Source organism: Staurois parvus, unplaced genomic scaffold, assembly GCF_062004578.1.
Source record: "Staurois parvus isolate SC_StPar_1 unplaced genomic scaffold, SC_StPar_1.0 ptg000361l, whole genome shotgun sequence".
Taxonomy (NCBI): Eukaryota; Metazoa; Chordata; class Amphibia; order Anura; family Ranidae; genus Staurois; species Staurois parvus.
The window spans coordinates 927,140-987,572 of record NW_028318157.1 but is presented as its reverse complement, the minus strand read 5'-3'; the positions used below and the strand labels follow the sequence as shown (position 1 = coordinate 987,572).

The 60,433-nt window shown below is 41.8% G+C and overlaps 1 protein-coding gene across 1 annotated transcript; it reads left to right on the top strand.

Moving 5' to 3' along the window:
- Positions 1-11,109: 11,109 nt before the first annotated feature.
- SLC25A43 (solute carrier family 25 member 43) lies at positions 11,110-59,725 on the top strand. Its single transcript, XM_089684912.1, has 6 exons — positions 11,110-11,315; positions 12,227-12,519; positions 20,873-21,114; positions 24,213-24,385; positions 49,664-49,798; positions 55,198-59,725. Exons 2-6 carry the CDS (start codon positions 12,248-12,250, stop codon positions 55,402-55,404), a joined length of 1,029 nt encoding a protein of 342 aa, XP_089541038.1. The 5' UTR covers positions 11,110-11,315; positions 12,227-12,247; the 3' UTR covers positions 55,405-59,725.
- Positions 59,726-60,433: the final 708 nt, after the last annotated feature.

The window sequence follows — 60,433 nt, the reverse complement described above, 5'->3', positions numbered from 1 at the left end:
GCATTGCCTGTCAGTAGCCTCTGGACTGCACTCTGGAAGTGGATTGGGCCTAAACAGCAAGGGAGATTTAGACGCATGAGGGGGCACTCTAATACAGGAGGTGTGTTACTGGCCAGATCACCAGGTGAAAACAGAGGGGGAAAAAAGCCTAAAATTAGAAAACTAATGCAGCCACCATATCGAATGACTGGTACGCTGCAATATATTACATTTTGGTTTGGGGTTTAATACTGACTTTATCTGACACCTCCAGACATAACTAGCTTTTAACCCTTGTAGAATGGGGGGGCCTCAATAAGGATATATTTTTAAAATAAGATAGCAATAAAAGTGAGCGCTCTTGTGGGTAAGCAGCAGGACACTCAAGGAAACCAAATAAAGCCTTGTGGAAAACGCATAGGAATATGTGCAGCGCTAATCACTAAATTAAGGTGCAGAAATGTTCCAAAAATAGACAAACAGCAGTCACTAAATAAATATACATAGAATGATTCTAGGATAATGTAATCAAACGTCCCGTAATATAACCAAACTTATTGGCAGTCTATATATAGTGTTCCCTTTTAAATCCGCAGTGGTGTTCCAAGCAGTATAGAGAGATTGTGCACTCACCAGATGCACAATGTAAATGTGCATTAAGTAAAATCCACAGAAGCCTCCTTTAAGGGTCTGGTCTGGGATAGGGGAAGATGTCCTCCCTCTAGGTCAGTGTTTCTCAACTCCAGTCCTCATGGACCCCCAACAGGTCATGTTTTCAGGATTTCCATTATTTTGCACAGGTGATTTGATCAGTTTCACTGCCTTAGTAATTACCACAGCTGTTTCATCTGAGGGAAATCCTGAAAACATGACCTGTTGGGGGTCCATGAGGACTGGAGTTGAGAAACACTGCTCTAGGTGGTTGGTCTGGTCAGGAACACATGGAGATAATCCTCCCTCTGAGTGGGTGGTAGTAACAGGAACACACAGGGTAATATGAAGATCCAGCTGGCCAGAGGTCCCTTTAAGGGATGGGTGGGTTCCGGTGCCTGGTTACAGGATCTCCCTTCTCTGGAATCTTTTAAGTTGCTGGATCAGGCAGGTGCTGGTCTGATGGAGCGTTCCTCTCTGCAGACTACAATGGGATGCCGGGCTTGGGATGGGCGCTCGGTGCTCTGGATAGCGGCAGATTGAAGGCAACTCAGCTCTGGCTGCACCTTAATTTATTGATTACTGCTACACGTATTTCTATAAGGATATATTTTTGTTCCAGCCCGAAGTTCAGCTTTGAAGCTGAAGTTTCTCCAACAACCCTTTCACTGCGTGGGCAATTTTTGCATTTTTTGCATGTTTAATAAATCAATTTAGGCCTGAAGATTGCATAAAATGCCCAAAACATAATATATTTTCTGAAAGCAGACACCTCAGAGAGTAAAACAGTGACAGTTCCAATTCTTTATGTCACACAATATTAGTTCAAACACACACCAAAGTCAATTTTAGGGCACACAAATGCAATAAAATTACCCACTTTTTGTTACAATATGAAAGATGAGTTTAAACACAGTAAATAGATGCCCAACATGTCAAACCTTAAATTTTTGTGTGCCCGTGAAATGGCGACAAACTTAAGTACCCTCTAATTTCCATAGTCAATGCTTTAAAAGCCCCTTATAGGTAATCAGTTTAGCATTATGGTGATAGAAATATTGCTCTCACTCCGACATGCACGAAAAATGGGTGTGGTTTAAACTGTGCTAAATATTGGGTGTGGTTTCAAGAGGGTGTGGTTAGAGTCTGAGTCAGACTTATGCAGGCCATAGATGGGGAGAAAACCGGCCGATTTGTCTTTAAAAAAAAAAAAAAAAAAAATCGGTCGTTCAATCGGCCGATGTTACCAGGAACGGTAAAAAAAAAAAAAAAAAAAAAAAAAAAAAAAAAAAATCGGCCGATTTTTCATCCCGTCTACAGCTGGCAAAAAGTGTCTCTGCAGAGAGCTCCGCTATTTCTTAGACAGTTCCTTGACATTTATAGCGGCTGCAACATTGTATCTATTTGTATCCATTTCGGATACAGATGTTTTTATTTGGAAACAGATACAATGTTGCAGCCACTATAAATGTCAAAGAACTGTCAAAGAAATAGCAGAGCTCTCTGCAGAGACACTTTTTGCAGGACTGGAATTCTTCTTCTTCCTCTTCTTCATCCTCTTCTTCTTCATCCTCTTCTTCTTCTTTTTCATCCTCTTCTTCTTTTTCTACTTCTTCATCCTCTTCTTCTTCTTCATCCTCTTCCTCTTCTTCTTCTTCCTCCTTCTTCTTCCTCCTCCTCCTCCTCTTCCTCCTCCTCCTCCTCTTCTTCTTCCTCCTCCTCTTCTTCTTCCTCCTCCTCCTCTTCCTCTTCTTCTTCCTTCTTTTTGTCTTCCTCTTGCAGGTCACTGCTCATGCGCAATTTGCCCATAATTGCCGCGAAAATCGGCCGATCGGCAAAATCGGCCGATCTTTTTCCAACTTTACCGATAAAAAAAATCTGTCAAAATACCAAAAAACGGCCGACCTATTAACCCACTAACGATCTGAAAATTGGCCGATTTTATTTTCGGCCGAAAAATTGGCCGATTTTCTACCCATCTATGGCCTGTATTGGGCTGGCAATACACTAAACAACCATATAATATGAGATCAAACCTAAACAACACTTTCAATTGTATCCAATTAAGCAGGCCCTTGCACTACATAGTTGAAGGTAAATCTAAAGGAAATTGTGCAGAAATTGAACAGAAAATTGTATAGTGTAGGGCCAGCCTTACATGCAGAATGTTGTAATGTTAACTAATAGAGAATGTACAGTTTGGAGTGTATGCTTGGGTGTACTGTATATGAATGTCGTCCTGCACTCCACAGAGTAACTAAACAAGGCCAGCTGCTATCATCTATACCCTATACCTCGGGATGAAAAATATCTAATAGTGGATGAAGCGCTCAGCCATGAGGGTAATAAGCTAATTAAACTAAATATAAACAAATAAATACATGAAAAAAGATAAAGTGACTATTGCTCCAAATAAATGTGCAAACAAAGCAAAACAATACAAAATAAATATAAATACAAAAATCTCCAATACATAAATATTTATAAAGTGAAGGTGACTGGTGCTTCAAATCAATCAATATGTGCAAACAAAGCAAACGACCAGTCTGCCACCCAGTGGCTAAAAACTGATACCAGATATGCACACTAAATGTATAAAAAGTGACAAGTGCTCAAAAACTAAATATATATATATATATACAAACACACACATAATCACGTATATTAAATATGTATAAAAACTGTGAATTGATGCAAAGTGAACAATCACTACCTAAAGTGACAGGGGTAAAATAAAACAATAAACAAGTCCAAATTAAAGTGCAACAATCGTGCTATCACTCTTTTGATGTGAAATAAATAAATATATGCTTTTCCACTTCAAAGTTTTGTGCTCAGAAAAAAAAAGGAGTGACACTCTAGTGCATATATCCTCCAGTAGCTAGGATCCTGAAGAAGCCACGTGTTCGGGGCGTAACGCGTAGAGCGCAGTAACGTCATTTCCGGGTGGAGCTTGATGACATAGCTCCGGTGACGGACTTCCATTTTTTCGCCATCTTGAGTCCCTTAGTACACCCATAACATATAGGAAACCGTGAGTTGTATACTTGGACCATGTGAGTGATTCATCTAGCATCTTCTGATTAAATATATTGACGTACTACACTATGGAAGTATTTCTCTTTGTTTACCCTTCCATGGCCCTGATACTATATTGCTGAGTCTCTCTATGCCCAATACATGTGGAGTGGGTATCGGAAGTTATTCGGGGTGGAATATCTGATTACATGATTTGTGACCCTTAGTGGTCGAATAAAGGAGGTGAGGAGGCACTCTAGCCACTGGAGGATATATGCACTAGAGTCACTCCTTTTTTTTTTCTGAGCACAAAACTTTGAAGTGGAAAAGCATATATTTATTTATTTCACATCAAAAGAGTGATAGCACGATTGTTGCACTTTAATTTGGACTTGTTTATTGTTTTATTTTACACCTGTCACTTTAGGTAGTGATTGTTCACTTTGGATCAATTCACAGTTTTTATACATATTTAATATACGTGATTATGTGTGTATTTGTATATATATATATATATATTTAGTTTTTGAGCACTTGTCACTTTTTATACACTTAGTGTGCATATCTGGTACCAGTTTTTAGCCACTGGGTGGCAGACTGGTCGTTTGCTTTGTTTGCACATATTGATTGATTTGAAGCACCAGTCACCTTCAGTTTATAAATATTTATGTATTGGAGATTTTTGTATTTATATTTATTTTGTATTGTTTTGCTTTGTTTGCACATTTATTTGGAGCAATAGTCACTTTATCTTTTTTCATGTATTTATTTGTTTATATTTAGTTTAATTAGCTTATTACCCTCATGGCTGAGCGCTTCATCCACTATTAGATATGCTTGGGTGTAGTATGTGCAGGAGAGGGGTGTGCAGTGTATGGCGGTGGGCAGTATGTGCAGGGACAGGAGTGTGGATGGCAGTGGGTAGTATGGGCAGGAGGGAAGTGCAGTGTATAGCAGTGGGTTGTATGTGCAGGAGAGGAGTGCAGAGTGTATTGGTGGTGGGTAGTATGTGCAGGAGAGGAGTGCGGAGTGTATGGTGGTGGGTTGTATGTGCAGGAGAGGAGTGCGGAGTGTATGGTGGTGAGTAGTATGTGCAGGAGAGGAGTGCATAGTGTATAGCGGTGGGTAGTATGTGCAGGAGAAGAGTGCAGTGTGTATGGTGCTGGGTAGTATGTGCAGGACAGGAGTGTGCAGTGTAGTGCGGTGAGTAGTATGTGCAGGAGAAGAATGCAGCGTGTATGGCGGTGAGTAGTATGTGCAGGAGAGGAGTGCGGAGTGTATGGCGCTGGGTAGTATGTGTAGGAAAGAAGTGCTGCTTTGTGTGGTGGTTATTTTTTTTTGAGTTTTTTAATATTTATTACAACTATTTTTTTTTTTTTCTATCAGTCCTGTTCAGGGACTTTGGTGAAATATCAGGGGTCTAAACAGAACCCTGACATCTCCCCTTTGAGACAGAGAAAGGGACTGAGTACAGATTCCCCAGTCCCTTACTCTGCAGCCTCAGCAGCATTGAAGATGAATGAAAAGGAGCCAAAGCATAGTAAACACAGTTCAGTACCAATCACTGCTTATTCAAAAAAAGGAAGGGTCTGGTAAATGACACATTTACCGGCCCCTTCCTCCGCTCTCCATCCTGACAGACAGTGGTGAAGCTAGACATTCTTTTCACTCAGGGCAAAAACTAGGGGAGCCAACCCCCCACCTCCGCTCTCCATGGGGACCTTTGTATGGGACAAGGTCATTCAGTGCACAAATGCCACCAACACAACCATGGGAAAGGGTGGGTGAGAGAGTAAGGTGTGGGATACTGTGAAACCGCAATGAAACATGTAGCATCCTATCCAGCACTAAAATATGGGGTCACAGTGACATTGAAAGTAATGGGGCCTGTGTGCAGGATCATGAGTTGGGCCCTCCTGAGCAAGAAAAAGAAAGTGGTGTGTGCAGTGTCCTGTGGTAAGAATTGGGGGTGGTTTTTATTGTGCTGCAGTAAATATTGGCCATGGTTAAAATAGAATCAATACAGGGGATCAGTAGTAATGGATGCAGAGTTCACAGGTTAGTAGTGAAGCAGAGTTCACAGGTTAGTAGTAGGTGAGGTAGGAGGTCCTGGTAAAAACTAATATGTAACCCAAGTTCCAACTACAAAAAGACGCCCAACATTCTATTCATAATACATGGAATCTAAAAAATGATGCTGCTGTGTACATTGAAATATAGCAAATATACTTTAGAAATAAAGTGTATATTCTATATTTCAATGTTCACAGCAGCCTCGTTCTTCAGATTCCATGTAATATGAATAGCATGTTGGGGGGTTTGTGGAGCTCTAATCAGATTTTTTTGTAGCTGGGTTACATCACAGTTAACCCCACGCCTGCTGGAAGTGTAGCCCAGTGACAGCCGAACCCCACAGCAGCAGAATGCATTCTATGTAATCAGAAGGTGCTACTGAAGCATCTGCTGGTTACTTGACAGCTGTCATCTGGAGAGGAATGGATGTCTCATCTGATCTTCTCCCCTTGCTGCTCCCTTGGTGCCCGATCTCCTTCACATCACAAATGCTACTGCTACATGGAATTTTGCTGCAGTTCTAGCACTTGTGATGCGGAGAAGATCGAACGGCAGGGGGAGAAGATTGGATGGGACTGGCAGCGCCCATCGCAATCCTGAAATAATGGATCCTGCAGAGGATATCTGCAGAGGACAATCAGGTGTTCGGGCCCACGCAATGTACCCAATCAATCTCCAGAGCTGAGGATGATGGTTTATCCAGGTAGCCAATAAAAAAGAGCTATAGGCAATTGTTTTTTTCATTTTGGATAAAGGAGGTTTAGAACCTCTGTCATCTGTGTCCCATTTCAGAGATTTCCCTTCAATTCCTGTCCAATAGCCAAACAGGAACTGAGAGGAAATCCATGCAAATTAAGGGGACTCCTCAAAGGTCCCCCAGGTCACCAGAACCATTGCCCCCATTGAAAGATTTCCCTTCTATTACTTTTCTGGGGACAATCTAAAATTTGTGATTTTCTTTACTTTCGCTTTTGATAACAGTAAACAGGACAAATAAAGGAGGATGAATCTCCCCAAGGCCACTTTCACATAGGGTGGGCCCATCAGCAGATCCACATGCTCAGCGGGGGATCTGTCTGCTGATCTCTGCTGAGCAAGCGGATGACAGGTCCGTGCCCACTCCGCTTATGCAGAATGGACACAGCCTGCTGTCCACTATGGGCGGTTGGGTGGAAACGGACTGCCTGTTCATTTCCACCTGACTACCATCTGATCCAATGGACAATTCAGATAGGATTAGATGTTGATGGGTGTAAATGGACACATGTCCGTTTACACCTACCACTCCATACAGAATAGGTTGTTCCAATCAGGTAAAATGGGCAGGTGGACCTGACTAGAACGTCTGCATTAAAAGGTGCCTAACAGGCACACAGACAAGGAATAAACACTGACAGGGGGTCTAATACCTCTTCACTCCATCCAAAACTTAAAGTTTAAGGATGGTAGTTATAGCGGGGAGTTAATCGGTGCCTGCTGGAGCCTCTGGGATCACTCATAGTTTGATGTTGTTCCGCCTAGTACACCTACTGCAACTCTCTATCAAGATGCAGCTGCAGTTGTACTCTTTGTTTATGGAAATGGGTTTGCTTCTGTTCAAGGGAGATCAGTACCCCTCGAATAGCAACAGGGAATCCTGAGTGGAGACCCTAGAGCAGAGGACCCAAACTAGTGCCTGCGGGCCAGATGTGGCCCTTTGCTTGCTTTTATCTGGCCCATGGGTCTCTTTTCCTTCCACTGAAACATAAAGCACTGACACCAGTGATGGGGCGCTGTTCCTCCCACTGACGCAAGCAACAGGGCGCAGTTCCTCCCACTGACGCCAGCGACGGGGGGCGCTGTTTCTCCTACTGACACCAGCAACGGGTTGCTGTTTCTCCCACTGACGCCAGCGACAAGCTGCTGTTCCTCCCACTGATGTCAGCAACAGGCCGCTGTTCCTCCCTCTGACGCCAGGGCATTTTCTTCTACCACTGGTCACAATCTGGCCCCCCTAAAGTCTGAAGTGCAGTAAATTGGCCCGTTGTTTCAAACGTTTGGAGACCCCTGCCCTAGAGGAACGGGTTAACAGCTCCGGTCTGATTTCAGCAAAATCTACTTTCAGGCTCCTTGCAAACTAGCATTTTTTTTAAGCTCCTAGAAGCTATTATCAGCATATTTTATTTCTGCTCCTAGAAGCTAAATAGTGATATCCTATGTGTCCATGCACACTACTTTAGGCTATTAGCATTTTTTGAGCTTCAGCGCCTAGGAGCAAAAAAAAATGTTTTTTTTTGGATTTTTTTGAGTGTTTTTCCAGAAGAAAAACAGCTAAACAATGCTAAATGCTACTTAAATGCTCCTAACAGCTGTTTTTCTACTTTCCTTTACATTATTAAAATAAAACAAAAACAAACGCTAACGCTCCTACTAGCGTTTTATGAGATTAAAAGAAACGCTATTGTACATGGAGCCTTAGAGTGGATGATGTTTGGACTACAATTGAGACTAGTTCTTCCCTGGTGGATAGGTAGTGCAGAATGTGGGGCTAGCTGGTTTGGTGGTGGTGTGCAGGGAGAAGAAGAGATCCAGCACTGTTCCCCGGGTGCCCCATCCACCTACACAGACAGTTTCCTGTATTTGGCCATGAAATCTGATCCGCTCTAATCCGGGTACAGTGTGGGTCAGCACACAGTGCCCCCCCCCCCTCCTCCTTGGGGCCACTGTGCAGTGAACACCTTGCACCCGTGGATGATACACCTCTGGTCCTATGCGTGTTTGGTGGTGCATTTTTGAGCCGCATAGACTTGAATGGAAACAGCAGTGAAAACTCATAAAATGCAATGTGATTTCAGCACGAGGTACACCTATTTCTAATATTACAAAATTAGCCAAAACAGAAATCGCATATGTAAAATTGCATCAAATCGCAACGCAACTGCTCCTAAAATCGCACTTTAAACACATAGAAATCACACCGCATAAGTGTGAGCATGGGCTGAAAGTAAAAGAAAATCCCCAAATTTTGGGTTGTCCCCAAAAGAGTAATAAAGGGGAAATCTTCCAATGAAGATATTAGTTCTGGTGACCTGGGAGGGCCCAAAGGATTCCATTAATTTTCAGGCCTTTTCCCTCACTTCCTGTTTTGCTATCGAACAGGAAGTAAAGGGAAATCTCCCCAGGTAAATGGCAAAAAAATCCCCTGACAACAGGTATAATCATTCTTTATCCAAAATGAAAGAAAAAAGTTTTGCCCTTAGTTTCGCTTTAAAGTGGTTGTAAACCTCAGACATGAAATATGAACAAAGCATATCCCTCTATAGTGTGTACTTGTCTCAATCTGGACCACTGAGTATCATTTCTGTCAGCTGCCTCATTCCTCTACTATCAGCATGAGTCACTTCTGACACGTTTTCCTGACACCAAGAGAATTATGGTGACAGGTGAGGCAGCTCCAGCAGATTGACAGCCTCAGCTCTGTTCCTGTTTTCAGAGGGCATGTCTCTTCCCTCCAATTAGCTCTCAGAGCTCCTGTTACTATAACTTCAACTGTCCACCCCCTTTTTTCTGACAGCTCAGACAAGCTTCAAAAATGTTGAACTTTGAAGGGATGTAGAGAAGAGAGGAATGCAAATAAATAGGTACAACTTATGGAGGATTTGTTTCATCTCCGTGTATCGCCTGAGGCCAGTCACATCACTGTGTATATATTAGGCTCAGTTCACATCAGGGAGAAATTCTGCCCGCGATCCCAAAACGCTGTGCAAAAATGACAAATTACGACGCGTGTGGTCAGGTGCCATTCATTTTCAATTACACCTAAATCTTTGTGATTCCTTTAGTTGTTCTCTTTTTTCTTTAGGCAAGTTATCTGATTCCTTCCTAAATGGTTGCTAGTCTGTAAGTACATGAGTATAAAGGGGATAGGGAGACTGGATTGCAATTTCTCCTGGGGCAGGGAGCAGTGTCAGTGGATTCATTCTATAGGCTCATGCACTTGGGCACCAAGGGCCATACACCAACAGAACTGAGCCCGGGTTCACACTGATGCGGTGCAGAATTTGCAGCGTTTTCTGTGCGAATTCTGCACCGCAACAGAATCGCAACCCATTCATGCGAACCGCTGCCAGTGTGTATGTTAAGTTAAAAGCACCCCAAAAGCGGTCCGCAAAACACGGTGCGATGTGGGGAATCGATCGCATAGGTGTGAATACCCATGCTATCCAATTCTAGTGCGGGCCAAAAAAGGGTCCTGCACTTTTTTGGTGTGGTGTGATTAGAGCCATATATAATGTATGGCTCCAATCGCACCGCATACAAATCGCATGTGATTTACGCAGGAATGTGGTGCAGTTCCTATGCGAATCACATGCGATATACTGCAGCGCATATATGTGAACCCAGGCTCAGAGTATTTTTGGATCCAGCAGTCAAGAGATGCATACAGCAGTCTGTACAAATCAATGCCAGGCTGACGGTAGCTGCAGCTGTATGCATATCCACGGTTTTATATGGGATGAATGATGATGATGATGAGTGGTCCTGGACTCAAACTGCCTCCATTCACAGATGACCAGCAAAAATCAGGCTGACAAACATTGTGGCTATGCATACAACCACGCTGTACACAAATACTGTACCTGTGACTCCCGAGAGCAGAAATATGCTGAATTTTGTCAGTGTACAGCCCTAGAAAGCAAAAAATATGGAACCATAGAATGAAAGTGTTGTAAAACCGAACAATGATTGTCTCCTATGTGCTCTCTTTCTTTCGAAGTTTTAAATATGTCATAAAAAGAAAATTATTATATCTGTTGTCCTTTCCAGAAATTCAGTTCTTTCCTTGGACTACTAACCCTCCATATTGTGTAGTTGATTACCTGTGCTAGGGTCCCATCATGGATAATAAAGCCATAACCTCCAAGGAGCAGGGCCCTCCTATCCCTCTTGTATTGAACTGTATTGTCTCCTGTTATATTGTACAGCGCTGAGCAAACTGTTGGCGCTATATAAATCCTGTATAATAATAATAATAATAATAAAGCCCAATGTACCTGACCCCTATGTCCCTATGGTGAAGTCTGCAAGGGGGTCTGACTGCAGACTGGAGCTCCACTTTCAACATGAAACATGTGACCTCCACTCCCCCTTTTTTTTTAAAAAAATTAACTTTAATGCAAAAACTAACCAATGGCTACAGACTGGAGCTCCACATGACAGGAAACACTTCAACTTTAATAAAACAACCAATAAACACAACTCAAGGAAGTGGAGGTCACGTGTTTCCTGCCGAGTGGAGCTCCAGTCTGTAGCTATTGGTTGTTTGTTACATAAGAGTTTATTAGAAAAAAAAGTGGACTGGAGGTCACATGTTTCCTGTCAAAAGTGGAGCTCCAGTCTACAGGCAGATCCCTCTCGTATTGACGCCCATACAGAATGGATCCTATTCCGCTGCCTTGTATCTGTTGTTATACAACGTGGTGGGCGGGACCTGTCAGTGTACTGTCCAATGATGAGGAAGGAAACTCTGAGTTGCCAGACACCAATCAGAATGTCTCAGTGGCCTGAGAGCTAATAGACGAGGAGTGTGTGCAGTGGGGTGACTTCCTGTACCGGTGAGTGTCTGGGTCCCACGTGCAGGGGGGTGGCTGCCACCTCATCCCTTTATAACCGAACACACATTAATGACACAGGTTCTTGGCTGATTTAATGCCAATAAAGAACTAAGTGGGTTTAATGACCATCTTAATCAGCCACAGAACCTGGGTAATTAATATGTGTTTGGGTTTAAAGGGATGAAGTGACAACCCTATGCGCATGGGTCCTGCTGCAGGGGGGGGGTGTCAGCGCTTGGGTCCCGCTGGAGGAGTGGCTGCTTGTGGGTCCCGCGTGCAGGGGTGGTGTCAGCGCGTGGGTCCCGCGTGCAGGGGGAGTGTCAGCGTGTGGGTCCCACGTGCAGGGGATGTGTGTCTCTCTGCCCGTGGCTCCTGCATGCGAGGGGTGTCCCCCCGCGTTCAGGGGGGTGTATGTGTCTCCCGCGTAGAGGGGATGTGTATTTCCACGCGTGTGACTCCCGCGTGCGGGGGATGTGTGTGTCTGTCTGCGCGTGGCTTCCTGCGTGTGGGAGAGAGGGGTGTCTCCGCGGGGGGGGGGGGGGGGATTAGAGGTGGTGTGTGTCACCGCGCGTGGATCCTGCGTGCGGTGGGGTGTGTGGCTCCCATGTGCGGGGAGGTGTCCCCCCGCACGTGACTCCCACGGGGGGGTGTCCGTGTGTGGCAGGTAGTGGTGGTGTGTGTCCCCGTGTGCAGGGGGGATGTGTCCAAGCGGTGCTCCCACGTGCAGAGGGAGGGTGTCCGCGCGTGGCTCGTGCGGGGGGGTGTTTGGGGGAAAGCTGTCCGCGCGTGGCTCCCGCCTGCGGGGGGGGGGGTAGCTGTCCGCGCGTGGGTCCCACGTGGCAGGTGGGTGGTGGCTGCACCTGTCTCCAGAAAAGAGTGTCTGTTGTGCTGAAATGTCTTTCTATACATAGGACGCAGTGTATGCACAGTTCATGGCCAGTCTAAAGAGGGATTCGAGGCTGACCTCCTGGCAGAGCACACTGTGCGGAGGGGTAGCTGGAATACTAAGCCGCACTGCCACTGCCCCCCTGGATGTGGTGAAGATTCTCACACAAGTAGGCACTTTCCACTCCAAGCAAGGCTTTCTCAATACCTTCCATCTGTTATACAAGGCAGAGGGACTCCGAGCGTTCTGGAAGGGTAACCTGACTGCATGTGTGCGCCTGTTCCCATACAGTGCAGTGCAACTGTCAGCCTATCACAAGTAAGTGTAGCATGATGAGCTCCATGTGGGTGGGTTTCCCTGTAGGCATGCCTGCCAGCCTCCATGCAAGAATGGTGTACCTCATCTAGCCAACACTACTTCGATAATACCAACCTTTTTAGCATTACTTGTAGCAATTTTTTTATCATTTGGGAATTTCCTTTGTTTTCCTGATGCATGTTGACATTAACAGTGCTGAGATTTTTGTTTACCAAGCATACATCTAATAGTGGAATTACATGCTTCAATAAATGATTGATTTTCCCGACAGGAATAAATTATCAATATACCACACACAAGTGGGTTTTACCAACAATTGGAAGATCTGATCGTAAGCTGTTGATCACATCTTTGTTTTTGCCACTCAATTTTGTAGTCTTCTTGATCACAATCAAATTCATGAACTACACATCTCAGTGATGCCAATCAGTGCAAAACCATCCAGGAATGTCCGCTCTAGCCAATTAGCTCAGCTTGATTAGGTCCAATATAAACTGAGTCTAAACCAGAAGATATGTCTTTTCGATTGCTTGTTGATTTGATCGCTTTGGTTGAATCAAACGTTTATTGGATAATAAAATCAAAGTTTGTATAGTCACCGTTAGAATCTGGCTGTATGATCTCCTTTAGGTCTACAGACCACCATGTAGTGTAAGGCCTTGCGTAATAGGATATCATTTGATATGGATTGTTGTTACATAATTCTATGAGATTGTAGAATCAGATTGTAAGGTGTATGGTCAGATTTGGAGTATTTTTACTTCTCATTCTGTAGTATTATTTTAAAGTGGTTCTGCAGCAGTATAGGCCTGAATGACCCCGCTAAGGAAATTGTTATGCTGCCAGATCCATGTGTCCCTCTTTTTTCGTTTGATGTGTAGCCGTCTATAAATACATGAGAATGGTTATAGAGTATTGGACATTCCATAAAACTCGTATTGTATTTGTTATTTGTAAATAGCAAGGAAAAGTAATAATCAACACAGGATCAGTGGGTTGAGTTGATCATTTTCTTCTTCTTCATAGTGTACTTGGGGCTCAGTCCTTTGCCTTCATTTTTAAGGCCTCATGCACACAGGGCATTAAAAAACTCTCCTAGAAGCCTTCCTCCTAGCAGCAGTGATTTTCCACAAAACGTCTGGCGCTTGTAAACGTATATAACGCTTTTACAGGCATTTAGGCGTATTTACAAGTGTCAAGCTCTTGGGGCGTTAATTCATTTCCTTGGCCAGAATAATAACTTTTTCTAGACATTGAAATGAATTAACGCTCAACATGCCTAATGTTAACACGTGTTTAGCCGCGTCAATTGTTTTTTCTGCCAAAACGCTGCTGCTCCTGGATGCACCGGCCCTGGGGTTTTTTGCTGCTGGTAAACGCTACTGCTACTAAAAGCTAGTGGGGTGCACGCTATAAGGAAATCAGGCGAACAATCATAAGATTTTCTGTGAAGTTGCGTTTCATGATGTAACCGACAATGGTATTAAAGCAGAGTTCCAGTCAGTTTTGTGTTTATTAAAAGTCAGTTTTGTGTTTATTAAAAGTCAACAGCTACAAAACCTGTAGTGCTTACTTTTACTAAATGCACACTTACCTGTCCCAGGGTCCAGCGATGTGCTCACCCGCATCGTCCCTCCTCTACCTCTTCTCTCCCAGGTGCTGGCATCACAACTGTGGGCACCAAGCTGTGACAGCTTGCAGCTTCACAGCCAGGAGCCCACTGCGCATGCGCGAGTCGCACTGCACATTCTCATTGGTCCGGCAGTCTTCTAGGACCTGTGAAGGTTCCCAGGAGACTGCAGGAGGAAAGATTGGGCCAAACTTGCAGCTCACTTTGCCGTGGCGAACTGAGCTGGAAGTGGGAGCGGGTACCTGTCAAAAACAGGTATCCACTCCCCCTCAAAAGGTGCCAAATATGGCAGTGGAGGGAAGGAGGAGGCAAATAAGTGGAGCTTCCACTTTTGAGTAGAACTCCACTTTAACTTGAATAAAAATCCTCAAACAACAAAGACAAATGTTCTTTCCTATAGAAAGATAAAAGACAAGCAAGCGCTGCAGAGTGAAAAAGCAGCTGAAACACCAAGGTCACCAAATAAACCTCTAAATAAATGATGATATAAAAATGGGTGCAGCACTAAAAAATCAATATGCAAAATTCTGAATATAGATAACTAATATACATAAAGTGCTGATCATAATCAATAAAGTGACATGTATTATGACATCTGTAAACACAGTAATAAAGTGCACCAAATGAAAACCACAGGCGGTGGTTAAAGTGATAAGTGAATGTCCAAAATTATTGAACGTGAGGATCATAGGATCTCCAAGAAGTGGTCAAACAATATCCGGAGTGGTAGATGGGGTGACCGGTATGAAGTAAATTGCGCACTTACCAGAAGCATGGCTCATAAGCTCTACAGCTCCCATGTGAATGAGGCCTTATAAGATTTAACAATGTACTCATGGACCACACCTGTTATTCAGGTGGTTCCCTTTAGTATGTGAGCTCTCACAAACAGAGATCCTCCTAACTCTTGTCTTGAATTTAATCTGTACTGACTCCTTTATACTGCAAACACAGCACAGACCACTGGTGCTAAATTAATTCTGCATAATAATAATATGGTTAGATGTTCATACTTAGGCCTTGTTAACATAGGCAGTGACATGCATTCAATTCTTTGCATATATATTGTATGTCTTTCTAGTACATTTTGTAAATGCATATAATGATTTTAAATGGTATAATGCATACTGTGAGGTCTATTTATACAAATGAGCGGACAAATGTCACAGATGTCTGCAGGCTGGATTCATTTCCCAATGTTTTGTGTGATAGATTTCTGTGATAGTCAGCTCCATCTAGTGGCCAAAATGCAGTATGTCAGAAAACTATACTACACCTTGGCCACTAGATGTTGCTGACAATCATGGGAAGTAACCTATTACAGAAAATATGGGGAAAGTATGTGAGTGACATTTGTCCAATGATTGTTTTATAAATAGACCCCTAAATGTTTATTTGCATTCAAGTCAATTCAATTTTGTATGTAAAAAACAAACCAAATAAACAAAAACAAATAGAAACCTGTGCCTCCAGGGGTAGAATAAACATTCTGAATGAGTGTAAACATATAATGAATATACACTTTGCTTCTCAGGTCGATTTCTCCTACAATTGGAAAAAAAACAAACATGGGACGTCTGCGTGAATGAGGCTTGAGGGCACCAGTTGGGAAAGGCATGGGAGGCTTGAGCAGTTTAAAACCATTGTCCCTATACATCCTTGAGTTGCAGTGGTTACACCAGGGCCATGGCTGTAGCTGCAGCCATGACCCTGGTGTGTGTGTATATGTGTGTGTATATATATATATATATATATATATATATATATATATATACACATACATACATACATACACACTGTGCACGTTATAGTGAGAGCCATGATTTTAGTACCGGACCTCATGTATAACTCTAAGCTGGTAACCTGGAAAGGCTTTGAAATCATCACCTATGGAGATTTTTGAGTAACATAGTTTGTGGTCATTCCACGAGCTTGGTGAAATATAAAAGATGATGTTATGCCATGTAAATAGATGCCTGACATGTGATGCTTTTAAAATTGCTCAAACCATTGGGTATTATTGTTTTTTTGGTGTGTTTTTGCATTAAAATTCATTAAAGTTGAATTTGAAAAACCACTGTGCAAATACCATGTGACATAAAAAATTGTAACACCAACCATTTTATTCTCCACTTAGAAAAATATATTGTTTGGGTGTTCTAAGTAATTTTCTAGCAAATAAAGCTGATATTTACAATTATGTTTATTACATTTGTGTCAGAATAGGCTGGGGAACAAGTGGTTTTTTTTTTTAACTAGTTCCCGCCAAACCTGTAGACAGCCAGGTGGGAGCTCTCTCGTTCTGCGTGGATGTCATATGATGTCCTCCCCAGAACGTGCCTTACACGGGCCCCATGGACTGTGCTACGGCATGATCTGTCATCTGCTGTTTCAACTGGACAGAACTGATGATAGATCACTGTACCTGTCTTCTGCTGGTAGCCTGTGATCTCTGTGACCAATCACAGCAGATCACATGACAGTTGCACGCAGTGGATGGCTTTCCTTCATGCCATCCATTGTATACTATTGTGTTGCTAGCTGTGATTGGTCACAGTGACCACATGGTACAGACAGAGCCAATCACAGCCCACCTGTACCATATGATTAGCTGTGGCCAATCGCAGCTAATTACAACAAAACACACTAAATGAATTGATTTAATTCAGTAGAAATGTTTGGTTATAACAATGTGTGAAATTCACTGTTTTAAGCAATCATATAAAAAAAAAATTAAAAATCCTGATCACCTCCCCAGAGTACTACAATGTTACTATGCTACCTCTGTATTGCTCTGGTCACAGTATGTAAAAAAAAAAATGTATTAAAAGAAAAAAAAAAAATTTCAAAAACTGGAAACATTTTTTTTTTTTTACATACTGTCACCAGTCAGTGTCCCTGAGCACCACCACACCAGTTATATGATGAAGCTGTATTACACTGGTGACAGTGTGTAAAAAGAAAACAAAATGTGAAAAACATTTTTTTTTTTTTTTAATTTCTCATTTACCAAAAAATTGTGACAAAATACTACAACTTCAACAAACTCGCCATGCCTCTTACTAAATACCTTGGACTGCCTACTTTACAAAAAGGAGTAATTTGGGTGGTAGCTGTACTGTGCTGGTGATTTTGAGCCCCAAGAAATGAGATCGATCAGCAGGATTTATCGTTTTTTTTTGTTTTTTGTTTTTTTAAGTCAGATATACTCTATATCCTGTAGTTCATGGACTCTATAACTTTCTTACAGATCAATAATTATACATTTATTTATTTTTTTAACCAAAGAAATGTAGCAGAATGCATTTTGGCCTAAATTTTACGAAGAAAGATTACTTATTTGCACAATTTTATAATAGAAACGAAGAAATTTTTTTTTTAAATTTCTGGTCTTTTTTCATCTATTTAGCAAAAAATAAATACCACAAAAAGAAAGCTTTATTTGTGTGAATAAAATGATAAAAATTTAATTTGGGTACAGTGTTGCATGACCGCTCATTCAAAGTGTGGAGACGATGAAAGCTGAAAATCGGCTTGGGCAGGAAGGGGGTGTTAGTGTCCGGTATTGAACTGGTTAAAGGAGATGTAAACCATATGAATAAAGCTGAGCTCATGCTTTTTCCACAGCAGTGCATTGCATTAATTGATGTTTTTTGTGCATTAAATTGCATTGCAGCAAGGCAGTCCATTCAAATAATGGGCTGGCAATGTACCAAATTGTCAAAGATAATGGATATGAATCATTTTTGCCTTCACAACGCCCCACTGCACCCAGTACTGTGTAAAAGAGAACTTCTGTAGCCATCCCTAGCAATGTTGTCTCAACCCCTGTCACTGTCAGTTTTGCTGGACAGCCTGATCTACATATGGAGAAAAATATACTGTAAATAAAGCGCTCATTAGACTGAATACTTCCATACAGGCCACAGAATGAGGATGAATCATGTGCCTGGGACTAGTTAGGTTTATTGAAGCAACTGCCCAATGATATCAATGAAGATGGACCCTGGTGCAGAACCTAGGCTTTTTATATTAGCTAAAATGATGTGTGAGGATTCATAGTTACATAGTTAGTCTGGCTGAAAAAAGACAAATGTCCATCCAGTTCAACCATAAAAAAAAAAAAGTTATAATCCTATACCCATAGTTGATCCAGAGGAAGGCAAAAAAAAAAACCCAGCAAAGCTTGATCCAGTTTGCCAGTTCATCCATGCCTTTGCCATACAGTTTACAGTTTGCTTGTATCCATGTATAAGCATCATAGATTTACACACTCATGGAAGTGACACATCTTGCAAATAGCTTTAGGGCCCAGCAGTGGGGCTTTTCCTCATGGAGGGGGTGTAATGATGATCTTAACTAGTTTTTTCCCCCTATATATGGGGCATGGGAAGGTTTTATCTCCTTAGCTTTGAAAAAGGGAGTTCAACTCCCAAAACACGTCAGCTATTCCCACCAGGCAGTTTCACCACAGGAGCCCTGTCATGTTGCATTGATACATTTGGCTCTATGTTCGCTTTTCGCATTAGGTTTGTTAGTATCCATTTGTTACGTTTTTAAATAAATTAATTTGTCACCTCGGTAATGCATGAGGAGAGTGCGCCCTTTTGTGTTTTGTTAGTATCAAGATTCCCCAATCTTTAGAGGGCTGCACTTCATCAAGTGACATACCGTTTTTTATGTGGAGCATGAAGATTTGAGCACACGTGATTGTTTTATTTGGATTAACCTATAAACTGCAACTCAGTTGAACAAAAAACTGAAATCTTTTAGGTGGAGGGAAGTAAAAATAAAAAACTAAAATAATATGGTTGCATAAGTGTGCACACCCTTAAACTAATACTTTTTGTTAAAGCACCTTTTGATTTTATTACAGCACTCAGTCTTTTTGGGTATTATTATTATTATTATACAAAATTTATATAGCACCAACAGCTTGCTCAGCGCTTTACAATATAACAGGAGACAATACAGCAACAATACAGTTCAATACAAGAGGGATAGGAGGGCCTGATCCTAGGAGCTTACAATCTAAGAGATGAGCCATCTCCTGTGCACAGCCCTCTTCAGTTCACCCCTCAGATTTTCGGATTCAGGTCTCGGCTCTGGCTGGGCCATTCCAAAATTGTAATCTTCTTCTGGTGAAGCCATTCCTTTGTTGATTTGGATGTATGCTTTGGGTCGTTGTCATGCTGAAAGATGAAGTTCCTTTTCATGTTCAGCTTTCTAGCAGAAGCCTGAAAGTTTTGTGCCAATATTGACTGGTATTTGGAACTGTTCATAATTCCCTCTACCTTGACTAAGGTCCCAGTTCCAGCTGAAGAAAAACAGCCCCAAAGCATGATGCTGCCACCACCATGCTTCACTGTGGGTATGGTGTTCTTTTGGAGATGTGCAGTGTTGTTTTTATGCCAAGCATATCTTTTGGAATTATGGTCAAAAAGTTCAAGAAAAGGCTTCCATCTTGCCACTCTACCCCATAGCCCAGACATATGAAGAATACGGGAGATTGTTGTCACATGCACCACACTTGCCATATATTCCTGCAGCTCCTTTAATGTTGCTGTAGGCCTCTTGGCAGCCTCCCAGACCAGTTTTCTTCTCGTCTTTTCAGCAATTTTGGAGGCATTCCAGTTCTTGGTTATTGTCACTGTTGCGCTCTATTTTCTCTTGATGATGACTGTCTTCACTGTGTTCTATGGTATATCTAATGCCTTGGAAATTCTTTTGTACCCTTCTTCTGACTGATACCTATTAACAATGAGATCCCTCTGATGCTTTGGAAGCTCTCTGCGGCTTTTGCTGTAGGATGCGACTAAGGAAATGTAAGGAAAGACTTACTAGAACAGCTGAACTTTATTTGGGGTTAATCAGAGGCACTTGGCAGGTGTCTACTGACTCCTATTTACCATGATTTTGAATGTGGTTGCTTAATTCTGAACACAGCTACATCCCCAGTTATAAGAGGCTGTGCACACTTATACAACCACATTATTTTAGTTTATGTTTACTACCTCCCCCCCCCCCCCCCTAAAAGATTTTAGGTTTTTTTTTTTTTTTTTGCAATTGAGTTGTACAGTTTATAGATCACATTAAAGGTGGGATAAGTTCTGAAATGATTTGTCTTTGTTGCTTTTTTTACATCACAGAAACCTGACATTTTAACAGGGATGTGCAGACTTTTTATATCCAGTGTGTGTTTGTGTATGTGTGTGTATATGCATATATATTTATACGGGATTTTGCACAAAGCGTCCGCCCTGTAGCAGTAAAATTGCAACAGGGAGGTCAACAAGTGGCTATAAAGCCTCAATAACACTGTACATTGGGGGATAGTAAACTGTGCATGTGGAAATAATTGTGCACCCGCCCTGAAATTTGAAAGTTTGAGGGATATTTTTATTACCCTAATACAGGGAATGCATTAAGGTAAAAAAAAAACAACCACTGTAAAGTCTGCCAAAACGTTTGGCTGGAGTTGGGCTCTGTGTGACTAAGATATTATTTTCAGATACCTGACATCATACCAACTTCCCTAGCTGTATACTTGTTCCAGGTAAGTGACTCAGGAAGTATTGATGCCATGAATCGGCAATCTCGCCTGGATATTTTGCTGTTTTTTATTTAATAGACTGAAATTTCTGTTTGAATGAACTATTTTGTATATGAATGCTACAAATATCACCTGTTTGACATCTGTACTGATTTTTTTTTTCATCATAGGCTATCAGTGATGTTTATGGATGATTTAGGACAGATCTCACCAAGTAAAGCCATTCTAGCTGGAAGTGTGGCAGGAATGTTGGCAGCTATAATCATCTATCCTACTGATGTCATCAAGACCCGACTTATTGTGCAGAACAGCATGGAACCCACATACAGAGGGATCATTCATGCACTATGCACTGTGTACTATCAGGAAGGATTTCGATCATTATATCGGGGAGTTTCACTTTCAATTCTTGGTATGTCTTTTTTGGTAATATTATAGTGCAATTTATTCCACACACAAGACGGTTAAATTAGAACTAATGGCAAAAAGTTTTTGCCGTTTCATTTTGGATAGTGTAATGGAGAATTATAATCCATGCCTGTTGCTTTTTGTTTTTTTTTTTGCTATCTCTATGTCATTAGGAAGATTTCCCCTCCCTTTCATAGCCAAAACAGGAAGTGAGAGGAAATCACTCCAAACTGAAAGAATCTTTTGTTGTCAACAGAACTAGTGTCCACATTGGAGGAATTCCTCTCTGTTCCTGTTCTGGTGACAACCCAAAATTTGGAATTTTTCTTTTTGGGTGAATCTCCAACCAGGGCACAGACAGCAATAAAAGCCTGACAGGTATTTGAATCCCTCTCAACTCTACCAAAAATCTAGAAACAAAGAAACCTTTTTTTTTTCACATTTTTTGCTCTTTTTTTTGTTTATAGCGCAAAAAATAAAACTCTCAGCGGCAAGTAAATCCCACCAAAAGAAAGCTCTATTTGTGAGAAAAAAAATGATAAAAATTTCATATGGGTACAATGTTGCATTACCACACACAATTGTCATTCAAAGTGCGACAGCGCTGAAAGCTGAAAATTGGCCTGGTAAGGAAGGGGGTATAAGTGCCCAGTAGGCAAGTGGTTAAATCACCAATGGGCCAATTCATAAAGCATTGTTACGATTTTACTATTGCTTAGAAAAAAATAGGAAACAGCACATTTATAACATACAGCGTTGTACTAAACAAATGTGCCTTCTGCTTTGTTTCCTTCTGCTTTCTAAAGCAAACAAAAACTGATTCAAATTATTGAATGGAATAAAGCCCAGAAGGAGGAGAAGCTTGGTCATGGCCTCTTCTTCTCCTATCATGGACTGTTTTCTGTACCATTATGCAAAGAGAACTCTATGAAACATGGCGTGCTCCACACCATGATTTGTGTTTAAGGAATGATTTCTAAAACGCAGATCGCAGTGTGAAGTAAATATTGCATTGTTTGTCAGAAGGTGGATAAGGGTAAAATATTCTAAATTTTGCTGCAGCTGCTGAGCAGGTAGAGGAATGGATTGTAAATCCAGGCAGACATGGAAAAGATATTTGGGAGGCATAATATTTTTGGCATGGGTATGGGTCATAAAAAAAACTGCAGGAGTCTATAGGTGCATTGGAAGCTGGCAATCGAACTTTGCTAGTAAATGCTACCCCCCTCCACATCAAAAGCTCAAATGGCTAGTTCACCTTCATAAAAAAAAAAATAATACCCTATGGAGTCAATAAACACCATTCTATACCCTAAACTAATTCGTTTTTGTAGTATACATTTATGCTCTTTCTATAACTGTAGGTCATTTCTGCAAGGAATAAAGCCTTCCCCAAATACTCCTGATAGTCTCCAAAGCTCACCTTGCCTACTTTCTAAGATGGACGAGCTGCTAGGATGAGTGCCCGCCAGCAATACAGGGGCAAACATTTTCATTCTCCTGAGACCCGCGCACTGTGCGATTTCCTGTTGCCATGGATGAGCTCAGAGGCTGAGACAGGAGAGAGAGCATGCTACACATGTGCGGGGCTAAGGATAAGGAACGAAGTTTGATAAGTTTAGGGCAGGGGTCTCCAAACTTTCAAAATAAAGGGCCTGTTTACTGGCCATCAAACTTTAGGGGGCCTGGAATGTGGCCAGTGGGAGTAGAAAATATCCTGGCATTGGTGTATGTTAATTTTGGTTTGGTGGTCAGTGGGAGTAAAAAAAAATGACCCTATCATTGATGTCAGTGGGAGGTATAGTGCCCCATTGTTGGTGTCCGTGGGAGAAATAGTGGCCCATAATTGGTGTCAGTGCAAAAATTAGTTCCCCATCTCTAGTGTCAGTGGAAGGAATAGTGTCCCTTCATTGGGGTCAGTGGCAGGAATAATGCCTCGCATCAGTGGAAGGAATAGTACCCCAAGGGCCATATAAATGCAAGCAAAGAGCCACATTTAGCCCGCGGGCCACAGTTTAGAGACCCCTGGTTTAGGGTTATGGAATTGTGTTCATGGGCTGCATTAGATATATTTTTATAAAGGTGAACTACCCCTTTAAAGTCGATCATTTAGAAATGTTAATTGTGCTTTAGCTGTGCCCTGGAAATATGTCTTTTGTCTTCAGTTTCAAATGAAAATAGCAGATCACTTCCTAGTACGTGAGGATGTCTAGGTATTCCTGTGCCTGCAACTCATAGCTGTGTATCTGCAGTGTGAGATGTAAGGCACTGCTGGCTATGACTGCTAGTCTCTGGAGATCTGCAATGAGATTTTATGAACTCACTATTGTGCAAATTACTGTTCTCATTGTTGGAGGCTTTGACATGAGAAAGCAAAGCCCTGCCTCCACGCAGAGACACCCTACAGAACAAGGCAAGGAAAGTCAGCAGTGGGGAAAAAATCAGCTGCAGGGAGACCTTAGATAATATTGATTAGTAGTCCATTGACCTCTGCCTCCTTTTTTTGGGGAAAAACTTCAGGAATAAATTTCCTGTTCAAGGGAAGGACACACCAATGCAAAGGAGGTGGGATGCTCTGAGGATTTGAAACCAACCTTTTCAGGAGCATACCCCAGGTCCTCTAGGTCTGGTGTAGCCTGAAGAGACTATCCAGACAAAAGAATCCAGAAACCAGCAGTATATAAAAGATGAAGCAGGCTTCGAATGTATAGAAAGTACTTTAGTGTTACAGAGAGAGGGACTTGCAAATCTGGAAATCACTATGCTCCCAGTCTGTGTCTGTGCCTTCCCTTTGCACTGCATGGGAATCTCCCATGCCATCATGGGGGTACAGTTGTTTTCCTGGTTCAGGTATGACATGTTGAGAACTTAAAATGACCGCACAAAAAAATGTGTCTACACACTCGTATACATGCTGCTGAATGATTATCCTTTGGCTACACAGACACAGTCACCCCAGACGAAGATTGGTCTCTTCTAAGCCTGGCCTTGTGGTAACACTGTTTTTATCTTCAGCAATCCTCTGTAGTTGGAGCAACTATCATTGTGAAAATGGAACTCTATTACTTATTGACTTAAAGATAATACCCGTTATGTTTCCAGGAGCAGTTCCATTTTCTGCTGGTTTATTCTTTATGGATGTGAGTCTGGACAGAATCTGGGAGGAGTCTGGGGCCCGGTTAACACCTCTACAGAACTTTGTAAATGGCTGCTTGGCTGCCGCTGTAGCCCAGACATTATCTTTCCCTTTTGAAACTGTTAAGAAGAAAATGCAGGTACAGCTTTTGAATATTGTTCTTTTTTACCATTGCCTTTTTCTGTAAATGGTTTATATGAATCTTCATACTGTATGCTCAAATGCTGAACTGCTTGCTGATTGGCCTCACACATGTAGAGGGGGTTGGACAAAAAAATGGAAACACGACATGATTTGCAGGTTTCAAAAGTGATGACATGTTTCTCTTTGAAAGTGGAAGTGATGTAACATTCTTTTGCTTCCGCTGTGTGATGAGACACGTAGCTAATAGGTAGGAAGCCTCACTTTAGTCATTCACTGCGTGCGTTGCTAGTAATACGGAGTCATGTCAGAGCTTACTGAGCCTCACAGAGGGCAAATTTCTGGGACCCGCTTAGCTGGTGCCTCTGTGACTGAAGTTGCCAATTTATTTGATATGTCGCAAGGTACAATATCAAAGGTTATGAGGGCATATGTAGTTTCTGGGAAAATGTCGTCTGATAAGCATAGGCACGGTCGACATGGTCCACTGACTGAAAGAGACAAAAGGAAATTGCTCAGGATTGTGACCTGAAATAAGAAGACAACTGCTGCAAAAGTGACTGCAGTCCTGTGAAAACTGAGATTGAGCTCTGCAGTCACTTTTGCAGAAGTTTTCTTATTCCGGGTCACAATCCTGAGCAATTTCCTTTTTGTTTCTTTCAGTCAGTTGACCATGTCGACTGCCTAGGCTTATCAGATGGCGTTTTCCCAGAAACTGCATATGCCGTCATAACCTTTTGATATTGTACCTTGCGACATATCAAATAAATTGGTAACTTCAGTCACAGAGGCACCAGCTAAGCGGGCACCAACATATTGCCCTCTTTGAAGCTCAGACACGAGCAGAGGGTAGCGAATTGCGAAAGTGAGGCTTCCTACCTATTAGCTAGGTGTCTCATCACACAGTGAAAGCAAAAGAATGTTTCTTCACTTCCACTTTCAACGGGAAACTTGTCTTCGCTTTCAAACCTGCAAATCATGTAGTGTTTCCATTTTTTTTTGTTTAACTCCTGTATAACTAGTGCTGGTTAAACGTGGCAGGAATGAAAAAGTATTAAAGGATCTGTACTATCAACATTGTTTATGGTTAAAGCAGGGAGGTATTCTACCCACTGAGACTAATCCTAAAACTGCTTATTGGGTGCACTGACCATTTACATATATATTCGGGAAATTTCATACAGCGTCAGGCTTTTACAAAATTCTATAATGTTGGAGAAGCTGAAAGCCCCACTCCAGCTACATTTTATTTAGCTAAGGATAATTCTTCTGTCAGATTTTCTTTTTCCAGCTGTCTCCCTATTGGGAACAGGAAATACATTTTTAGAAGTATAAAGATATGGGGGAGGGGGAGAGAGAGAGAGATCCTTCTGTGCCTTCCTGTCTTGGTGACAATGTTACCCCCCATTTCTTGCCCTGATCACAGGGAGCGTATGTCTCAACAGAAAGATAACAGCAATAAAAACCAAAATTGTAACTTTTCCAGATTCTTTACAACATAGAAAAATGTTTGAAACTAGGCATCCTCAAGCAACATAGCTGAGTAGGAATAGCTGAGAACTCTAATGGCTCCCAAGCCATGGTTGGGGCTCCCAGCCCAGTTGGTAGCCTACAGGTATATCAACACTTGTCATTGTCAGTACTGTTTTAAGCCTACATTTATACCTGTCTTTATAGCAAAAGCATAATGGAGTAACACTTTTCTCTTGCACTTGTGTTTAAAGGAAGACTTCAATGAGCGAAATACAGAACCGTTCATTACCGATAGCTTCTTTTGAAAATTCTATTGCCTGGCTGTTACCTTGTCTCTCCTGGCTTCAATTCTTTGAGTCACTGACCAGGAACAAGTATGTCAGTAAGAATATCTGACTTTTCTGCACTGCACACTTCAGTAACAGTCAGACAACCAGCATTTTCAGAAGCAGGGGAGCAATGGCACGTTTCTCTTCTCCAGTTTCTCAGGCAATATAACCTCACCACTCAGTTGGCATCTTGAAAACATTTAGGCCAGGTTCACACCTGTGCGTTTTTTTTTTTTTATGCATTTTGCATTTGCAAGAACGCAATGAATGCCTTTTATCATGATTTTCACATCTATGCTTTTTTTGCAGGCGCATTTTTTGGAAAGGGTCAGGAACTTCTTTTCCCGCAGCAGTTTGCATTTTTAGTCAATAGACTTCAATGGAACCGCATATAAAATGCAAGTGCTGCATTTTGCATATGTTTTTGATGCGTTTTTAATCTGCCCAGCAACAACTTGGCCCAAAAAAATAATTGCAAAAAGCATCCAAAAACACGTGCAAAAACGCACCGCAAAAAACACTGCAGAAATGGATCAAACGCAAAATGCATAGGTGTGAACTAGCCTTATGGTAACATGTAAAGACATACTAGCCAGTTACGTGGCTTCTGCATAATTTGGTCCTAGTGTGTGAATGTGAGTTAGGAACCTTAATGTCGCTTACATAGGAAGAGAAGAGGAGACACCGCTCTCACCACCTGTGCAGTCCCGTGGGTAGAGAATGGCCTCAGCTGTCATGTTGGCCACGCTTTCTGATGCATTTCACCCCGACCACCGGGGGCTTGATTATAGATGACTCCTCTGTGATCAAGCCCCAGTAGGTGGGGTGAAACACGTCAGGCGGCGTGGCCGGCATGATGGCTGAGGCCACCCTTTACCCACAGGACTGCACAGGTGGTGAGGGCGGTGTCTCCTGTTCTCTTCCAATGTAAGTGACTGGACTGACACTGCTCCCCTGTATTTGCTGTTGAGGTGACTTCTCCGACACTTGTCACAACGTCTCATGCTTCAGTACTTGGACTGGGTAATGTGTTAGGGACGTAAGGATGCCCCATTGTTTGATGGAAATTAAAATTATCAACCTACAGAGGACTGAATTCAAAGACACCCCGAAAAAGGGAAAAAATTATGCAGCAGGCTAGTCCATTTTGCTGAAATTTCAATGCAGCAACTCAAAATGGTACTCAGTAGTTTGTATGGCCCCACGTGCTTGTTTGCATGCTTGGGCATGCTCCTACTGAGATGACGGATTGTGTCCTGGGGTATTTCCTCCCAGATCTGGACAAGGGCATCACTGAGCTGGACCAGGGCATCACTCAGCAACATGAGGCCAGGCATTGGGAATGGGAATGTTTGACCATTCTTCCAGAAGCGCATTTGTGAGGTCAGGCACTGATGTTGGATGAGAAGGCCTGGCTCGCAGTCTGCGCTCTAATTCATCCCAAAGGTGTTCTATCGGGTTGAGGTGCAGGCCAGTCGAGTTCCTCTACCTCACACTTGCTCATCCATGTCTTTATGGACCTTGCTTTGTGCAATGGTGGCAGTCATGTTGGAACAGGAAGGGGTCATCCCCAAATTGTTCCCACAAAGTTGGGAGCATGAAATTGTCCAAAATGTCTTGATATGCTGATGCCTTAAGAGTTCCCTTCACTGGAACTAAGGGGCCAAGCCCAACCCCTGAAAAACAACCACACACTATAATCCCCCATCCCCCAAACTTTACACTTGGCACAATCCAGTCAGGGAAGTACCGTTCTCCTGGCAACCGCCAAACCCAGACACGTCCAAAGGATTGCCAGACAGAGAAGCGTGATTGGTCACTCCAGAGAACACATCTCCACTGCTCTAGATCCAGTGGTGATGTGCTTTATACAACTGCATCCAATGCTTTGCATTGCACTTGTTGATGTAAGGCTTGGATGCAGCTGCTCAGCCATAGAAATCCATTCCATGAAGCTCTCCATGCACTGTTGCTGTGCTAATCTGAAGGCCACACGAAGTTTGGAGGTCTTTAGCTATTCATTCTGCAGACAGTTGGCGACTTCTGCTCTTTAGCATGCGCTGACCCCGCTCTGTCATTTTACGTGGCTGATCACTTGGTGGCTGAGTTGCTGTTGTTCCCAGTCGCTTCCACTTTGTTATAATACCACTAACCGTTGACTGTGGAATGTTTAGTAGCAAGGAAATGTCACGGATGGACTTATTGCACAGGTAGACACCTATCACGGTACCACGCTTGAATTCCTGGAGCTCCTGAGAGCGACCCATTCTTTCACAAATGTTTGTAGAAGCAGTCTGCATGCCTAGGTGCTTGATTTATACACTTGTGGCCATGGAGGGGATTGGAACATCTGAATCCAATGATTTGGAGGGTTGGCCCAATACTTTTGGCAATATAGTGTATCTCTCAGTAAATTGTTGGTGCCATATAAATACTGTAAAAGAAAATAAAAATAATACAAAAAAAAAAAGTTTTGTGGGTTTTTTTAAATTAATATTTTAAAAAACATGTATAGCTTTAGAGACAAACACAAAGTATTAAAGTGAGTTGTAAACCCTTACATATACCTACTGAAGTGTCCGTCATCAGGTGATACAGAGATAAACAAATCCTCCTACATATCTATTCAAAGTGCTGAATTTATAACGCTTGCTTTGGTGTTCAGAAAAAGGAGGAGGAGATCTGAAGTTACACACTACAGAGCTCAGTGAGGAGTGTTCTGAGAGCTGATTGGAGGGAAGAGACACACTCCACAGATGAACAGAGCTGAGGCTGTCAATCTGCTGGAGGTGCCTCCGCTATCACCATTTTTTTCTTGGTGTCAGGAAAACTTGTCATGCTGACTTGTCAACGTGACTCATGCTGATAGCAGAGGAACAAAGCAGGGGACAGAAATCACACTTAGTGCTCTTATCTGAGACAAGTACACATGATAGAGTGTTATGATTAGTTAATATTTCATGCCTGAGCTTTACAATCACTTTAAGGAAATATTATAGACCAGCAGAAGATACAGTAGATGTTGAAGCAGTGACAGATCACTTTGTAGAGTAATGCATTCTAGGTACAGGACACCAGATGTCACTGTACTGAAAGTGATAGTCCTTGGCTCAATAATTTGACTACTGTATAAAGCTCAGGTGACCTGGAGGTGACTTGAGGACTTGCTGTATTATGGGCTTTGCATTTGATGACCACTAGGTGGGGCTTCACGGACAGAAAATTGTATGTCATTTCCAATGTCCTTGACAGCTGGTAAAGCTTCCTTATTCTTGTATGTGTGTTGTGTGCTTCTCTATAACCTCCTGACCTTTTTTCATTTTATTTTCTGTCTTTAAGGTGTTATGTTGTGTATACAATCATTACTTTGGTAGGAAATTTGTTAAAAAATTTTCAGAAATTATTAAAAGTAGATGATCCATTTGTACTGCCTTATTACTTCCTGTGTTCTCTGTTGCATATGTCCCATGGGATGACCTAAAATTCACACATTTTAGAAATCTCCAAAATAAACCCTGATTCGTTTAATACTGTTTAGCATCTGTATTAATGTAGCTGCCTGAGCAGGGAAACGTGTTTTTAGTTGCAGTTTTCCCTGGAAAATAATATACATTAAATTATGGATTGAGAAAATTGTGTTCCACACTTAACTCCTTATTGATCTAGAGCTGCACCCTAAATTCAGTGCATTTTTCCACCAAGATGTAGATGTTTCCCATTTTCAAATATTTAAAATGCACATATAGTTGCAGGCATACACGGGTACCCACAGGTGCACACTTGGCCATATGCTAAAGTGTGACATTCACTTGTTTGCTTGCTATGGTGGCCATGTCTACAGTTGTGTTCAAAAGTTTGCATAACCTGGCAGAAATTGTGAAATTTTGATATTGAAAATATGACTGATCATGCCATAAAATGCTCTTTTATTGAAGGATGATGATCATATGAAGCCATTTATTATCAAATAGTTATTTGTCTCCTTTTTAAATCATAATTATAACAGAAATCACCCAAATGACCATGATCAAAAGTTTACATCCCCTGGAATGTTTGGCCTTGGTACAGACCCACAAGGTGACACACACGGGTTAAAATGCCACTTAACTCTTACGTGGAAGCACTGACTAGGCTAGATACTGAGCCATAGGGATCAGAAAAGAACTGTCAAAAGTCATGCGTAACAAGGCAATGGAACTTTATAAAGATGGAACAGGACATAAAAAGATGCCATAAAAAGAACAATATCAATGCCAAAATTTCACAATTTCTGCCAGGGTATGCAAACTTTTGAGCACAACTGTATATTGAAGGCCGAGCTGAAAATATTGACACCTAGTTGGTGGGTGGTGCTGTTTGACAATGGTCACCTGATGGAGCAGTATTGTAAGAGATAAATCACCCATTGCCTCTTAAAACTGGATCCAAACTGTTTTTTTTTTTTTCTTTTTCAGCTAGCGGGTTGAACAAAAAATAAAAAACTGACATTCCTATAGCCACACAAGTGACGTGGATGCAGGAATCCCCTCTGCTGAAACATTGTATTGTGACAGTGGGGACTCTAAGAATCACTGTAGTCAGAGTATACTGATCAGTGCTGCAGCTAAATGGCTGCATGCACTGATCGAATGAAAAATTTCAATGTTCTGTTTGAGAGAAGCTGTAAGATTGACTACTTTCTAGCGGGAATGGCCATTGCTAAATCGAAATTTGGCCAGTCCCTGCTGAACTGGCCATATTTCGATCCATTTATGGCCAGATTTCAAGTAAAAAACAAACCCTCAGTAAGCTCAGTGTGTTGCCCTCCTGCTGTTAAATCACAGTTTTATGTTGCACTCCTTCTCACCAAGAGCCCCTGCTGTTTTTTTTAAATGGGGTAGGGTACCCCCTCCACTCACATAACAATGCAATACCTGGTGCCACAGTGACATTTTGGTATTGTAATGTGGGAGGCAGGGAGTCCTGCGTATTCTTATGCATATACAGTTGTGTTCAAAATAATAGCAGTGTGTTGAAAAAAGTGAATAAAGCTCAAAATTCTTCTAATAGCTTTTATTTCCATACACACAAATGCATTGGGAACACTACACATTCTATTCCAAATCAAAACATGAAGAAAAATATATCAAATTTGTGTTGTTCCTCTAAAAAAAAATTGAAGAAAAGTGAATATTAGACTGTTCAAAAAAATAGCAGTGTTTGTATTCTTCTTTACAAACTCAAACATTCACTATATAAACTGAAAAATGTTTGAAGATTTTGCTTTCCTTTGAATCACTTAATGAATATTTAGTTGTATAAGCACTGTTTCTGAGAACTGCTGTACATCTGTGTTGCATGGAGTCAACCAACTTCTGGCACCTGTGAACGGGTATTCCAGCCCAGGATGATTGGACTACATTCCACAGTTCTTCTCTATTTCTTGGTTTTGCCTCAGAAACTGCATTTTTGATGTCACCCCACAAGTTTTCTATTGGATTAAGATCCGGGGATTGGGCTGGCCACTCCATAACGTCAATGTTGTTGGTCTGGAACCAAGATGTTGCACGTTTACTGGTGTGTTTGGGGTCGTTGTCTTGTTGGAACACCCATTTCAAGGGCATTTCCTCTTCAGCATAAGGCAGCATGACCTCTTCAAGTATTCTGATGTATTCAAACTGATCCATGATCCCTGGTATGCGATAAATAGGCCCAACACTGTAGTATGAGAAACATCCCCATATCATGATGCTTGTGCAACCATGCTTCACTGTCTTCACAGTGTACTGTGGCTTGAATTCAGTGTTTGGGGGTCGTCTGACAAACTGTCTCCGGCCACTAGACCCAAAAAGAACAATCTTACTTTCATCAGTCCACAAAATGTTGTGCCATTTCTCTTTAGGCCAGTCAATGTGCTCTTTGGCAAATTGTAACCTCTTCAGCACATGTCTTTTTTTCAACAGTGGGACTTTGCGGGGCTTCTTGCAGATAGCTTGGCTTCACATAGGCGTCTTCTAATTGTATCAGTACTCACAGGTAACTTTAGACCTTCTTTGATCTTCCTGGAGCTGATTGTTGGCTGAGTCCTTGCCATTTTGGCTATTCTTCTATCCATTCGAATGGTAGTTTTTTGCTTTCTTCCACGTCTTTTAGGTTTTGGTGGCCATTTTAAAGCATTTGCGATCATTTTAGCTGAGCAGCCTATCATTTTCTACACTTCTTTATATGTTTTCCCTCTCCAATCAACTTTTTAATCAAGGTACGCTGTTCTTCTGAACAATGTCTGGAACGACCCATTTTCCTCAGAAATTCAGAGAGAAATGCACTGTAACCAGCATGTACAACATTTGCTGCCTTCCTTCCTTAAATAAGGGCAATAATTGCCACCTGTTTTTCAAAGAATGAATGACCTCACTAATAGAACTCCACACTGCTATTATTTTGAACATGCCCCTTTCAATTAGTGATTCAATTACACAGAATCAGCAGCATGCATGTCATGACTGTTGGGTCTGTTGGATTTCTATTACTCTACTACACCTGCTAGTAAATTATTTGCCATGTAGAAATATCATTTCTATCAAAAACAGTGATTGATCAGGTTAATGATGTCTGACTGCTATTATTTTGAACACAACTGTAGCTACATTGAGCAACGTATTTGCATATGTATAATTACAGAAGAATGGTTATTTACATTCAAATAGACATGTTCTGTAATGCTGAAGACATTATAACAGCTTAATCAAGCAGCTTTTTCAGTTCTGAAGAAGCTGAGTGCCTGAGCTCTGAATTGTCTTCAACATTATAAATTTCTTCAAAAACCTATGTACAGTATTTATTTCGGAGGGCTGTGGGCAATGCTGGATGGATTTGGCAACTGGCAACCTATGTTAGCTGCCTTTTGCTGATGTTCGTTGGTCACTTTTATATTATCCACAGATTCACTTTAAAGAAAAGCAGGTAACTACGGGCTGTTATTAGAGCTTGAAATGTTTTTCTTCCCCTTTTGACTGGAGCCAAAAACAGTGTGTAAGTTCCCACTGCCTCCTCCACCCAGAACAAATGAAGTAGATTCATCCCTGGTTCTGTTATAAAATCTCTTCCTACTTAACCACTTGCCTACCTGGCACATATAATAATACAGGATTTATAATAATACACATTTACCCCTTCCTGCCCAGGCCAATTTTCAGCTTTCAGTGTTGTCGCACTTTGAATGACAATTGCACGGTTATGCAACACTGTACCCATAAAAAAAGTTATTATTTTTTTTACAAAAATAGAGCTTTCTTTTGGTGGTATTGAATCACCACTGATTTTTTTTTTTTTTGCTAAATAAACAAAAAAAAACCTGAAACTTTTGAAAAGAACCTCCTTTTTCTTCATTTTTGTTATAAAATTTTGCAAATAAATAACATTCCTTCATAAATTTAGGTCAAAATGTATTCTGCTACATTTCTTTGGAGAAAATACCCCAAATTAGTGTATATTATTTAGTCTGTAGGAAAGTTATAGAGTCCACAAACCATTGTTTATATATCTGACAATCGATCAATCAATGTACAGATGGCCAATCTCATTTCTTGAGGCCCAAAAAGGCCAGCATAGTGCAAATACCCCCAAATTACCCATTTTTTTAAAATAGACAGTCCAAGTTATTTAGTAAGAGGCATGGTGAGTTTTTTGAAGGTTGTAATTTTTTGTTACAATTTTTTGGAAAAACATATTTTTTCTTTGTTTACATATTGTCAACAATCCAGTACAGCATGATTATATAGCTTGTGTGGCGGTGATCAGGGACACTGACTGGTGACCGTATGTAAAAAAAAAATAAAAAAATAATAATTTAATTTTTATTTTTTTCCAAATTTTTCTGTTTTTTACATTTTTTCTTTTTTTTTACTATTGTTTTTTTAACACACTGTGATCAAAGCAATACAGTGTTACCATAGTAACCTTGAACTACTCTGGGCAAGTGATCGGGATTTTGTTTTTCTTTTTTACATGTTATGATTTCTAATACCAATGTATTTCATTGATATTTGCAATCATTGGTAATGAATGAAACTGATTCATTCATACTTTTGTTGTGATTAGCTGTGATTGGGCAAAGCTCATCACATGATACAGATGGGCTGTGATTGGCCCTGTCTGTTCCATGTGACTGCTTTGATCAGTCACAGCTAACATAAACGGCTGCTTTTGACAGGACGTCATATGATCACAATGGCGAGTGTCCCGCCCGGCTGTCAATCTGCTATAGGCCAGGCGGCAAGGTGTTATAGTGGTTGTAAACTTCAGACATGAAATATGAACAAAGCATATCTCTGTATAGTGTGCCCCTGTTTCTATCCAGAGCAATAAGTGTAATTGTTCAGCTGCCCCGTTCCTCTGCTATCAGCATTAATCGCTTCTGACAAGTTTTTCTGACCCCTTAAAAAAAAATAGTGACAGAAGAGGGAACTCCAGCAGATTTACAGGCTTAGCTCTGTTCCTGTGTGCTTTGTGAAGGGGGTGTGTCTCTTCCCTCCAATCAGCTCTCAAAACTCTCCTCACTGAGCTCTGCAGTGTGTAATTTCAGCTTTTCACTCCCTGGTTTCTGAACTCTCAGATAAGCTTTATAAATTCAGCACTTTGAACAGATATATAGAAGAAAAGATTTCAGATAAACAGGTACATCTTATGTAGTAGAATTTGTTTAATTTCTGTGTATCACCTGAGGCCAGTCACTTCACTGGGTATATGTAAGGGTTTACAACCACTTTAAAGTCCAGTTACAAGGATCTGATTCCTCAATAGGCAACATTGTCCTTTGCTCAGTGGTAGGTAAAAGGCAGTGATTGCCCCGCACCATTTTATATTTTAAAGTACTGAGGCTTAGGGTGCCTGAAGAAAAGGTTGGTCAATGCCTGGAAGCTTCAGCTGTTTATGTGAGTATAGGATTGTGTATATGGAAGTTTTCTGTTTGTTTGTTTTTTTACTTTTGTTTGAACTAGATGGACTTGTGTCCTTTTCAGCCTGACTAACAGGTAATTAATGTCTGTGCATGTTTCTAATGTAAATATTTGATGGTGTTATTATAAATATTCAATATACAGCATTATAATCCATAATTTGGCTGATGAGAATGGAAATGTGCTCTTTTCTTACTATTTCGATGTAGTATAAAGCTGAGTTGCTTGATTTAAAACTGAGAATCTAATCATTCCAGTCATTAAATCAGCGTGATTCTGTAATGTCTTTGGAATCCTCTTTAAAAAAAAAAAAGCTGAACTCAATACACAAAAAAAGTATTTAAATATATTCCTCAATAGCCGCAAATTATATAATTTCACTCTCTGTGCTCCAAATGCTTTTGCAATCCAGATGTTACCTTTTAAATTTAGTGAGGCCATCATAACTATGCTATGTAGAGAGCAGAACTGTGGGTGGGATCAAGCTGGTCATCTGGCTACAGAACACTGCAGGGGTTGGGGGCGGAGCCAAGACCAGTCATTCTGTACAGGGAGAGAGAGCTGCAATGACCGGTCTGTATTACAAGAAACTGCTGCACAAAGGCAATAAACCAGAGTTGTTTCATGCTGAATTACTGTACAGATCTGAAAAAGATGCACAAGAATACACCAAGACTCAAGTAGGAAAACACATGGCTCTTGTATTTAGACAATATTTGTTTAGTCCAGAGTTCAGCTTAAAATGCCTCCCTCTGAACTAAGGAAATGTTGTCTAAGCACAAGATGGGAATACAGGGCAACATCAGTATTACTGTGGCCAGCCACAAATGTCCAGCTAGATACAGTATACAACATGCCTGTTTGTAAACATACCTCTGTGAAGGAAGGCTGAGATTTCACAAGTGCTGAGCACAAGTCTCCTGGGAATGTTAATCATTTTGGACTTTGGCCAGGAATGATGGCAGTTTTCCCATCATAACACTGTACAGGCCACCATGAAATAGCCCCTTACTGTAAAACACCTGGAAAATGCCACTTGTGTTTCATAATCAGATCCTAAAGCAGCCTATCTCAACTTTTTCAACAAAGAGGAACCCCTTGAAATAACTTTCCGTTCTCAGGGAACCCCTGCTAAAAATTACTATATCTACAGCTCATGATACATTAGTGCTATGCTCAGTAGGAAGAATGCTCCTTCCACTTGTGGTCAGAAGTTGGGAAGAATTACCCCTTACAGACAGGTAAAAATATCAACAGTGTCAAGGGGAACTTGTCTAAGAAGAAGTAGAATTTGCTTATTGCCAAAGGAATTCCGGGGGACCTCTGGAGGAACCCCGGTTGAGAAACTCTGCCCTAAAGTATGGGCATATACAAATACTTCCATTTTATTCCAGTAACATAATCATAAAATACTTCAGCTGTTTGAGGATAGGGCAGCTTTGTAGAGCAATTGGTTTACTTCATTACAGAGTTATGTGAATTCATCAAATGAAGCTTGCTGATTGGAGGAAAGAGCTCAGAGATGTCCTGCTGTTCTTTCACAGTTCGGTTGCAGCCTTTTGCCAAGTTCTGCTACTTTGGAAAAAATATTGTTGTGATCCTGGTATAGTGTCTGGTAGGGATGTCTGGATTAGAAAACTGGTTAAACATAGTCAGCAGGTACAACAGTTCACACACATGTATTTCAATGGTGTATTTACCAGATTGTCTACACTGTATTAAATGCCACACACACAGTCTCACTCCGCACGGCCATTAAAATGAAGGAGGGGTACTAAGTGAATAAGGAGCCTTTGCTGGGAATAACTGCTCGTTTTGTCTTGGGGTTAACACAGTGCCTATACTCACGCAATCCTTCGCAAAATGGCGCTCCCCCATGTCAAGTCATGGACTGTTCCTGCTGTCCTAGCATCCGGAGCCAGTCTATGGGCAAGATGACATCAGAAACTGTCCACTGCACAAGACTGCTAGACTGGGGGGTGCAGGAATGCAGGTACCAGTCTTATGCTGGGAGAAGTGGCGGATTTGAGGAGTATATCTGGGCTCTCTAATCCCCTAGACAAAAACAAGCCGTTAAACCATGCAGTGCGGGCACAGCCCTACTGCATGGAGGAAAAAAAATCGTATTTAAAATCACTCTGTCATGAGAAAAGTATGGGAGCTGCTATAACTGGGCCTCTTCTGCCAACGCTAATTGTTTGGCTGTGACTGCCTCAAAAAGCTTTTTTTAAGTCACAGACCTGCAACAAGTATGCAGTAAATGAGTGTCAGAAAAACTTCAGAGTTACTTATCCCTGTACTTGTTGCAGGTCAGAGGCTCAGAAAGCATTGTACCAGAAGCATTAGTATGACAGCCAGGAAATAAACATTCTCAAAGGAGAGGTCAACAGTGGCAGCCCCCATATTCTTCTCTTGGCAGAGTCGCTATAACCACTTGTCTTCCAAGGTATGTTTATGGACCTCATGGTAGACAAGTGGTTCAGTCAAGCCGAGTTTGGTCAAGCTTATGTGAGCTTGATACTGGCTTTAAGAGCCGGCAAAGTGCTTTCTGATAAAATTGATCAGGCTCCTCTAGATCCGCCTGATCATTATACGGGGCCCTCAATGGGGAGCTGGCGGCAGATGCGGTGATTCAAGGGCCCTTGCATTCTACTGGGGAGCCCAGGAAAGCAGAAAACCGCTTCCCTGGTGTAAGCAGGAGGAACTCAGATGTTCCTTGAACTCTCCTGTGACTAATGACCCAAGAAGTGACATCTATTACATCACGTCTGGGGTCACAGCTGTAATTCCTTGGCTGGTGTAGGCAAGGATGCAGCTAGGCAAACACGATCTGCCCTTGCAATCACATAATGGGCTTATTAGCTGATTTGTGATAACAAGTAAAAAAGTAAAAAAAAGTAAAAAAAAAGTATATACAATAAAAATAATTTTAAAATATTAATGTACCCCTGTCTCCTCTGTATACACCCTATATAAAAATCACAGTGTAGTGCAAGCACCTGCATGTAAATGTCAGTTGTGACACACAAGTGAGGTATCATCGAGAATGTCACAGTGAGAGCAATAATTCTACGGCCATATTTCATGAGTAACTATAAACTGATGACCTGTAAAGGCTTTTAAATATTGAGTGACCATAAAAATTGCAGCTACCACCATTTTATTGTCTGGGGTCTCTGCTTTCAGAAAATATATACTTTTTGGTGAGTTTGAAGTAATTTCGAGGAAATAAAAATTTTAAATTTTACCATGTGCCATAATTCTAGTGCTATTGTTCATGGTTAACTCTAAACTGATGACTTGTAAAGGTTTTTAAAGCGTTGTCTATGGAGAATTTTGAGTATCATATTTTTTTTACATTTTAACAGGTATGCACAATTATGAGATTTGACACGTTTGGTATCTACAGTATTTATTGTATTTATCAGTATTTTATATCTTCCAAAAAATTGGTGTGTTTGTTTCGCTGTAAAATTCATTTTAGTGCATTTGTTCCTGAAAATACGCATTTGATAAATCTGCTAATATTGCGTGATCATAAAAAAATACTATTTGGTGGATTTAAAGTAATTTCTAGAAAAAAAAATTAGATTTTTCTAGCATGTGCAAAAAAAATGGAAAAAAATGCCTCAGTAGACAAATGGTTAAACAGTAAAACCTGATCACCTCCCTGCCCCCAGCCTATGTTGGGACAATGAAGGAGCAGCAGCTCTTCTCTGTTCTCCTATTAGTACATATGCATGCAGCAGAGCCTGATTGGCTCCTAGTGCTACTCCTCCCTCTCTCAATCTGTGTTCAACTGCACAGACACAGATATCGAGTCATAACCGGGTCCATAGACTAGCTTAACCTAAAAATACATTTACTGAAGATTTAATAAATATATTTATTGGCCATAGCAACCAACCAAAATTGATCTAGTACTGGTCTGACAATATCAAATTGAACCCTGGTTGCTATGGGTTACTGTACTTTATACCTAGAATTTTTCTGATTGCAATTTTTATTGAATAAGTACAATAGAGTGAACTCCAAACAAACTTCTCTCTAATGTGGTCAGTTCCTGCTTGACCAGTTTTGTGATCACTGTCCTTTGCTAAAACAGTGTTTAGTCTTGTCTCTGTGGAGACCATGGGTGGTTACCCACACTGGAAAAGAACCAATTCTTTTGATCTTTGCTTAGACTGTATCAGCATGAACCTGATAACCCAACCACTATACTGCTTGAATGTATATGGAGGTACTAGTGGAATGCAGAGAGGGCAATCTCATTTAGAGTGAGCTTGTGTAAAATTTTTGTTCTTGACCATTGTTGCCCACAAAAGATCTAATGCGCAAACTGTATTTCAGCCCTTTCATAACTCTGTTATTAGGAACATCCCAAATCCTGATATCTAGAATAGTTCACCTTGTTTGTTTTCAAATGCATAGTAATGTAGAATGACTGCTTCTTGCATTATTACCTAATGGACTGGACACAAACAGCTGGACCCCCTGGCAGAAGATGCTCTCAATTCAGGCGTTGTTTGTTGGGATTGGGTCATATAGGGGTTCATTAAAACTCCTAAAGCCAAACTACAGGGAGAAATTAAATTTAAAAAAATGTTAATCCAGGCTGTCTGCTGTCTTCCTTCTCTCTTTTCTTCCCATCACATCTAGCAGCCAGTAGGGAAGGAAACAGGAAGAGTGGGGGAATTTTGGTTTAATTCAGTGGTGTATGTAAATGAACTTCAACAATTCTCAGCAAAGCAGTTAAGATCAGCTTAGTAAACATTTGAAAAAAAGGCCCACAGCTCAAGCAGTATGACCATGCAGTGGGAAAAGCGAATAGAACTTTAGGGTGAATCACTAGAATGATTGCCAGCAGGAGGAAAGAGGTCTTGATTCTTCTATATCGACCTTTAGTTGTCACCAGGAAGAGGGAGGAGGTCCTGATTCTTCTGTAGAGATCTTTAGTTATTACTAGAGCGATTACCAGCAGGAGGAAGAAGGTCTTGATTCCCCTGTATAGATCTTTAGATAGACCTCATTTAGAATACTGTGTCCAGTTCTGGAGACCTCACTTACTAAAAGATGTTGATAAGATAGAATGAGTATGACAGACAGGCAAGAAAATCTGAGAAAGGTCTGGGGGATAAAACATTTCCAGAAAGACTTTAGTAACTAAAACAGCCCATACAGTGCCTTGAAAAAGTATTCATACCCCTTGAAATTTTCCACATTTTGTCATATTTCAACCAAAAACGTAAATGTAGTTTAATGGGATTTTATGTGATGGGCCAACACAAAGTGTCACGTAATTGTGAAGTGGAAGGAAAATGATAAATGGTTTTCAAAATTTTGTACAAATGAATATCTGAAGTGTGTAGCATGCAGTTGTATTCAGCCACCTTTACTCTGATACACGTAACTTAAATCTATTAGAACCAATTACTTTCAGAAGTCGCCTAATTAGTAAATAAAGTCCACCTGTGTAATTTAATCTCAGTATGAATACAGCTGTTCTGTGAAGCCCTCAGAGGTTTGTTAGAGAACATTGGTGAATAAACAGCATCATGAAGGCCAAGGAACACACCAAACAGGCCAGGGGAAAAAGTTGTGGAGAAGTTTAAAGTAGGGTTAGGGTATAAAAAAAAATATCCCAAGCTTTGAACATCTCACAGACCACTATTTAATCCATCATCTGAAAATAGTAAGAGTATGGCACCACTGCAAACCTATTAAGACATCAAGACATAGCCGTCCACCTAAACTGACAGGCCGGGCAAGGAGAGCATTAATCTGAGAAGCTGCCAAGAGGCCCATGGTAACTCTGGAGGAACTGCAGAGATCCACAGCTCAGGTGGGAGAATCTATCCACAGGACAATTATTCTTTGTGCACTCCACAGATCTGGCCTTTATGGAAGAGTGGCAAGAAGAAAGTCATTGTTGAAAGAAAGTCACAAGAAGTCCCGTTTGAAGTTTACGAGAAGCCATGTGGGGACAGAGAAAACATGTGGAAGAAGGTGCTCTGGTCAGATGAGACCAAAATGGAACTTTTTGGCCTAAAAGCAAAATGCTATGTGTGGTAGAAAACTAACACTGCACAACATTCTGAACACACCATCCCCACCGTAAAACGTGGTGGCAGCAGCATCATGTCATGGCGATCCTTTTCTTCAGCAGGGACAGGGAAGCTGGTCAGAGTTGATGGAAAGATGGATGGAGCCAAATACAGGGTAATCTTAGAAGAAAAACTGTTAGAGTCTGCAAAAGACTTGAGACTGGGGTGGAGGTTCATCTTCCAGCAGGACAATGACCCTAAACATACAGCAAGAGCTATAAATGGAATGGTTTAGATCAAAGCCTATTCATGTATTAGAATGGCCTAGTCAAAGTTCAGACCTAAATCCAATTGAGAATCTGTGGCAAGACTTGAAAATTGCGGTTCACAGATTCTCTCCATCCAATCTGGCAGAGCTTGAGCTATTTTACAAAGAAGAATGGGCAAAAATGTCCCTCTCTAGATGTGCAAAGCTGGTAGAGACATCCCCAAAAAGACTTGCAGCTGTAATTGCAGCGAAAGGTGGTTCTAGAAAGTATTGACTCAGGAGGGCTGAATACAAATACACACCACACTTTTCAGATATTTATTTGTAAACAATTTTGAAAACCATTTCTCATTTTCCTTCCACTTCAAAATTATGTGCCACTTTGTGCTGGTCTATCACATAAAATCCAAATAAAATACATTTACATGTTTGGTTGTAACATGAGGAAAATTTCAAGGGCTATGAATACTTTTTCAAGGCACTGTAGATTATGCAATTTTCTTTGGTGGAAGGAAAGAAAATTGCTCAATGGAGGAATCCCGAAATTCGATCCATCTATGACCAGCTTTAATAGGTACAGTCCTGAGGAAAGAAGAGAATGGGGAGATATGACTCAAACATATTAAAGGTGTCAGTAAGGTTCAGAAGGGTAGTACTGTCAATATAAAGTTAAAGCGGAGCTTTGACAGGTACCCGAATTTGACAGGTACCCGCTCCCACTTCCGAATTTGACAGGTACCCGAATTTGACAGGTACCCGCTCCCACTTCCGCTGCGATTGCCTAGGCCAAGGGTCTCCAAACAGCGGCCCAAGGGCCACATGTGGCCCTTTGCTAGACTTTATCCGGCCCTTGGGGCACTATTCGTCTCCATGATATGAAGCAGTATTTCTCCCACTGACATCAACAATGGGGCACTATTGATAACACTTATGTGGCACTATTCCTCCCATTAATGCCAATGATGGGGCACTACTCTTCCTCCTACTGACCACCATCCCTGAAGGCCATGTTTAGGCCATGCATGCGTAGTGGGCACCCGGCTGTGAAACCGCAAGCTGTCACAGCCAGGTACCCACACTAAAGATCCCGGCATCGGGGAGAGAAGACGGCCGGTGAAACCAACTGCGGTGAGGATACCGCTGGACCAAGGGACAGGTAAGTGTCTGTATTTTAAAAGTCAGCAGCTACAGTTTTTGTATCTGCTGATTTCTATTTACTTGTTTTTTCAGCCAGAATTCCACTTTAAGATCAAGGATACAAGGACATGACCTCAAACCAGTAGGAGGAAAGTTCAAAAATAATCTTGGGAAGTAACCATTTTACCGAAAGAGTAGTTGAGACTTGGAATAAACTTCCAGCAGTGGTAGTGAGCAGTCAACAGCAAGAACATTCAAACTAGTTTGGGATGAACATTAGATCTATACTCGGACAAAAGAAATTAAAAAAGAAAAAACATTGGGGCAGACTTGATGGACCACTTTGTCCTTTTTTTGCTGTCACTCTTCAGTGTTTTCTGATGGAAATTGAAAATCTAAAATATAAATTAGCATTATTTAAGGCCCTATTCACACTTGGCTGCTGTGAAAACACAGGCAGAATTGCACCCTCCTGCCTGCATTTTCAGAAAAGTGAAAAAACACGCAACATTCTTGCGTGCTATCATTTCTTAATGGAATCCCAAATGCTGTGCGATTTTGTTGTGCGACAGGTGTGAAATCATGGCAAAATGAGCGCTGAAAAAAATGCATAATGAACCACGCCTGAAAAAGTTTTGGAACTTCTTTGACGCTTTTGTTGCACATATGACAGCCTGTTCAAGTGAATGGGCCGCCCTATGTGCGACCCTTGGCAATACATTAAAAACATGTAAAAAAAATTAGTGGAAGAGCGCGTTCCCGCTACATGGAGTGTGAATAGAGCCCTAAATTTATCTGACAAATGTAAAGAGAACATTTACTAAATAATGTACATTGCCTTGTTTTATATCAGGTTTTTTTTATTTTGTTCTGTTTATGAGATATTTCATTCTTATGTAGATTTGTCTGTTCACAATGCTGTCTGGTGTGTTTGCAGTCTCTGCACTTTCAATCCCACACGGGAAACTGACAGCTTTGCAAACTCTGCTCTGGATTTATCCTGTAAGAAGTAGTCAGGGGCAGAGTTTATATTGGAACAATGCTACTTTTGAGCAGCAGGGGGAGGAATGTATTAATTACTCTGTGATCCTATAGTAAATCTGTCTCATTAAATACAATTTTGTGTCTGTTGTATGGCAGTGTTATTAAACCGCCAATATTTTTTTTAATTGTGTGCAGTATATACGTTATTGATAACCCAGTCACTACTATACAATGGTAGCTTCATCTTCCAAGGAATAATCCGTTTGCTGTGACTGTGGGAGTTTCTGATCATTTACTCCAGGTTATAAACTCAGCCTGTGTGTCTGTGTCCTGCTGGTTTTAAACTGGAATTACCTGTTCTGGGCGTAGTACACAGATCAGCTATTCGCAGCTAAGGAGGACACAGTACTGCACTACACACACATTCTACATATTACTGTACAGTGTGTACTCTTTTCATAGAATTATTATCTTTTATTTCACAGTAGATCAGTTAATTTACATAATTCAGTATCACTTATTAACGAATGATAGCTGTCCAATGCAAAATACATTATACAAGTTGTACATTGATATTGTAATAATTTAAAAATAGAAACTACAGTAACCTGTGACAACCAATCAGAAATTCTATTTTGCTGGTCTGAATGTAGTCTATTAAAATCTGGTTGCCACGAGTGACTATACTTTACCCGTTTTATTACTGTTAGCATTGACTTACCCTTGGTTCACATATGTGCGGATGGTTTCGCTGCAGATCCAGACAAAAATCCGTGTAGCCGCACCGCTCACACAGAGGAATGCGGACCCACTGGCGGGGGCCATTAATTCTCATGGCACGCCACCTGCACTGGAAATCGCAACTGTACTGGGATCCTCGGTTCCTGTGCAGGGACTTCTTCCCTGCATGTCCCGGGGCATGAGAGTCCATTCAAATGAATGGGCTCTCATGCCCGCGCAAAACGCGGCCCACAGGAGTGCGGAGATGTGAACCTAGCCTAAGGGAATAAGCCAATAATAATTTTTTTAGCAGTCCATTTTTTTTTGAATATCAGAAACCTACACTGAATGCACTGGTACCATTATTTGCCCTCCAACCATGTCTTCATACAGATTTCATATGTACTTTGGCTGCTTCTAGACTAAACCTAGCCATTGAACACACACTGACGTCGTGTGCGTGTGTGCACTCCTTCCTTATCTTGGGGATGAACAGTAGTGATTGGGACAGATTTTCTAAAGCTGCACATATACTAATAGATTTTCATATGATTCCTAGATGTCAACAAGCAGACCTTTTCCCCCTTTTTACTAACTTTCACCTTAAAATTTTCCTGTTTTGTGTCCACTTTGTGGTTCCCCTGAAGGTGCTAGTGACATAGCCCCAGTTGCACAGACACCCCCTGGGATGGCAACATCACTGGTGCCTTCTGGGAGATCCCATACCTAACCTGCAAAATCTTGTAGTATGCTGATATTGCACATGGGCGAGATGCACATGAAGTCATGCCCTCTGTCTCCAACATACAGCATTAAACAGATTTGCTGTTTTAAAATAAAAAATTCTCCCTGAGATCTCGCGAATGGCAATAATATAGAATATAATCAAGTACACTTACCTATGTCCATGCTGCTTTTCCTTTTTTGTGGATCCCTTTTCTGACTTCCTCTGTGCAGACAGTGTCCTTGCTCTTGCGCTACCATTTTGAATAATATTTCATACTGCACATGCGTGAGATGGAATGCATGATGATTTCAATGCACACATGCACCATACAGCAATAAACTAATTTGCAGAAAATTATTTTTTTTAAAAACGATCGGTCTTGCTAGGTCTTGAAGGAAGGATTTATTTACAGTGGCGAGATACGCCACGGCACGCTAGACTATCTGTAACAAAGCTTCCCACCACACCTGTCCACCACTCCTCCTCTTCATACTCCTCTCCTCCGTTCCCAAAAGCTCTTCTCCATATCCCTCTGCTCCTCCCAAACAACTGTACATTGCGCCCTCACTGCTTCCTTCTCCCCTCTACGGCACTCACCACCTCCTCCTAATACTCCACTCTCCCACTGACCCAACCACCTCCACTGGTAGACTTACACGCTCTTGCACATCCCGCTCCCATGCCACCTTTCTCACCCTTCTTCTTCTCCTAACCGTGGGGGACATCTCCTCGAACCCTGGCCCTCCACCACCTCGCTCACCCACAAGGCACCCTCCCACTTCCACGTCCTGCCGCAACCCCCTCAACCTAGTACCTGTCCCTCTGCTCCCCAAAAACACCCCCTCCGTTTTTGTGTGCACTCCTGCACGCCCAATCGGTTTGCAACAAACTCACCACCATCCACGACCTCTTTGTTTCCCGCTCCCTCAACCTCCTAGCGATCACGGAAACCTGGATCCAAGCCACTGACTCTACCTCCCCTGCAGCACTCTCCTATTGAGGTCTCATCTGGACGCGCTCACCCAGACCCAACGGTCAAAAAGGTGGTAGGGTTGGCTTTGTCCTGTCACCACTGAGCACCTTCCGAGTCCTCCCAAACCCCCCCTCTCTATCCTTCTCCTCCTTTGAGGACCACTGCATCCGACTTTTCTCTCCAACCCCCCAAGGATTGCTGTAATCTACCGGCCTCCTGGACCCGTATCCCGCTTCCTTGATGACTTCTCCGCCTGGCTACCCTTCTTTCTCTCTTCCGAGCTACCCACCATCATCCTTGGAGACTTCAACATCCCTGTCAACATCAATAACCCGGCTACATCCCAACTCCTCCACCTAACCTCCTCTTTTGCAGTCGCACAGTGTATACAATCCACCACCCACTCCGACGGGAACATCCTGGACCTTGTCTTCTCCCATCTCTTCACTCCCCACAACCTCACAAACACCCCCTTCCCTCCCTCTGACCACAACCTTATTACCTTCTCTGTCTCCTCATCCTCTAACTCCTACCCCTCCAAATGTCAAACTATCACCAACCGAAACCTCCGCAACCTGAACCCTGCCCTCTTCCACTCTGCAGCTGATCAACTTTACGACAGCATCCTTCCCCTGTCCTGCCATGACTGCCTATAACAACTCGCTGTCAACCGCTCTAGACTCGCTAGCGCCTTTAACCACACGAAGCATCAGACCCCTACCGCTTCAGCCCTGGCAGACTGATCATACCAAAACTCTCAAACGATGCAGTTGCGCGCTGGAGCGACTATGGCGCAAAACCAGATCCCAACTAGCGTTCACCCGTTATAAATCTGCCTTCCACACCTACACCTCCTCCCTCCACACTGCCAAACAAGCCTACTTTCTGACCCTCATCAAGGCCCTCTCATCCAATCCTCGCTGGCTCTTCTCTATTTTCAACTCTCTACTCTTTCTGCCCCCACCTTCACCCAGTACCTCACTCACCTCCCACGAGATTGCCAATCACTTTAAAAACAAGATTGACACAATTTACAGGGACATCGCCGCTGCTCAGACTTCCACCCCACCTATCACCTCTCACATGGTAAACCCCTCAACACCCCTCTCCCTTGGCCTCACCACTGTCCAGACCTCCACACCACCTAACATCCCTCACACTGAAACCCCCTCAACACTCCACTCCTTCGACCTTACTACCACTGAGGAGGTCACTAAGGTCTTCTCTGAAGCCCGCCTCACCACCTGCCCCCTCGACCCTGTCCCCTCACAACTTCTACGATCTCCCTCCTCCTCCATCCTATGCTCCCTCACCCACATCTTTAATCTCTCCCTCTCTTCTGGCACATTCCCCTCCCCTCTGAAGCACGCGCACATCACTTCCATACTTAAAAAGCCCTCACTGGACCCCACCGACCTGAACAACCTTAGACCCATCTCCCTGCTGCCATTTACATCCAAACTCCTTGAGCGCTTAGTCTATAATTGCCTAAGCTCCCATTTCAAAGACAACAACCTCCTCGACCCCCTGCAGTCCGGCTTCCGTCCCCTACACTCCACCGAAACTGTCTTACTCAAACTCACCAGCGACCTGCTAACCGCCAAAGCTAATGGCTACTATTCAGTGCTCCTACTCCTCAACCTCTCCGCGGCTTTCAACACAGTCGACCACCCCCTCCTCCTCAAAAAACTACACTCCCTTGGCCTCAGAGACTCCACTCTCTCCTGGCTCTCGTCCTACCTATCACAACGCTCCTTCAGCGTTACCTGTAACGCTACCACCTCCCCCTCACTCCCCCTCTCTGTTGGGGTCCCTTAAGGCTCTGTCCTCGGGCCCCTTCTCTTCTCCATCTACACCTCCTCCCTTGGCCAACTGATACACTCTCATGGCTTCAACTACCACCTCTATGTCGACGACACGCAAATCTATCTTTCGACCCCTCGCCTCACCCCTTCAGTCTCCTCCCGAATCACTAGCCTACTGAACGACATATCAGATTGGATGTCGCTCCACTTCCTTAAACTGAACCTCTCCAAAACCGAGCTCCTAGTTTTCCCCCCAGCCCACGCCCCCCCCGACTTCTCCATCACGACCAACAATGCCACCATCAGTCCCACCCCACAAGCCAGAGTACTTGGTGTCATTCTAGACTCCAATCTGTCCTTCCAGCCCAAAGTCCAATCGCTAACAAACTCATGCAAACTCCACCTCCGCAACATCTCCAAAATACACCCATTCCTAACCCCGAAAACTACTAAGCAACTCATCCACTCCCTCATTATATCATGACTCGATTACTGCAACTCCCTCCTCACTGGCCTGCCTCACCACAGGCTATCCCCTTCAGTCGATCCTGAATACGGCAGCCAGACTTATCCACCTTACCAACTGCTCCGTTTCCGCCACCCCCTCTGTTAATCCCTCCACTGGCTTCCGATTGCCCAACGCATCAAATTCAAAATGCTAACACTGACGTACAAAGCTGTCCATAACTCTGCCCCAAACTACATCACCAACCTAATATCCAAATACCACCCAAAATGCACTCTCCGCTCCTCACAAGACCTCCTTCTCTCTAGTTCCCTGGTCTCCTCCTCCCATGCCCACCTCCAGGACTTCTCTAGGGCATCACCCATCCTATGGAACTCCCTACCCCAATCCATCAGACTATCACCTACTCTCCTCTCCTTTAGGCGCACCCTGAAAACCCACCTCTTCAGGGAAGCCTACCCCGCCCTCTGCTAATTGCCGATATCCACTCTTCCTACCACTCCATCCCCCACAGCTATTCCTCCCGTACCACTATCCCCTCCCTCCTAGATTGTAAGCTCCAAGGAGCAGGGCCCTCGAAACCCTTGTGTATCGTATTGTATTGTTATTGTACTGTCTCATGTATTGTCTCCCATTGTAATGTACAGCGCTGAGCAAACTGTTGGCGCTATATAAATACTGTATAATAATAACAATTTGTAAAAAATGATGAATGTAATGTCATACAGCGCTTGCGCCAAACAAAGCACATGTATTTATACATTTCATCTTGCATATATGCAAGATTAAATGCTTTTTAAAATGGCAGTGTGGGAGCAGGGACACCAGCTACACAAAGGAAGCCTGATAAGAGATCCACAAGAAGGAAAGTCAGTGTGGACATACTGTAGGTAAGTGTACTTGTTTATATGCATTGTGTTATGGGGGGGTCCTCCTTAAACAGGCGAAGCCTAGCCTGATATGACACTTGTGCAAGGATAGGGTTGTTAATTAATTCCCTTTAAGCGGCCCATAGATGATTCTTTTGTTTTTTGTTTTTTTTTTCATTCAACCAGCAGGTTGAACAAAAAAACTGACCCAATTCCCCCATCCACACATTCGAGGTGGATGGGAGAATCACTTGTGTTCTGACAGTGAGGAGACTTCCCTGCTGCATGAATACAATTTTCAGCGCTGCCAGGTATAGCGCTCATCGAGTGGCATTTATCTGACAGGCTGGTTGTACAGAAGTCGATCAGTAGATTGACTTTTGTACAACTACTGTCCCCCCATACATGGATTGAAATTTACTGAACTGGCCAAATTTCAATCCATGTATGGCTGGCTTTAGAGGCTATTGTGGTCATCTTTGTGGTGAGGAAGACTTGCAGTTTTCTGTACACATTGAATGTAAATGTGTTTATCTCTTTTACAGGCACAGAGCCACATCCTTCCTCATTGTGGGGCAGTTGATGTCCACTTTAATGGAGTCCTTGATTGTTTTAGACAAATTGTAAAGATAAAAGGAGTAATGAGCCTTTGGAATGGATTGACTGCCAATTTACTGAAGGTAATTTTCTTTTCTTTTAAAGTGCATGTAAAGACTAACAATGAAGATCTATTTGCTCTCATTTGGTTTGTTAAATATCCCATTGGATGCATTTTTTTTTACATCTGTTCAATAAATGTAAAAAGAATACCTGTTGATCTTGCCAAAAAACCTGAGTTGTCCTGTTCGCTCTGCCTGTGTTTTATCTCAAGGAATCTAATCAGGTATACCTAGCTCACTTCCTTCACACTTGCAAATGCACCCACTCAGCAGTTGGATGCAAGAACCTCAGCAGGGGTTCCCACAAATAGCTGCTAGAGGCAGCCCCATTGAAAGCAATGAGAGTTCTGCAGCTAAAGGCGCCTACTCGCATATGATCGCTCATGCAGTAATCACGTGCAAGTGACATGCCCTGGACGCAGGCTGCCTGCATCCAGAGCCAGTCACTGAATGAGTGTGAGTGGGCTCAGTTAGCTGCAGGAGCCAAAAGCATCCCACTTCTTTCTATTACAATCGTTTTTGCTATTTTCCACAAAAAGAAGAAAGCCTAACTTTTCTGGTAGCAAAGATGTAAAAAAAATGTACAAATAACCAAGAAAAGATGAGCCCAATTCATCCAAAGAAGAGCTTAGAGGCACAGGGGTGGTCAATATACAGCAATATCAAACATAATATTCAGTAAGCTAATTCTTGCGGTCCTCATTCGGGCCCAATTGAACAAGAAAGGGCCAAAATAGAATGTCATAGATAAGTAGCAGCATAACTAAGCTCTTATATGGTACCGAGTGGGGAAGATTTACTAAAGCTGGAGAGTGCAAAATCTGGTACAGCTCTGCATAGAAACCAATCGGCTTCCAGTTTTATTGTCAAAGCTTAATTGAACAAGCTAAAGTCAGAAGCTGATTGGCTACCATGCACAGCCACATTTTGTTATGTTACAGCCTTATTCAAAAATAGATTAAATTCATTTTTTTCCTCAAACATTCTACAAACAATACCTCATAATGACAACATGAATGAAGTTCTGAAATCTTTGCAATTTCTTAAAAATTAAAAACGAAAAAAACACATGTACATAAGTATTCAGAGCCTTTGTTGAAGCACCTTTAGCGCCAATTACAGCCTCAAGTCGTTTTGAGTATGATGCTACAAGCTTTGCACACCTATTATTGGGCAATTTCTCCCATTCTTCTTTGCAGTACCTCTCAAGCTCCATCAGGTTGGATGGGGAGCGTCAGTGCACAGCCATTTTCAGATCTCTCTAGAGATGTTCAGTCGGGCTCAAGTCTGGGCTTTGGCTGGGTCACTCCAGGACACTCACAAAGTTGGCCCATAGCCACTCCTTTGTTATGTGGGCTGTGTGCTTAGGGTTGTTGTCCTGTTGAAAGATGAACAGTCTTGGGTCCAGAGTGCTCTCTGTACATTGCTGCATTCATCTTTCCTTTGATCCTGACTAGTCTCCCAGTTCCTGCCACTGAAAAACATCCCCACAGCATGATGCTGCCACCACCATGCTTCACTGTAGGGATGGTATTGGCCAGGTGGTAAGCAGTGCCTGGTTTCCTCCAGACATGACCCTTGGCATTCAGGCCAAAGAGTTCAATCTTTGTTTCATCAGACCAGAGAGTTTTGTTTCTCATGGTCTGAGAGTCCCTCAGGTGTCTTTTGGCAAACTCCAGGCAGACTTGCCTTTTACTGAGGAGTGGCTTCGGTCTGGCTACTCTACCATACAGGCCTGATTGGTGGAGTGCTGCAGAGATGGTTGTTCTTCTGGAAGGTTCTCCTTTCTCCGCAGAGAAATGCTGGAGCTCTTTCAGAGTGACCATTGGGTGCTTGGTTACCTCCCTGGCTAAGGCCCTTCTCCCTCGATCGCTCATTTTGCCCAGGCGGCCCGCTCTAGGAAGATTCCTGGTGTTTCCAAACTTCTTGTATTTACGGATGATGGAGGCCACTGTGCTCATTGGGACCTTCAATGTTGCAGAAATTTTTCTGTATCCTTCCCCAGATCTGTGCCTTGATACAATCCTGTCTCAGGGGTCTACATATAATTCTTTGGACTTCATGGCTTGGTTTGTGCTCTGACATGCACTGTTAACTCTGGGACCTTATATAGACAGGTTTATGTCTTTCCTAATCATGACCAATCAACTGAATTTCGCACAGGTGGACTCCAATCAAGTTGTGGAAACATCTCAAAGATCAAGAGTGGGAACAGGATGCACCAGAGCTCAATTTTGAATGTCATGGCAAAGGCTGTAAATACTTTTGTACATGTGTTTTTGTTTTGTTTTTTTTTAATAAATTGCAAAGATTTTAAAACAGTCTTCTTTCACGTTGTCACTATGGGATATTGTTTGTAGAATGTTGAAGAAAAAAATTAATTTAATCCATTTTGGAATAAGGCTGTAACATAACAAAATGTGGAAAAAGTTAAGCGCTGTGAATACTTTCTGGATGCACTGTATACCTGAGTATTAACTAAAGAATAGGGGGGGAAGGAATGAAAAAAGGGCAAAGGTAAGAGTAGAGAGAGATATACATGCCTAGAAGTCCAAATCCACCCGACCGCTAATCCACCACTATGCAGATTGTGTCTTGGTCACCAAAAATATAAAATAAACTAATATAGAGCGTGTTGTGGAATGTTTTCAACTGGCTCATTTAGGATGGATGCCCAAGCATTCTTTGCAATATTTACCATGGTTACTGAATATATCAAGGAGTAAACTAGCAACCAGAAATGTCTAACTTTAGGGCATGTCCACCATACATGTAAGATTATTCTCACCTGGCCCAATCTCCAGAAGCATAGGAGACAGACTACCGGAGGGTTTTGATAAAGATGGAAAGGGCAAGGACTGCGGTTACAAACTTTTGTGAGCCAATACTACCCTAGAGCCCATACCTGGAGGACGGCAGCTGTGTGGCAGTTTACCAGAGAGGAAGGAGATCTCTTGGACCTGACCAGGCTGCTGACCCCCTTTTAAGGGGGACCTCCGGCTAAATATCATATACACTGCGCATTATGATTTTTCATCTGGTGAGTGTGCATTTTTAATATTCCTTCTGACACACCACCTGAGTGAACATCCAGGAAAACACGGATCACCTTTTAGAGACTGTTTTGATCACATCAGTCACTATTGTTCCTTGAACTGTTTCGTGCTCTCTATTATATGTGAATTGCATTTTTGTCACTTTATATGGGCACTTTATTATATGCTTTTAATTATATTTATATAGCGCTACACCCCTATGTTGTATTGTATTTTATGAGGTATTTTATGGTTGCCTTTGGTGTATCAGCTGCTAATTGTCCTTGGCGCTCGCTTCTTTTCCATTTGTTATACATGTAAGACTGTTCTCACCTGGCCCCATCTCAAGAAGCATAGGAAGGAGGATCCAGGGTTTGTTTTCGACATTTGCTCCGGGACCAAGTACCATCTGGATTATGCTTTATATCTAGCCTCAACTAAAGCTACATCCATAATACCTTTTGTGGATGTGTGGGTTCCAGGCCCTCCAATTCTCCACATCTCTTTCCACTCCTGAATCTCTTTCCCTAGCCAGTTGGTAAGACAATTTAGAAGGTGTGCTAAGGAATACCTTGTACAACACAGAGATTGCCCCCCTCATTGAACCATATCTTGAAAGCATCTATTTTCAAAAATTGTTCTCATGATGTCAGGAGTAAGTTTCTGAAGAGATTGGAAGTAATATAAAATGTGTTCTAACCAAAAGTTTTCTGAGGAGGACATCTCAAGATGTTGAACAAAGTAAGAGGAGATGTGTATGCCTGTTGTCGTCTAGAAAGTGTCCTATATGATATAGGCCCTTCTTTACCCACCATCTACATTGGTAAGTCTGAAGGCCAGGTGGGAACATAAGAATTCTGAACGTTGCCCTCCCGATGCTTTCAATGGTACTGCCTCTTGCAGCTAATTGTAGCAATCCCTTCTGGGGTTCTCACATCTAATCACTGAGCAGGAGCATTGGCAAGTATGAAAGCACCCAAAAAGTACAACTTTCTTGTCTGCTATGGAGAAGGAGAGGAAATCTGCAGGGCTGCCAACATTCCTTGCATTTTGAGTCCAAAAATGTTGTAGGTTGTTGGACCACAATAGAAAATTAGTAGAGGAGTGTATTTCTATAAGGCTTTTTAAGCCCTGGGATCACAGGAAGTAGGCTGAATGATGCTGTGTGTCATTCAGCTCAGAGGAGAAACGTCACTGGATTAAAAATTGGGTATGTTTGTGAGGGACAGTGCTAGAAATAGGGTGAATATTGTAGCAGCTGGAACTGCTTTTTTTGTATTAAAGAGCTGCTGGGATGTGTTCTGTCCGACCACCCATTGAAACCTATGGGCACATGAAGTAAGGACTCATTTACACAAAAGATATAATTACTCATACGTATGATCTAAAAGATATGCATCTGGGCTGTGGGTGCCTGCACACAGATCTTATGTCTGAATTTCCTGCATATGATACACAAGCTGTCAGAATGATTACAAACCGTTTCCCATTCACGTTTTTGTAGCCCTGATAAGCTTGTGCCAGCCTCATGCTTTCTGCTCCCTGCCCTTCCACTCCCCATTCACATGAACTTGTAAGACTGGCACTCTGCCTACGTGAATCTCTCAAGTTCCTGGAGCCTTACATTGGCTATGATACCCCCACAATTGTAAGCATGGTGAACACTGTACAATGGCAATGAATGTGCCTGTGCTGTACAAAATGCTGTTTTGTGATTATTATTTTTTTTTTTCAGTCTCCAGCATGTCTCTGCATGCCAAGGAAAGCTTCTAGCCCAAACTGTATAGTCTTCCTGGTTCTTTTCTTTCGCATATACTGTAAATCCAATCACAAATATTGATGATAAAATAAATTTTAAAGTATATATAAAACACTTCCAATTCCTGATATATCCCTGCTGTACCATTGCTTGTATGAAAAAGTATCTTGTTGTCTGTATTGCTTCCTTTGTATGAAATCCCCGGTGTTTCTGCCTGTCCCTCTGCCTTCCTATTAATAACTGACTACACTAGGCAGGAGAGCACAGCATGGTCAGTTCTCTACCTGTGCTGTGAACTCTGTGTACTCTCCTCCAATGATCAGACTTCAGCTAACTACACCCCCCCCCCCCCATCCTGCACAGCCTTGCACTGGGAAGATCAGTGTACTGCTGTCTCTCCTCCCCAGCTCTTATACAACTGAGAACAGGGGGAATGTGATCCCTTTTATAAAAATGGTAAAAAAGGTATTTATAATGTTTTTTTTTTTATCTATACACATGTTTTACCTTTTCATTTCTATTTTAAACTTAATGGGTTGTTCTTGTAAGGTGAGGGTTTAAAATCACTTTAAATACAGAATAATATATTATCCACTAATGTTTTTTCCTCTTTTATTTGTTGTCAGATTTTTCCTTATTACGGTTTAATGTTCAGCACTTTTGAATGCTGCAAACGGTACTTCCTGTATCGAAATGGTTACCTTGTGTCACCCCTCAGCAGCCAGCTGATGCCGGGAGTGGATCAGAGTCTGGGGCCCTGGGAACTGCAAGAACTACACAAGTTTATCCGGCAAAAGAAGATTGAAAACAGAAACCCATCTTTGAAAAGCTAAACCTGCAGGACAAGAGAGTACTCTAATGCTAAATTTGTACATGTCAGTCTTATATGGAGATGTACTGGGAGATTATAGTATTTTTGGAGGAGCAGCTAGAAGACTGACCGAGGACTGACTGATTATATTCATGGATCATTAACAAGGACCTCCCCTTTTGCTTTGCCATGTGTTCAATCAAAGAACACCTCTACCAATATGTAAACCTCATTCTAAGTATCAGATCGATGTCATCTGATTCTAGGAGATCCTTGTACTGCTTTTAACCCTCCTTCATGGAAGATCTTTTTCCTGTTTTACTACAGTTTTTGTTTTTATTTATGTGCTGCAGTTTTGCACTGGGGGGTATTGAGTGAACAGCTGATTCGGTCAGAGGAACTAAAGATTTTAGCAGAGGAACTAAAGATTTCTAAAATGCTAGTAAGACTGCAATATTATATACAGCTATATTCAGAGTAGGGGTCCTTAAGGTCACCACACGTTATAATCTGATTATACAATCTCCTTTTTAGATTTACCAAAAACATAGTTTAAGGGCCTGTGGTTACAAATTGGTTACATTTTCTTTTCGAATTAACTGGTGTTGTGCTGCTCTGAAAGTGTAAACAATAGAAATACAAAATAACCTTAGAAATACACAAAATCATGCCAAACAACATTATAGTAGAACTATAGGCAAAACCTTTTTTTTTTTTCATTTTGGATAGAGTAAGGGAGAGTTATAACCCCTGTCAGATTTTTTTTTTTCCGCCATCTGTGTCCAATTTTGGAGATTTCCTTTCACTTCCTGTCCCATAGCCAAACAGGAAGTGTGAGGAAATCTCTGCAAATTAAGGGAATCCCTTGGGGACCCCCAGGTCACCAGAACTAGTGTCCCCACTACAAGATTTCCCCTCTATTACTTTTCTGGGGACAACCCAAAATTCAGGATTTTCTTTTACTTTCAATGATAACAGTAAATAGGACAAATAGAGAGGGGGAATCTCTGTAACATGAACACATGCAGCAATAAAAACCTGACAGGCTTTCTAGTCCCTGTCCACTCTCTCCAAAACTTAAAAAAAAGTTTTGTCTTTAGTTAGTTAGTTAGTTTAGTTTATTGACCCCAATATGCAAAAATCCATCTCTCCAACAATTCTAAACAACAATGTATGTCAAAGGAAAAAACTTGCAGAATTGTGGAAAAATTCTTTACACAAAATGTGAATATGTGATAGAGTAATTAATACAGCAACAACTGCACTTCAAAGTAGTAATCTGGCACCATTATGTATACATGAAGGTAAGTAATTTCACAACTCTAGCTCTTCAACAGGTGTGTGTGTGTGTGTACATGTGAAAATAGGAGTTCTTTGTGTTCATTGACAATGACCATATAACCAGGATAATGGTGTTATAACTCCAGTGCTGCACTGCAAACATACCAAACAATGTGCTCCACCTCCATGTGCTGAAACTCACCTGAAACTTTAGATCCATATAAGAATACAGGTCTGGAATACTTGTCCCCTCTCATTGGGTAGCTGGTGGGTAAGATGGCACTTCCAAAGGGCAAGAATGAAGTTATGTGATCTATGACGCAACACGTTGGGTGGAGCCAGGTGATACCATTTCCGTTTTTTTTTCAATCCGGAAGTGGAGTAGCAATACATCAAACTGAGAATACCAATGCAATTTTATTGATAATGCTGTCAACTTTTTCAATAAAAGTGCAAGAAGTTTTAATTTGACACAATTAAGAAATACTACACTATGGGGTGAATTGTTTGTTTAGAGTTTGCCTTCAGCCTTTTCACAGAGGGTTAACCCCTTAAAAGGGGACATACATACCTTGGTGTAAAGGGGACATACATACCTTGATGACTGGATGAAAAATCCCTGTCCTTTTGGAAATGAAATCTTGTCCACCAGCTACCCCATGAGAAGGGGACAAGTATTCTACACCAGTATCATTATGGGTCCAATGTCTGAGGTAAGAGTCTAGGCCAGTGGTGGGCAACCTTTTTTTTTCAACTGAGCCAAATCTCGCCAAAACCACGATTGAAATTTATTTTGAGAGCCACATTTTTAAAACTGAAAATACATCCCCCATATAGTAATTCATCCCCCATATAGTACTTCATCCCCCATATAGTAATTCATCCCCCATATAGTACTTCATCCCCCATATAGTAATTCATCCCCCATATAGTAATTCATCCCCCATATAGTAATTCATCCCCCATAGTAATTCATCCCCCATATAGTAATTCATCCCCCCTATAGTAATTCATCCCCCCTATAGTAATTCACTCCCCATAGTAATTCATTCCCCATATTGTGTCAATTCACTTACCTTTGCTCCGCGCGTTCCTCTCGCCGTGTTCCCGCGCCGTTCCGGTCTTCAGGGTGGACTGTGAGAGGAGAGGAGTTCATCACGCTGCCCCGCCTACATCCTGACAGCCAATGTTTGCCACGCTCCGCGGGCCAGATTAAAAGGTCCGCCGGGCCGTAGTTTGCCCATTGCTGGGCTAGCTGCAGAGTCCTGACTTTTGGGGCGGCTGCCCGAGAGGAGGGAGGGGAGCAGGCGCCCAGCACACAGAAGAGCTGCATTAAAGTGTGTAAAGAGCCGCGGCTTGCCGACCACTGGTCTAGGCAAATAGGTGGAGCACGTTGTTTGATATTTTTTCAGTGGAGAACTGGAGCGACAGCAGCACTACTCTGGTTATATGGTCATCGTGAGTGAATACAAAGAACGTTTATTTTCACATATGTGCTGTTTTTATTTTATATTGATGTTAAAAGACCTCCATGATTAAGCCCCAGAGCTGGGGCGAAACATGTTGTGGGCATGGCTTGGATGAATCGAGCTGAGGGTGCTTTTACCTGCTAACCACGCAGGCTGGGTGCATTGTGCTGTGGTTGGGTTAACTCTTCCTATTTCTACAGCTTGCCATTGAAAGCTCCTGGAGCGCTGGAGTCGTGGCATTACTTGCCTTCATTTATATATACATATTGGTGCCAGATTACTTCTTTGAAACGAAGGTGTTGTGGTATTAGTCATTCTATTGAAACTTCATGTTTAATGTAAAGAATTTTTTTTTAACATCTAAACACTGTAAAGAATTTTTATTTCCACAATTGTGCACATTTTGCATTACATGTGCATTGTTTTTTAGAGTTGCTGGAGGGCTGGATTTGTGGTAGCGTTTACCTGATCACAATTTCATTTATTTTTGGTTATTGGTCTCAATATAATTGTTTTGAAGAAGAGGAGCTGTAGTATTAAGCCTGTATGACTTAATAATGTTTTGTGGCACAATTGTGTATTTGTAAGGGGTTTTTTTGTAGTTCTATTATTTACATTTATAGAGCAACGCAACACCAGGTGATTTTAAAAGTTACATAAGATTTGATATGGGAACACATTTAGGTTAGGTTCACACTGAACTGGTGCAAATTCCTTCCGTTTTCAAGTGCGATTCAGGCTTTTCAGCTTGAATCGCATGTGATGGGAACACATAAGCATTTCACATGCGATTTACATTCAACCCTATGGAATTCAAAATCTATGGATCGCACCCGTCCAAAGATGCACACGATCATTTTTCAAGAGACTGCTTGAATCGCATGTGATGGGAACACATAAGCATTTCACATGCGATTTACATTCAACCCTATGGAACTCAAAATCTATGGATCGCACCCGTCCAAAGACGCACACGATCATTTTTCAAGAGACAGTGCATGTGGACTGCATAGATGTGAATGACCCTCACAGGAATTCATTTTATTTTCCATGTCATGCGTATCACTGCGGTTTAAAATGCATGAAAAACAACATAAGTGTGAACCAGGGCTTAAGGTGTTCGCAGCAGCTTGATTAGTTCATGTTTGAGGATAGTAATCTTACAAGTGGCAGTACAGAAGTAACTATTCATATACTGCTAGATTAGGTAAGTGCTCATATTAAATAGTTTTGGTAAGTCCGAAGCTGATTGTACAAAGATTGTATGGTCAGATTGTAATGTGTATGGCAATCCCTAACTCTAATTTCTATATTGTAGGGAACCTCATGTTAGCACTTTGAACAGCCATTATCTACAGTGATCAATCAAGTTCAGAATTTTAGATTTATACTTTGATTATCCCAGCGATGGTTTGAATTTGGTAGACGCAAACAACGTTACTGTTGGGAAGTGTCAGTAGTGTATGGGTTACAGACTAAACAATAATGGTTATGTATGAGCAATAAAGTGTTCTTTATTGCTGATAATGATTTTTAAACACTTTATGTGTAATATATGCTTTTATCAGTATTAAACCCAAAAGCAAAAATGTATTATATTGCAGATTACCAATTATTTCACGTGATTGTTTTTCTTTTTTAGGCTTTCTTTTTTTTATTTCCATCTCGTGATCTAGCCAGTAAATCTGTTGTTTTTCAAAAGAACAGGCTCTCCTGCAGTTTCAGGGTTGGGAAAAACAATTTAACACGGACAGGGCTGCTTACAATGATCAGCTTTTATTTATGTAAAACCTTTATCATCTCTTCAGGGAAGCCTACCCCACCCCCTGCTAAAGTGACCGACCTCCTCCACTCTTCCCACCACTCCATCCCCCACAGCTTTCTCCTCCTGTGCCACCATCCCCTCCCTCCTAGATTGTAAGCTTGAAAGAGCAGGGCCCTCAATCCCTCATGTTTTGCATTGTATTGGTATTGTTCTGTCACATGTTCTGTCCCCCTTTGTAATGTACAGCGCTGAGCGAACTATTGGCGCTTTATAAATACTGTATAATAATAATAATCTCAAAAGGGGAAAAAAAAACTGTTGTAACTGCTTATTAGCTGGAGTTTGGCTTTAAGTTGTTAGATCAACTAGCAGATTTAAATACACTAACACTGCGCTCTCCACAGTCTGACAATGCTGCTTACCAGAGGGGTCCCTGTACTCCTTCATCCACAATGCAATAGGAAGAAGGGTCAGCCGCACACCGGAGGATAGATGAATATAGTGTGTATTTATTGAGCCATAGGACACACAAAACA

What these genes read in the sequence shown, in the direction of transcription:
- SLC25A43 (XM_089684912.1), top strand. Translation starts at nt 12,248, where the DNA reads ATGGCCAGTCTAAAGAGGGATTCGAGGCTGACCTCCTGGCAGAGCACA. An exon ending in CTGTTAAGAAGAAAATGCAG is followed by an intron (nt 24,386 to 49,663) that starts GTACAGCTTTTG and finishes TCTCTTTTACAG; the next exon opens with GCACAGAGCCACATCCTTCC. An exon ending in TGACTGCCAATTTACTGAAG is followed by an intron (nt 49,799 to 55,197) that starts GTAATTTTCTTT and finishes ATTTGTTGTCAG; the next exon opens with ATTTTTCCTTATTACGGTTT.